The 72,089-nt window shown below is 37.1% G+C and overlaps 5 protein-coding genes and 1 long non-coding RNA gene across 6 annotated transcripts; 3 read left to right on the top strand and 3 right to left on the bottom strand.

The window, feature by feature from the left end:
* Positions 1 to 615: 615 nt before the first annotated feature.
* On the bottom strand, positions 616 to 3,600 carry LOC136807867 (carbohydrate sulfotransferase 14-like). Its single transcript, XM_067064486.1, has 4 exons — positions 3,558 to 3,600; positions 2,815 to 2,840; positions 2,053 to 2,358; positions 616 to 1,228 (listed from the first exon to the last, which is right to left on the bottom strand). Exons 1-4 carry the CDS (start codon positions 3,598 to 3,600, stop codon positions 626 to 628), a joined length of 978 nt encoding a protein of 325 aa, XP_066920587.1. The 3' UTR covers positions 616 to 625.
* A 6,439-nt stretch (positions 3,601 to 10,039) lies between these two features.
* Positions 10,040 to 13,336, top strand: LOC136807868 (uncharacterized). The gene is made up of 5 exons (XM_067064487.1): positions 10,040 to 10,430; positions 10,622 to 10,851; positions 11,137 to 11,894; positions 12,049 to 12,196; positions 12,842 to 13,336. The coding sequence occupies exons 1-5, from the start codon at positions 10,040 to 10,042 to the stop codon at positions 13,334 to 13,336; spliced, it is 2,022 nt and encodes a 673-aa protein (XP_066920588.1).
* A 4,992-nt stretch (positions 13,337 to 18,328) lies between these two features.
* Positions 18,329 to 24,310, top strand: LOC136807869 (uncharacterized). Its single transcript, XM_067064488.1, has one exon. The coding sequence runs from the start codon at positions 18,329 to 18,331 to the stop codon at positions 24,308 to 24,310; it is 5,982 nt and encodes a 1,993-aa protein (XP_066920589.1).
* Positions 24,311 to 25,739: 1,429 nt separating this feature from the next.
* LOC136808016 (uncharacterized) lies at positions 25,740 to 27,448 on the top strand. The gene is made up of 3 exons (XR_010846736.1): positions 25,740 to 25,891; positions 26,275 to 26,412; positions 27,153 to 27,448. It is a non-coding gene; the product is annotated as an uncharacterized lncRNA (long non-coding RNA).
* Positions 27,449 to 30,055: 2,607 nt separating this feature from the next.
* Positions 30,056 to 31,573, bottom strand: LOC136807870 (uncharacterized). Its single transcript, XM_067064489.1, has one exon. The coding sequence runs from the start codon at positions 31,571 to 31,573 to the stop codon at positions 30,056 to 30,058; it is 1,518 nt and encodes a 505-aa protein (XP_066920590.1).
* Positions 31,574 to 44,576: 13,003 nt separating this feature from the next.
* Positions 44,577 to 47,725, bottom strand: LOC136808017 (vitelline membrane outer layer protein 1-like). The gene is made up of 2 exons (XM_067064653.1): positions 47,443 to 47,725; positions 44,577 to 44,860 (listed from the first exon to the last, which is right to left on the bottom strand). Exons 1-2 carry the CDS (start codon positions 47,569 to 47,571, stop codon positions 44,612 to 44,614), a joined length of 378 nt encoding a protein of 125 aa, XP_066920754.1. The 5' UTR covers positions 47,572 to 47,725; the 3' UTR covers positions 44,577 to 44,611.
* Positions 47,726 to 72,089: the final 24,364 nt, after the last annotated feature.

Raw genomic sequence — 72,089 nt, forward strand, 5'->3', positions numbered from 1 at the left:
CTTCGGCCGTTGATTCAGGTCTTCGGCCGTTAAATCAGGTCTGAGTCCGATGGCGGAAAAAAAATTGCGAGGCGAGATTCCTGGATGGGAAATGAAACAACTTATTTCCTATCCAGAACGCCCACGCGTAGTATTTACCCAAACGCCGGATCGAAACTTAATTCTATCACTAGATTTAAAAAAAAGGTAGTCCTCCAAAACAACCGTACAATCCGTCGTCATGATTACGGCGCGTTCTATGCGCGTTTGGTATGGGAATTAAGTAGGTTCAATTTCTCTTGCCTGAGATGGGTTAAAGTTTCGCTTCTGGCCCTTCGGGCTTGAAATTCAATTGTCGGAACGAGTAAAATATTTCTGTATTGTACATGAGCTTGCGTCTGATTTTGTGTTGGAAAAAAGGGCAGGGCACTTTTGTAGCAAATTGACGTTAGATTGCTTCTACTGCTACAATAAACAACATCTTTTCGTCAATTTATGTTTTTACATGTAAAATACAAGATATATTGTACTCTTTTTAACCAATCAGATTGCCGATAACATTCTAAAACAAACCATAACAGGAATCTGCCAGGAAAGAAAATGAAAATTCATGAAATCATAAACAATCTAAAATCTCGTATATCTTTTACAAAAAGTGAAAATATTCATTGGGATGATATCCAAAAGCATCAAAATCATATTTATAAACTTGATAAACTTTCAACAACAAAGTTCTCGGTATTTTTGAATAGACATCTTTTAAAACATCGGTTGTTTTTTGTTTATAGTCATGTGAAATTGAAAAATTTATATCAGTTTGAATTAGTTTGAAAATCTTATTCGAATCTAAACTCAAATGTTCAAATCTACCAATGAAATCGAATTCGTATTTACATATTTGGCACAATGAAGTCTGTGGCGTCCAATGGTCATCTGCGTCATAACCACCCATTGTTAAAAACGTTAAAAATTCTTCAAAAGTGATATCATAATATTCGATTCCATGCCTTATTTTCTTCGAGTGAGTGTTTAGATTTTTTCCTGTTACTTTAAGAATGATTGGACCAAAATAATGCAGGAAACTTGCTCTTTTGACCACTGGATTCTGAAATTTGTTTCTGTAGACTGAGAAGAGACGATCAAATGGATGACGAGAGAGCATGAATGAGAAATAATTGTCTTGCATGTATTTGATTCGTTGGGTATCGTTTTTGAAGTCCTTCATGTACGGCATACGGTAGCTATAAAGCTGAAAACAGCAAATTGAACAGAGATGTAACCATAAATAGAACCCCCCCCCTTGAGACGTGTAAAACACCAGGGGTGTCATAGACCCGCTGGGACCCAAGCCCTACTGGAAGATTTGGCAAAAATTTCGTCCCCGGTAGGAAAATACCCTGGAATTTAGCCCCACTGGAGATTGACTCTGATATCCCCATTCGAAGTTCAATGTTTAAAAACTGCACTCCAAAACCATCCACACTAGATTTTTTAACCTTTGAACAATAGAATTTCTATCTTCGTTGGGCTTTCAATAAGAATTTTTATCCAAACCAAGGAAAAAAGTTCCACCGGGGCTGTGACACAGGGGTGTTATAAACAAAAAGTTATCATTGCTTTGTAATAATTTCAAACATACCCCTGTATCATGCACTCGATTATATGGTAAAAATTACAAAGCTTCGAAATGTTATCCTTATTTTGAAAACTCTGCTCACGTCACATTTTGACAATGCTAAAGTGAGCTAAAGTTTTGAGAGTCCCTACTGGTTTTCAAGGATTTAAATCCAACATGTTCCATCTCAACAAACTGAAACGCTTTCTCGTTTCTCCACCCCAAATGAAATCTGACTTTTGTCCCAGGGACGACAAAATGAGCGTGTCTTTTGGGTATTTCCCTAACTTTTCGTCACCCGTGAAATAAAAAAAAAAACAATGGGACATACACTTTTTTCTTGTGTTGGTGGGATAAAGCATGTTGCATTGCACATTGCACACAAAAAATTTCTCGTGTCCCCAAGCCTTTGAGTATTCAGACCAGCTTTCTTTCGGACATACTATGGTAATACTCACAGTATTGAGAGAGGTATTGACCGGATGAGTGTCGACAATACCCAACGTATACAAAACAACCTTCTTCCATGTTGTACATGCTACTTTTGGTATACGGCAATATACAAATTTCTTTTTATCATTGTATATGAAGCTATCTCCAAATTTTAAGGTTTTGTTGTTATGATTTTTCTGTCGTCGTTGGCAGAAATCTTTGAGATGAGATAAACGTTGTTGTTGCTCGTTGTCCTCATTGATTGTTTTTGCGTGTGATACTTTCTCAGGTGATTTCAGAAGAAATCCACTCCTTGTGGCGTTTATATGTGGCTAAAAATTAGAATAATAACCTTAATCAAAAGATTCAGCCAATACATCTTTTCGACCGTAGCCGCCAATTGCCGCGGGGCATTTTTTGTCCTTTTTACCACCCTTAAAACATCCCAGTCTTTTTTCGCACCTATAAACAATAGAAAAGGTGTAAAAAAGGGTTGGGTCGAGTTTAGAGGGGGGTTATTTAAATAATAAAGTGGCACGCGTCTGACCGTGTGATTACGGTCAAAATGGTGTATCGCAAGGGACGATTCGTTCATTATTTTCAGCCGTTATGGCTATTTCAAATACAGTTACAGTTAAAATTCAGTTGAGACGCTCTCTAATTTGACATTTACTTTTTTTATTCTTGAATTTAATTGAATTTTTTTGTATCAAAATGTTTGCTTGTCAATTATTTTGTAACAAACATCTAATACATTACATCAGGTTAATCACAAACATTATACTCACAACACTTGCCAAGTTAGTCCATCGATCTGAAATTAGAAAAAGAAGGACTTTTTCCGAAATTATTTTACTTATTTGTGACACCCCTGTGTCACAGACCCGGTGGGACCCCAGCCCCATTGAGATATTGACAAAAATGTCGTCCACGGTGGACAAAATACCCTACAATTTCAGCCCCTCCGGTTAATTGACTTTGATTTCATCCCCATTCGAAATTCAATGCAAAAATTTGCTGTCAAAAACCATCCCAAATGGATATTTTAAGCTTGGGAACAATAGAATTTCTATCCCAATTGCATTGGGATTTCGATAGAAATTTTTATCCCCATTGTGGGAAAAAAGTTCCACCGGGGCTGTGAGACAGGGGTGTTTTGTGGATACTTCAGACGAATAAATCTAAAACCTCTTCAATTTTGAAGGGGTTTAGTTGTCAAACTATATTCTTATCTTAATGGAGCATATGATTCCTTTGATCACAAGGTCGTTTAGTCAAGTGTTAAGTCTAATATTAAAAATCTACATTGTTAAAGTATGCGATGTTTGACCAATGGAGTCTTTGATCATACCATCACGCATTAAAAAAGTTCTAATCACGTCTTCAAGTCGAAAAAAATGGTCTCATTACGCTAATTTTACCCTAAATCTGGGCCGGACGTATGATCGTTTTATCGGATCCCCCGGGATCCAATCACACCTTCACCGATGAGGGGGAGTGCTCTTGTGTAGGACCGCAGATTTAATGATACCTTCTCTTTTAGTCTGCACATTACAGCACATCAAACTTGCCATGATGTATGTGAAGATCATTGCCGTAAAAATACTGAAAAAACATTTCCTTGTTAATTTCATTCCTTCTCTCATAACCTTTTTTTCCTATAATAAAAATCATTATAATAAATTCAACACTTTAAATTTTCATTTATTTATCGCCTGGCATTTGGTTTTCATACATATGGTCTGTTGGTAATAATGTAGAGTTTCTTAGCTCGAACGTCTACACCTCGAATGTCGCTTAACTCAAACAAGTTTTCTCGTCCCCTCGGTTAACAATGCCTTATAAACCATACTCCATAAAATGAAACTACCTTAACTCGAACAAATTTGTGTTCCTTGTTCGGGTTTGAGTTATGGAGACTCCACTGTTCTAGTTTTATTTTCAAAATGTTAAAGTTAAATCATGAAAACATTCCTCTTATACAGTCAATACCAATCATAAGAAATGCTTTTTCAAATGGAATTGGGATCAATGTATCGCAATGAAATAACGCAAAGTTCTTGAGGGGTTATCAGGCACGGTAATCTTGTTATAATCTAGCGGTCACCCAGTTAAAAAGAAATTAATTTTTTTCATTAATCTTTCACATTTTACTCAAAATGGAAAACTTCTTTCTCTAAATTTAGGTTTCAAACGTGATACACCCACTCCTTCTCAGAGTCGTTTGTTTTACATTTAAATTATATTTCAATCAGAGTAAGACTTACATGCAAAATAGGGGAACGTAAAATTAATTATTAAAAATAGTCACACGCATGTTGGGCTGTTCATAGAATATGGGGCTGCACGAACCTTTTCAAGTCAAGAAAAGATTCTTTGAAATGTGTGGATACCCCCTGGAAAATGGCAAGATTTGCAAAAGAAGCCTTGGAAAAAATATTTTTTCATCTTATAAGCCTTAAAGTGACGCTGGAATATTTATAATCAGTCTTTTACACCTGGAAATGTTCGTCCAACCCCCCCCCCTCTGTATGGATATAAAATGGAATTGAGCCTACTCGGATGTTTTTAACTTTTTTCAGTTTTAAGCCTAAAAAACGCTTTTAAAATGTTCTTATTTTGCAATTTTGTGAATATTATTGTGCAATTTCCAAAGAAATTGTATGTTTTGGAGTCTACAAATGCCAAAAGCCTTCAAATGAACAAGAATAGTTTTTACATTTCATCAGGAATTCCTTAAATTTTTTTTTTGGGGAAAAATCATATTCCAAAGGTATTCTTAGGTCAGGATCCGAATGCTACCTAAAATCAATTTGTAGTAGATCCTGATTTGGAAAAATGCTCCGGTAACGACGATCATAGAAGCAGTCGCCGAAGTGCACGATGAAGATATTCTTAGTGTATTCTAAATAGTTTGGCCAAATCAGTCAAATCATGTAGCAAAATATATCAGAGATTCTTTTAAGAACCCATAAGAGCGGCAAGTTTTTACATGGTCTTTCTTTACTTTTTTCCTTCGTAGTTCATCGATTGGTTGATTGACACAATTATCAGTTCAAGGTAAGTACAGTGTTGAGGCTCTCTAATTGAATACTCTACTATTCCATATGATCCATTATTCGATGAAAATCCAACACCCCTTGAAAGTCGAATTAGAGAGTTTCAACTGTAGTCATGTTTTTTAATAAGAAAGTGTATTTAGTAAGTATTTAGTAAGTATTTAGTAAGTATACCCCTGTATCAGTAGTTGGTCAAATTAGCCCCGATGTAAAAAAGAAAACTTTGTACACGTTTTTTTTATAAGAACAACCTACAAAAGAACATAAAGCTTCGATGGCGAAAATGTTAAGAGAAAGTTAAAAACATTTTAAGGCTTGCCGGACTCGAAAAATACTCACTAAATGGTGAAAATAAGGGCATGTTAAGAACATTTTTAGTTTTAAAACTCAAAAAGTTAAGAACATTCGAAGACTTTAATTTTTGGATGTTCTTATAAAAAAACGCGTACGTCTCTGAATCCCCGAAAGAAAATCGAAAAATAACCTATACTCAGATCTCTTTGTAATTCGAACTAAATTAAAAACGCGTCGTCTACAGTCGTAAATATATAATCGCAGCAATGTAGTTTCATCTATTTACAAAATGTAGCTAACATCATTTCACACCCCCTTCTCACAGACCCACTGGGACCACTTCCAACTGGAAAAATTGGCCAAAATTCCGTCCCCAGTGGAAAATTATACTCCCATTTTTGTCCCCACTGAAAATAATCAAATAAACCAATCCTCATTGCAAAATGTTATGGTATTTTTCCCATTCCCACTGAATTTCCTGTCTTTAAAACAAAATAATCGAAATCCCCAGTGATATAAAATATGGAAATATCAATCCCCATCGAGTCCATTATTTTTATCCCAACTGGCTGAAAAAATCATACCGGGTCTGTGAGAAGGGGGTGTAACTTCAAAACTGTAGATACACAGTATTTGTAATCTCAAATTCAAATATCTCAGTTTTGGAAATAGACTACTATAATGTGTGTCAAAAGTTTAGAAGTTTTTTTAAGGAACATAAATTCCGCAATCTTTTTACCGATCCAAAATAATCAAAATTTGTAACTAGTTGCTAGCAGAAGAATTAATAAATTATAAATAGAAAATGTTCCAAAAAGTTCAATTTATCCACAACGCTTCTCTTGAAAACAGTTCTTTTTTGCAGTTAAATTGGAAATAAAAAGGAAGAATCTGAAAAATGATTATATCAACAAATAAAATCGAATAAAGAATAACAAATAGGTGTGAAATTTTATGGATAGATTAACACCCCACTTATAAAATTGAGTAAATGAAAATCTAGATTTAATGTCCCTAAGAACATCCAAATGTTTTGAAGCCTTCGGATGTTATTAACTTTTTGAGTTTTAAGCCTATAAAATTCTTCTTAACATGTTCTTATTTTTACCATTTTGTGTGTATCGAAGCCTTCTCGAATGTTCTTATATTGTTTGTTATAAAAAAACGTGTAAATGATATATCCCTTAGGTATTTTTTTGTTTCGTTTGCTGGTTTATGCTCAGTTTCAGGGCTAGGTTGCTAAAGGCCAAGTTGCTTAACTTTTTGGCCATTCTCCGGACTAAACCCTTAGAAAATCAGTTGTTTATAAAAAAATGTGTAATTACTGCTTGTTCTACACACCCTCTTCTCACAGACCCACTGGGAACCCTTCTCACTGAAAAATTGGCCAAAATATCGTTCCCAGTGGAAAATTATACTCTGATTTTTGTCCCCGTTGAAAATAATCAAATAAGCAAATCCTCACTGCAAAATAATGTGCTATTTTTTTCCTCCCCACAGAATTCTTTGGCTAGAAAACAATGTAATTCAAATTCCCAGCAATAAAAGACGTGGTAATATCAATCCCCATCGAGTTTTGGTCCGTTATTTTACCTCCACTGGATAAAATTCTACCGGGTCTGTGAGAAGAGGGTGTTTCTACCTAGATGCTAAATAAACCGAGGGTTAACCAAATTTTAAGCTTCGCACATTCGCTTTAGGAAGACCCAGGCAGTAAACTAGAAACATCATGAATAAAAACAAACTTTACAGTCTGGATAAACTATGAAGCAGATTTTAGCAAAAAAGTTTTCTCGGCTCTAAAGAAAAATCTAGAGAAGCATTCCCTTAAATGCTCTGACCATAGTCGAAAAATTGATTTAGTAGTTGAACACAAAAGTTATGTTTTAGGTTCTTTAACACTTTTAACAAAGAATTGCCTTTATAGGCTGCGTTTAGACCAGCCTGGCATTTGTAATTGCTTGCAGTATTCTTTTGAATTATATTGTTCCGCGCAATTGTTCGGTTTGTCAAATGCCTAATGATGCCAGCGTGTTGGCATTTCGTTGGCATTTGAAATGCCATTTTGAGCAAAGGAATCCCCTTTTCTGGCATTTCAAATCAAACAAAGGAACCAAAACAGAGAGAAAAAGTGACATTTTTGATTTTTTAAAGTATTTGACGTTTTTTATTCAGTTCTTTCTATAGGTTGTAAAATTTGCAAGATTTGCCATAGCCTAGCCCTACGGCAAAAGGTTTCAGTCTTAATGACTGCAGTTTTTGAGAAATTCCATGTTTTTCATTGTTTTATCTGTCAAAGTTGAACTTGAGGGAATCACCTTTTCAGTAATGACTCTAAAAAGACGATTCCTTAAATGCCATGACAGAAAATACAATGGAAAAGCTATTAAAATCGAATCCCTCATGAGCAAATGCCAAATTACAAATGCCAGTTGGTTTGAACGCAGCCATAAACTGCTTTTTAATCAAATCCCTTAACAGTAATTAAGAGTTTAATTGCAAAAACGACGCTATGAACTTTAAAAAGACGACGTAAGGATCCTTAGCTCCAATGAGAAAACTCCTCTGCCTTGATTTACTTTGATTTTGATTTCGTACATTGTCAAGATCCATGAATGCTTTTATTAAACAACATTTACCCTAGATTATTCTAAGTTTGAGTTGTCAACTTAGCCAAATTTTCAAGGAGTAAATTCCTCCGCATTTCAATTTTTCTAAATAATTTTCAATTTTTCCTAAGTTTGATTTGTCAACTTAGCCAATTTTCAAGGAGTCAATTTCTCCTTATTTCAATTTTCAAGTTAATTTATCAATCAATTTTTGTCAATTTTTCCACATTCATTCCAACTTAAGTCCTATATTAGATTTTGTCAAGTTTTCAATCATAAAATTTAGAAATATTCAACTTTTGTTTCAGTTTGAACAGTCGTTACAAACAAAGCCTGATCGCATTCATTCCAATCAACCCCAAATCCCTACATTCAAACAGAGTTGCCTTGAATTCAAACAGTATCGCCTCGAACTCAACAAGCTACTAATTACATCAGCTATCCAATCGTCTTCATCGCCACGCCCACTCAACAATTCGCTGTTGCGCATGCTACTTCGGAGCAAAAAGAAGTACCAACCACGGATAGGACCTCGAAAGCCCGAACCGAAAATGGCCACAAAACCAGACGATCAAGCGCTACCAAATCAAGACGAAACTATTCCACCAGGACTCCATCGTGATGTACCAAAATCAGACACCGCCAAGGGAGCTATACCCAAGCTACCAAAAATAGACACCTCACATATCGCTATCGCTAAGCTGGTGAAATCCGCATAGCCAGGACTGAAACTCATCCAAGAAGACATTGAAGATTTCATAGACGAGAATCCTATCATTGATTTGGTCGATATTGACGAAATAACTGATTCCCTTAACGTCATTGGAACACTCAAAGCAACATATAAACGATTGCATACCGAGCTTCAATTTGATGAAGATCAAAGCTACCAGACCACCTTGCAAACCATCAAAGCATACACCAAAGAGGGTCTAGCCAAGAAACGTACCTTAAAAAGTGCTATCACTCAAACAAACCGATCGGCACAACTCAAATCTATCGAATTTGCCACCAAAAGTATTCATCAAAAACTCAAACTCGTCGAAAGTAAAACATCCTTTGTTCCATCTCAATCACCAGATGCTGAACTCAAAAACGCACAAAAAGGGACAAGTGACATCTACAAATCACTCGAATGCATATCTAAAGATCTTCAACCACTCATCAAAGAAGCCTTTGGTACCACCAAACAATCCGAAGTTTTTGGCCTTCAAACACGGTATGAAGCTTCACTCACCAATTTTCGCATACTCATCTCACTTATCGACAAAGAAGTCTCATCGTGTGAACTTGAGAAACATTCAAAATTCAAGGACTCCATCCTCAAAATCAAGCTTCCAAAGTTCAGTGGATTCGAATCAACTATGGACATCTATACCTTTCAAACCGAGTTTGAAAAGATCAACCTTCGTGATACACCAAAAATCTTCCTACCATACCTACTTCGAAATAACTACCTGGACCAGCCAGCACTGTCAATTGTCAAAGCTGACACCGACATTGATGAGATGTGGAAACGCCTCAAGTCGTCCTACGGAAACACGAAGATACTACTCGACAACAAACTTTCTGAGCTCTCCAAGCTTGAAATCCCCTCCAAGATCAAATCACCATCCAAAGCTGCAGAAGTCATCAGCAAAATTATCAGCACCATGAAGGATCTAATAATACTCGGCAAAAGGCATAAGATCGAACAAAGGTTGTATAATGGAGATGGACTGCAACGTATCTACCTTCTCATGGGCACAAGCATGACAACAAGATGGCTCCAATCAACGTGTGAGGACGAACTGGAAGAAAATGATCTATGGGACCAACTCATCAAATTCCTCGAGATCGAACGCAAAATCCAAGAGCAAAAACAACTCATCTACAAGTAAGAACCACAGAAACCTGAACAGAAACCACACAAACGAGATTCGCCTTCCTATCATTCTGACGTCAAAGACGAACTGGTATGTCATATCTGTGGTGATCGCAATCACATCGCAACCAATGGTCCAAGCAACACCAAAATCGTACAATATTTTGCATGCCCGAAATTCGTCGAGATGTCACCACTGGAAAGATTCCAAAAACTACGATCAAAGGGTCTATGCTACCAATGTTTATATCCAGGTGCACAACGCAAATCCGGCAAACATCAAGATGGTCAATGCCAACGAGCCTTCATCTGCAAGCATCCGTATCACGACCCATTCACAACCAAAATGCACGTCCTCGTATGCGATTCCCACAAAGATGACCAACAAAATCTGCTCGAACATTACAAATCAAGATGTCTCACACGCCAACGTCAACTTCCATCATTCTCTAAAGAAATCAATTTATCACATCTTGAAATTGAAGAACATCCACCAATCAAAGATGAAGCCAACACCGTCGAAAAATCAAACCCAATCATCAAAGCAATGTACATGCTCCAAACGATTGAAGTCGACGGTAAGGAATATACAATCTTCTACGACATCGGATGAGCTAACTTTATTACAAGATTTCAAGCAACTCAATCGTTGGGTGCTCGAGCTGTTCAACAATACTCGGGCACAGTCTGGATGGGAAGAGTCGGTGGTATCACATTTTGCACAGACCATGGCATCTACAATATACGTCTCCATTCTATCCTCTCCAAGGCAAAGTTGAAAGAGATATCCAGCATCATTACCAGGAACAATGTGGCGATCCAATAGAGTTACCAAGTCTTCCAAAACGAGTCGGTGGAGATGTTGACTTCATGATTGGGATTCGACATCTTTCAAATTTCCCAGAGAAGGTCTTTGAACTTCCATCAGGATTAACAATTTACAAGTCAAAGTTCAGAAGCGTCGATGGCAGCCAAGGAGTTACCGGTGGTCCACATGAAGTATTTTGAAGAGTTACATGCATTCCATTCCTTCCAATCAAGCCACTTTATCAACAGCCAACTGAAGATCTATCGCCAAGGATACAATGTCAATCCAGACCTCAGACTACTGGGTTACGAGGACATCAAACAAGACTACAACCAATTCATTCAAGTAGAATCAACTGGTAGTGAAATCAGCTTCAGATGTGTCAAATGTCGAAACTGTACCACCTGCAAAGAACACAGTACTGAAGACGCATCAGAGAAGAAGTGGAGCAGGACCTAATCAATCGTTCTGTGAAGGTCAACGTCTACGAGTGCATAACAACTGCTACATTACCATTACTCCAAAATCCTGAGACTGCACTTGCACCAAATCGAAACATTGCTCTATGCGTGTACAATCAACAAGTCAAACGTCTTGCAAAGAATCAACAGGACAAGGATGACATAATCGAATCGGAATCCAAACTTCAATCACTTGGTTATGTCGAATATGTAAAGAACCTACCAATTGATCAACAAAGAATGCTCCAATCAAACCCTGTACAAAACTTCATTCCCTGGCGTGCAGTCTGGAAACCATCATCAATCTCCACACCATGTCGTGTCGTCTACGATGCTTCAATGCCAACTGAATCTGGGAAATCACTGAACGACATCCTACCCAGAGGACGCAATGGTATGAATAAACTTCTTGAAACCTTCCTTCGGTGGAGGGGACAAAGATTTGCATTTCACACTGACATCCAGAAGATGTATAACACAATCAAGCTCGATCAATCTCATTGGTGTTTGCAACGATACCTATGGCATGAATCACTTGCCCATGATTTATCACCAGACGAAAAAATCATCAAAACTCTCATGTACGGAGTTAAATCAAGCGGAAATCAGGCAGAATTCGGTTTGAGGGAGACCGCCGAAATCTTCCAAGACCAACATCCAGATGTTCATCGTACTGTTTCAAAGGATATCTACGTCGACGATTGTTTATCTGGGCATTCAACACGAAGAAGTCCAAGAAATATCCAACGAGATCGAAGTAGTCATATCCCACGGTGGATTTGCTCTCAAAGGTGTAACAATCTCAGGAAGTCATCCAAACGATAACCTCTCATCAGAAGGTGAAACAATATCAGTTGCTGGAATGACATGAAAACCAAAGGAAGATTCGATCGCACTTGACATCAAAGACCTCAATTTTGCAAAAAGGTATCGTGACAAGAAAGTTGGTGTCATCAATGAAGTACCAGCAAAATTAACCAGAAGACAATGTGTATCCAAAGCTTCAGAAGTCTTCGATCTATCCGGAATCATCACACCAATCACAGCATCGCTCAAATTAGATTTACATGATTTAGTAAACCGAAAACTATCTTGGCACGACACATTGCCTGAGAATCTTCGTCAACTCTGGATATCGAACTTCCAACTCATCTCAGAAAGTAAAGACATCACCTATCAGGGCCGGCGAAACCGGGGGGGCTAGGGGGGCTATAGCCCCCCCCCCCACTTTTTTGCAAAAAAAAAAGAGTGAGAGAGAGAAAGAGAGGGTGAGAGAAAAATAAATTGGCTACGTTCAACAATGTAGCCAAAATGGTTTAACAATCTTTCTTTGCTCCATATCCATAAAAATCTAACGGATAAACTTTATTTAGATGAAGTTAGGGTAGAGAGTTTGTGTCGACTCGAGAGCGTCGTTTTAGTTACTTTTTTAATTTCTTTGATTTTTTCATTCCAATAACTTCATAAAAATAAAATTAGATCACTTCTAAGCCAATGTAGAGTACCATAATTTCAAAAATTTTCCGGCCCGTCGGCCCCAACCGGTGGGGCCTCCTTAGTCACTATAATCATTTAGCCCCCTCACTTTTAAAACCGATTCGCCGGCCCTGTATAGAAGAGCTATCGTACCTGAAGATGCTGAGAGTCTACAAATCAACACGTTGGATTTTGGGGATCAAGTCAATCCATTGCATGCTCAGCAATATACATTCGTTTTAAGAGAGCCTGTGGCAACTACTCGTGTCAACTGATTTTTGCTCGTTCACGTATCCTACCAGAAGACATGACTCAACCAAGAGGAGAACTAGTAGCAGCACTTCTAAATGCTCACACTAGTGAAATTGTTCATCAGGCTTTCTCAACTCAACACAACGCATCCCACAAGTTAACTGATAGTCAAATCGTTCTTCACTGGTTATGTAATGAAGACAGACCACTCAAGAAATGGCTCAGGAGTCGTGTGGTTGAAATCAAACATTTTTCTTCATTTTTCATGATCGCAGACATAGCAACAAGGAGATGTGATTCAAATGAAGTCATTGCACCAAACTCTACATGGATCAATGGATTCCCATGGATTACTGGTGAGGACTTCCCAAATCTCACAGCAAAGAAAATATCACTGAGCCAGAAGGAGCAACAGGAAGTTTCTAAGGAAGTTTCCAACAGAACAACAATCACACTTCACCAAAGCAGATGTCAACGAAGCATCTAAGTTCTACAAATTCTCAAATTATTTAATTGACCCGTTACGTCACAGATTTTCAGCAGTATTTCGTATCCTTGCAATGACCATCAGATTCCTTCGAAATTGCAAACATTCCAAATACAATGAAATTCCAAGGCTCACAATTGAAGAATCATTGGAAACTGCAAAGAATTATTTTTACCAGAAAGCTACCTAAGAAGTGATGGAATTCGTGGAACCATCAAAGTACAAAAACAGAAGCGAAATGGTCAACAAAGTGATTATCTACACTGGACGAATTTTACCAAACGACTCGATTACCATCACTGGAAAAGCAACTCAAGCAATGATTGATCTGTCATCTACTACTTTTGCAGTACCAATTGTGTGCCGTCATTCACCAATAGCAATCAGCATTCTTAACGAAATCCATTGGTATCATCCACTAATTCGCCATTCTGGTATCGAAACCACATATAGATATCTTCTTCAACAGATCTATGTCATTGATGGAATCAGTACGTGCATCTTGCGAACGATGCAGGTACTTGATGAAAAAAAGCACCGACATTGAAATGGGACCAATCTCACCGCATAATTTGATGATTGCACCCGCATTCTACTCCACCTAACTCGATATATGTGGACCATTCCTTGCCTATTCACCAAAACAAAAACGTAAAAGCATCAAGGTATGGATGGTCGTCTTCTGCTGTGCAACAACAACAACTTTATCAATGAAGGTCATGGATGACTACAGCTCGACGGCATTCATTGAAGCATTTGATTGTCATGTGAGGTTGGATATCCAAAGCACGTCCTTACTGAGTCAGCTCCTCAAAGGATGTGAAGGCCTACACTTCGATTTCATAGACACCCAGTGAAAACTATTCATCAACTATGCTGTCGAGCTTAAAGTATGTCCTGTTGGGGGACACAATATGAACGGACGTGCTGAAAGAAAGATCAGAGAGATTCGTCGATCAATAGAAACTACTCAGTTCACAAACCAAAAGTCATCACTGATGCAACTCGAAACACTTGCTGCTCAAATCTCAAACAACATCCACAATCTACCAATGGCAATTAGAGGGATACGAGGAGACTTCGAAAGCATCGATCTACTAACTGCCAATCGACTACGTCTTGGTCGAAACAATGATCGAAGTCCTACTGGCTCGTTCAACATCGTCTTCAAGGATCGAATCCGGGATCAGAACAAAGCAATTTTCGACGCCTGGTTAGAAACATGGCTCGTAAAACATGTACCTCAACTCATGTTTACTCCAAAATGGTTCAAATCAAGTCGACTCCAGGGGAATAAAGCGGGTTCGTGGAAGTGCATCTTTGGTCAAAATTTGAAATTATTTTGATAATTCTATCAAAAGTTATTAGGATTTCAATTTTTATGACGTCATTAAAATAGCGCAAAATTGAGGATTTTTGCGAATTACGCAAAATTTCTAAATAAAAAAATATCTGCCTAGACTGAATCTTATTCTACTTAGTTATACGCTCCGTTTGAGCCCAAAATGAGCTTCTAAAAATGATTTGTAACGTTGCAAGCATTTTGACCCCGCCTTAATCCCCTGGAAGAGATATCAAGAAAGGAGACGTTGTGCTCTTCACCAAACACGAATCAAAGTTGTCATCCAGCTATCAATTTGGTATGGTCGATTCAATTGAAACTGGTCGTGATGGTAAAGTTCGAAAGTGTTACATTCGATATCGAAATGCCAATGAAAAGAAGGATCGAGTTACCTTTTGTGCTGTACGAAGTATTGTTGTTATTCATCATGTTGATGAGATTGATTTAATGCAACAGCTTTATTCATTCATAGCTCATTCATTCCACCAACATTGGCTCGATGGCTCCTTATCTGTTACATTTTATATTTCCCCACGGAACTTTTAGCTAAAGATGTCCTTTGTGTCGCTCTTACGATCATTATCTATCAATTGTAGCAATTATCTCGTTTTATATTCTCAAAGTAATTATCTTTTATACGAATCCCTAGACGTTTGTATTTCTTTTGTAGTATAGTCACTAGCTCATTGTTTCTAGTTTTTTCTAATGTCAGAATTTTCACTATATATTTTTTTATCGCTCTGTATGAAGTTAGTTCAACAGTGCGAGTTATGACAAGAAGACAGAATGAACGAGATGAATATTTTTGTCTGAAGTCTATGGCTCACTTTGAATTCAATACTTTACAATAACTCGCAAGAACCACCACTTATATCAAGAAGAAATTTGTTTATTAGTGGAAGTGAAGTCTTCGTACAAAAGACTTTACCAATTTGAGAAGGGGCACTCGTGGAGTCCATATTCCTGATTTCTCTCACGACATTGGAGAGCGGGTGTTCGTCAATTGGCATCCGAGGTGATTGCTGGTCAATTTGAGAAGGGGCGCTCGTGGAGTCCATATTCCTGATTTCTCTCACGACATTGGAGAGCGGGTGTTCGTCAATTGGCATCCGAGGTGATTGTTGGTCAATTTGAGAAGGGGCACTCGTGGAGTCCATATTCCTGATTTCTCTCACGACATTGGAGAGCGGGTGTTCGTCAATTGGCATCCGAGGTGATTGCTGGTCAATTTGAGAAGGGGCACTCGTGGAGTCCATATTCCTGATTTCTCTCACGACATTGGAGAGCGGGTGTTCGTCAATTGGCATCCGAGGTGATTGCTGGTCAATTTGAGAAGGGGCACTCGTGGAGTCCATATTCCTGATTTCTCTCACGACATTGGAGAGCGGGTGTTCGTCAATTGGCATCCGAGATTTACCGCCTAAGGGACATCTTGGTCCAATTCCCTGAGGTGATTGCTGAGAACAACCTGAGAAGAGACGCTCATGGAGTCAAAATCCCTGACAGATTCCAAGATTGGTTACATCACAAAGTTACTTGGTTGGTGAGGTATACCATTTATTTGTTTGTTCATCGTTTGGAATCACATTTGACCGCTTGACTTACAACTGTACCCTCGGACGATCGCTTGTATCGTTATCAGAGTACGATTCCAATCGATATATCGAAACTCATATCGATTTCAATCCTACCAACCTCGTCTTTGTCAATCAATATAGCTCATATAGCTTGGATACCGATCTCTCTCAAAATCCAACTATTGCTCAACGATAGCTTGGATACCGATCTCCCTCAAATCCAACTATCGTTCAAATAGCTTGGATACCGATCACTCTCAATCCAACTATCGTCCAAATAGCTTGGATACCGATCTCTCTCAAATCCAATTATCACTCAAATAGATTGGATACCGATCACTCTCAATCCAACTATCGTTCAAATAGTTTGGATACCGATCACTCTCAATCCAACTATCACTCAAATAGCTCGGATACCGATCTCTCTCAAAATCCAACTATCGTTCAAATAGCTTGGATACCGATCACTCTCAATCCAACTATCGTCCAAATAGCTTGGATACCGATCTCTCTCAAATCCAATTATCACTCAAATAGATTGGATACCGATCACTCTCAATCCAACTATCGTTCAATAGTTTGGATACCGATCACTCTCAATCCAACTATCACTCAAATAGCTCGGATACCGATCTCTCTCAAAATCCAACTATCGTTCAAATAGTTTGGATACCGATCACTCTCAATCCAACTATCACTCAAATAGCTCGGATACCGATCTCTCTCAAAATCCAACTATCGTTCAAATAGCTTGGATACCGATCTCTATCATATTGCTCAAATAGCTTAGATACCGATTTCAACTCAATCCAATATCGCCAAATAGCTTGGATACTGATCACAATCAATCCAACTATCATCACATAGCTTGGATACCGATCTCAATTCAATCCAACTATCATTACATAGCTTGGATACCGATCTTAATTCAATCCAACTATCATCACATAGCTTGGATACCGATCTCAATTCAATCCAACTATCATCACATAGCTTGGATACCGATCTCAATTCAATCCAACTATCATCACATAGCTTGGATACCGATCTCAATTCAATCCAACTATCATCACATAGCTTGGATACCTACCTTATTTCTTGAATACGATTGCTCAGTTCAAGTTTTAGAGCAGATTGAACACCGATCGCTCAATCCACGTCACAAGCAAGACTGGATACCGATTGCTCAATTCACACTCTGCTCCAGAGACCTGGATACCAATCGCACACTCAAGTACACAAATCATAGATCACACCGATCACCACATTCAATCTAGACGAACAAAGTCTAGACATCAAGTCAAGTACCACTATATCTTGACTCCAATAAGCAGCTGGCTAACAAAAATCAGTAACTGCCTTCCATCAATTTAGTCTTGAAGAGACTAGCTTCAAGCCAACACTCAACTTCTTCTCTTCTCCACCCATCTGTCTCGACATAATGCCGGAGGCAAGAGAGATTTCTCAAGCAAAGAGAAAAAGGAACAGCAAGAAGTACATGATCACTAAATTGATGGAAGGCAGTTACTGATTTTTGTTAGCCAGCTGCTTATTGGAGTCAAGATATAGTGGTACTTGACTTGATGTCTAGACTTTGTTCGTCTAGATTGAATGTGGTGATCGGTGTGATCTATGATTTGTGTACTTGAGTTGTGCGATTGGTATCCAGGTCTCTGGGAGCAGAGTGTGAATTGAGCAATCGGTATCCAGTCTTGCTTGTGACGTGGATTGAGCGATCGGTGTTCAATCTGCTCTAAAACTTGAACTGAGCAATCGTATTCAAGAAATAAGGTAGGTATCCAAGCTATGTGATGATAGTTGGATTGAATTGAGATCGGTATCCAAGCTATGTGATGATAGTTGGATTGAATTGAGATCGGTATCCAAACTTTACTTTATCCAAACTTTATAATACAAAGTCTAGACATCAAGTCAAGTACCACTATATCTTGACTCCAATAAGCAGCTGGCTAACAAAAATCAGTAACTGCCTTCCATCAATTTAGTCTTGAAGAGACTAGCTTCAAGCCAACACTCAACTTCTTCTCTTCTCCACCCATCTGTCTCGACATAATGCCGGAGGCAAGAGAGATTTCTCAAGCAAAGAGAAAAAGGAACAGCAAGAAGTACATGATCACTAAAACCATAGAGGAGATCAGTTCACTAATCTTAACCAGAGGTAGTCGAACTAAGGTAAAATACCTTCGAACTGCTCTCGATGACATGCATCATCAAGCTGTTATACTACACGAAGACCTGATGCTACTCCTGGAAAACGATAACCCTGATTACAATGACATCTGGATCGATGATCTCTCCTTGAGAATCAACTCTTGTTGTGGTGACGTTACAACATACCTGAAGGAACGTGAGAACGACACGTTATCCTCGTCTTCATCGGAAAAAGTTAAAGAAAGAGTCCAAATGTGGAGAGAAGAAACCGCAACCCAAATCCAAGAAGAGGAGAAATCCCTGACAGATGACAGACCTCAATCACTGCCTGACGATATTACCGCAGCCTTCTCACAGCTTCATGTCACTGAGAACCTTACTGAAACTACAAACAGACGACACAATGCTGATGTAAAGAAATCATCTGATGTAAAGCACATAGGAAGGAAAAGCAGCAGCCTTTCAGACTTACCACATCTTGCAAATTCACAAGAAACAGCCCCCTTTCTCGACAACTATCCTAAACTGCAAAGGGGAAACCAACCAAACTCAAGTTTACCCAGTCCTCTCCGAAGACCAAATGTTTACGAAGACGGACTAGACCCAACTTCAGAATCAAGACTCTACCTTCAAGAACCAATCCAAACAACAAGAGATCAACTCAAATCTCGATTATCAAGTGGTGAGTTTACCAACCAGGACTTGTACCAAAGTTACGGAAACAGTCGAACACAAAGGCAAGTTACGTTCCAAGAAAATCTGCGAACCGATGCACCACTGAATAGTCCAATCATTGAAGGTGATCCTCTCCACAGTACCTACATCATTCAAGACAAACGTCAGCCAAGTGTCAAAATAAAGTCCACAAGGGAGAGAGATAAAGAAACCGAAAGGGTATCGCCGGAAGACAAAGATGAATCTTCCTCCACACAAGCTGTAGATGCTTGGATAGACGACCTCAATCGATCCACTATTAACATCATCCCAGATGGTAGGATCCATGACGTTCAAATGCAGATGCTCATTCAGCAAAGACTGCCACCCCAAAGACTTCCTACCTTTGATGGGGCCGCCGATAAATGGGTCTTGTTTATCTCAAATTTCTTCGATATGGTCCACAATCAACCGTACTTGGACATCTTTCAAAAAAGAACCTACTTAAACCAACACCTCGTGGGCGAACCAAAGAAGGCAATAGAAGGCTTCGCAAGTGACACCGATGGCTACATCGCTTCACTCAAACGACTTAAATACATGTTTGGTAATCCTTCACTGGTTGCCCAAGCAACAATACGAAAGGTTGTCACTGGTAACCAAATACCCGAACATGATTCAAGGTCTCTAACCCAATTCTACTACGCCCTGTCTACTTGCATTAATACATTAGTGAAAATGAAGTATACGGCTGACATCCACAGCACTGATGTTCTGAGACAAATACTAAAGAGACTTCCCAACCACCTCCTGAGAAAATGGTCTGAGTACTCCTTGATCCTCAGGCGAAAGGCAGAACCAAACCTGATCCATTTGGAGCAGTGGCTACAAGCAAGAGTTATGGCTTCAAAGGACCCAAACCTGCCAACTGATCGAAGTAATCGAAATGGTCCACGTGTTCACAAGTTTGGTCCAACAGACAATACAAGGCACTGTCCATGCTGCAACGGTGATCACTACCTATTCAAGTGTGAAGGCTTCAAAGCAAAACCAGATGACGAAAAACTCAACTTTGTCAAGTCAAAGCGTCTATGTTTCAACTGTCTTGGTCAAGGACACGGTGTCAGTACCTGCAGCTCAAAAAAGACTTGTTTTGCAAAGGGGTGTAAGAAGCATCACCATACTACAATCCACCAGGCAATAGTAAATTTGGAGTCCAAGGCCAAACCCGAATTTTCTAAAGACAAAGATAGAAAGGACGGGCCAAAGTTACCAAGCATCAACATGACCAGAAACGATTACAACGTCTTCCTGAAAGTCGTCCCAGTAACAGTTACAAACCAAGCTGGTCATTCAGTCAATACTTACGCCCTCCTCGATAGTGGGAGCCAGTGTACACTCATAACAAAGAGCCTTTGTCAATCACTCAAGTTGCCAGGAAAGGTAAAGAAAGTTTCCTTTGGTACCATCAAAGACGAGGAGGAAATGCAGGCCAAGATTGTCAACTTAAAGTTATCCTCCACAGATGGAAGCTTCGTCTCTCAAGTGAAGAATGTCTACTCTCTACATGAAGACAATTTCAAGGTTCCAGGACAGACAGTTCCAGTAACAGATGACCCTAAATGGGATTATATTCGAGACATCGATCTTCCTCAAGTAGAATCGAGACAAGTTCAAGTCCTCATTGGTGCCGACGTGCCAGCAGCTCTACTTACCAAAGAAGTTCGAAAGGGAGCGTCTGGTCTACCCTATGCAACCAAGACACCTTTAGGATGGACCCTGTTCGGGTTATACGAAGGAGGTGCGTCAGGATCAATATGGATCAAACACATCAGACCAAGGGTTCACAAAGAGGAGAACAGACTGGACGATCTCGTCAAACAATTCTGGGACACTGAATCCTTTGGAACAGAATTCGACATGCAGGAACCAATGTCAGTGACGGATAAGAAGTTTCTAAAAGTGCTAGAAGATGAAACTACCTTCGAAGACGGCCATTACGTCGTACCCATGTTATGGAAGTCTGATAAGAAACTTCCAGACAGCTCACCAATGGCATCCAGGAGACTATCTTACCTCACCAAACGCTTCCAAAGGGACCAAGATTACTTTACCAAGTACAAAGAAAATGTAGATGGGTACCTTAACCACAACTATGCCCGGAAATTGACAAAGGAAGAATCCAAAGAAAAATTAACCAAATCATGGTACCTTCCCCACCACGGAGTGATAAACGAGAATAAGCCAGGGAAGGTGAGAATGGTCTTCGATGCAGCTTCAAAGACCAAGAATCAAAGCTTGAACTCCAGTCTTAGTACCGGTCCAGACTTGCTGAACAGTCTACTTGGGGTATTATTACGGTTCAGGAAACACAAAATAGCCATCGTCGCCGACATAGAGAAGATGTTCTATCAGGTTCGACTTAAACCTGAGGATACCGACTCATTGAGGTTCCTCTGGCACGATGATCCACATTCAAAGGAAGAGCCAGATCAATACAAGATGCTCGTCCATATCCTTGGAGCCACATGTTCACCGTGCTGTGCTTCATACGCCCTTAGAAGAGCAATAACTGATCAGAAAGGCAACTTCCCCTCAGATGTCATCAACACACTCTTGAGGAACTTCTACGTTGACGATCTCCTCTCATCAGTAACCAACGAAGACAAGGGTAAGGAGCTCATCAAATCATCCGACATACTGATGGGAAATCGAGGATTCAACCTGACGAAATACAACAGCAATTCAAAGGAAGTCCTTCAAGCCGCTCCAGAACACAAACGCGCTTCGAATACCTCAATTGAATTTGAAAACACGATCACTCGAGCTCTAGGTGTCAAGTGGGATTTAAAGGAAGATTGCTTTCTCTACAACGTCAACGTCGATCCGAAACCTACTACCCTCACAAAGAGACTGATCTTGAAAAAAGCATCAACAGTATTTGACCCTCTGGGCTTCCTAGCACCATTCACACTCAAAGCTAAACTGATTCTTCAAGATTTATGGCGTTTGAAAGTCAATTGGGATGAACCACTAGATGTCAAGACGAACGAAGTTTGGTCACAATGGCTAAAGGAGTTGTCACAACTATCAAAATCAATCCGCATCTCCAGAAGTCTGGATCTAATCCCTGAATCATCTCAACTTGTTCAGCTACATGTCTTCTGCGATGCTTCAGAAAGAGCCTTCGCTGCAACTGCCTACATACGAGTCGAAGAATGCGGCGCTGTTCGTGTTCACATCATTATGGCAAAGACCAGAGTTGCACCAATAAAACAAATATCTTTACCACGCCTTGAACTGCAAGGAGCAGTGATGGCGGTGCGAATCAAAGAAACGATCAACAAAGAATTCGACCACGACTTCGAGCAGACCATCTTCTGGACTGACTCGACGCTGAACCTGCAATGCATCAACAATGAGGAGAGAAGGTTCAGAACATTTGTGGCCAACCGTATTTCTGAAATACGAGAGCATTCCGAAGTATCCCAATGGAAGTTTGTTCCCGGAAAGACAAACCCATCAGACTTAGCTACAAGAGAGGAAGGGTTGAAAGCAGTAGAAGACGATGTATGGCTCAACGGTCCAGCGTACCTTAGGCTACCTGAATCGGAATGGCCATCAATCCCGAAGATTCCCCTAGACGAAAACTACATTGAACTTCGAAGGGTAAACGTCACGCAAATGAACGTAACCAAACCTCTTCTACAATACGAGAGATTCTCCTCTTGGCGAAAGATCGTCCGTGTCATTGCATGGATACACATCTTTTTCAAGAATTTCAAGGCAAGTCGAAAATCATCGAGCAAATCCAAGCAACTGACATCCACGCAAAGACTAGAAATCATCTCATCAAGTCCAACTTATCAACCAACTCTACAACAAGAAGAGTCAAGTGAGCACCAGCTTGTCAAACTCATCCAAAACGAATCCTTCCCAGATGTAATGAAGCAAATCCAAGAAGGACGTCAACTGAAAGGTTCTCTAAAGAAACTTGATGTGTTCCTAGATGATCAAGGAGTTATGCGTGTTGGTGGTAGACTAAAGTATGGAGACTTTCCCTATGCATCCAAACATCAAATCGTCCTACCAGCCAAACAACCTGCCGTCATCTTACTGGGCAGAAAGTTTCACAACCAATTCCACCATGTCGGAAAAGAGCACATGTTGTCACTCCTTCGGCAGCGTTACTGGATTATCGGTGGAAGAGCCATGTGTAGACAGATCATACAATCATGCATCACATGTCAAAAGCTAAACGCCAAACCATCATTTACAAAGATGGCGAACTTACCAGAAGACCGAATAACCGTATCAACGCCTACGTTCTATCACACGGGTGTTGATTATTTTGGTCCAATACTCGTCAAGGTACTGCGAAGCCGTGTAAAGCGTTGGGGATGCATATTCACCTGCCTCACAACACGAGCAATTCACTTAGAAGTTGCACCATCCTTAGAATCAGACGACTTCATCAACGTATTGGAACGCTTCATTTGTAGGAGAGGAAGCCCAAAGCTAATTCGTTCCGACTGTGGGACAAACTTTAAAGGAGCAAACAATGAACTCAAGAAGGAACTAGAACGTATGGACTCTGCCAAGATCGACCAAAGTTTGAGACGTCAAAGCATTGAATGGGATTTCAACCCTCCAGAATCCCCACACATGGGTGGGGTATGGGAACGGATGGTTCGAAGTGTAAAGACGTCACTCAATGCGATCATCATGGCCGAATACGTCGTGTTAAACGATTTTACTCTCCTGACAGTCCTCACTGAAGTAGAAGCACTTGTCAACAGCAGACCACTAACGTCAGTCAGTGATGACACGTCTGACCTGGACGCGCTAACTCCAAACCACTTTATCATTGGAAGAGCTTCTACTCTACTTCCAACATGCATCACTTACAATGACAACGTGACTCCAAGAAAGCGCTGGAAACAAGTCCAGTCAATCACTCAACAATTCTGGGATAGATGGAGAAGGGAATACCTTCCAACTCTAACCGCTCGAAACAAGTGGACTCGAGCTTCAAAAAACGTCCAGGTTGGTGACCTGGTCCTGGTACATGACACCCAATCACTCAGCCGCGGCAAATGGCTGCTCGGCCGCATCAATCAAGTGTTTCCTGGTCGGGACAATCGTGTCCGAAAGGTCGAAGTCATCACTCATTCCGGTCGTTACACACGGCCAATCACAATGATTTCACCACTCGAATTGAGCAACTAGGATTGCACCCCACCAGGAGAACCAGCATCCGTATCAATCTGGTAGTCAACACCTTCATTGGTTGGTTGACAATTATATCCAATTTGTTGGTCGTTATCCACTGATTCGATTAGTATTCGTATCCAGCTGTGGTGCTGGTTGGTTCGATTGACGTTCGTTGTGTTAATTGGTAATGATCAATGGGCGTGGCATGTTGGTGTTGGTTGTAAACTTCATTTGAGAGGTTTTCTCAAGGACGGGGGTGTTACATTTTATATTTCCCCACGGAACTTTTAGCTAAAGATGTCCTTTGTGTCGCTCTTACGATCATTATCTATCAATTGTAGCAATTATCTCGTTTTATATTCTCAAAGTAATTATCTTTTATACGAATCCCTAGACGTTTGTATTTCTTTTGTAGTATAGTCACTAGCTCATTGTTTCTAGTTTTTTCTAATGTCAGAATTTTCACTATATATTTTTTTATCGCTCTGTATGAAGTTAGTTCAACAGTGCGAGTTATGACAAGAAGACAGAATGAACGAGATGAATATTTTTGTCTGAAGTCTATGGCTCACTTTGAATTCAATACTTTACATTATCAATCATAGCTTATGAACGCGTACTACTTCGAGAACATCCATTTTTTTTGAAACGTTTGGATGCTTTTAACCTATTGAGTTTTAGGACTAAAAATATTCTTAACATATCCTTGTTATCACCATTATGTGAATATTTTTGCGCTATTTCCTAAGAAATTAGAGTCTATAAATCCTTAGCATGCTCATAAATTGTTCTCAATGTTATTAACATCGAGGCCTTATTTATATTCTTATAAAGTTTGTTTTTTTGGAAAAACGTACAAACCCTATAAAGAGAGTGGGAGGTAATAGTAATCCGAGAATTCCCCATAATGCTTTGTGCGGAAAAAAATTCACCTTGAACTTTTTTCCGCGCAAAACATTGTGGGCAATTCTCGGAGGTCAAATCTGAGTTTTCACGTTAAGGCGATATCGTCTATTACAACAGGACGCTGTGCATGGACTAGGATTTCTGAAGACAAATAATAAATTTAGATGGTCTAAAATAATTTCCTTTTCGCTATTGGTCCCAGGGGTTATTTCATTGTACAACATTTTAGCCATCGAAAGCTTATGGTCTTATGTTCTTTTACAGTTTGTCCTTATAAAAGACGTGTGTCCAAGTTAACAAGCAAAAAATTTGATATCTGAAACAGGTTGCTTTCAGCAGTGTATGTAGAAACTGGAAGTAAATTCTTAGAATATACAAAAATGTGTGTCCAAGTTAACAAGCAAAAAATTTGATATCTGAAACAGGTTGCTTTCAGCAGTGTATGTAGAAACTGGAAGTAAATTCTTAGAACATACAGTACGTGTCAAATACAATATCGTTATAACAACAAGTGTACTAATGTTAATCTTATAGCAATATAAATACAAAATTTCCACATCATAACGTAAATATTTGTTTTAAGCTGTATAAATACAGCGATCAGTGACTAAAAGTTCATGTAAAATAACGAGTCTTGAAAATCTGGCTTGTTTTGACGAAATCTTTTCATTTTGCGAATCAGAGAAAAAGGTTTGAAATTTTTAAATTTTTGTTTTAAATTTAAAGTCGTCATTTATTCCGAGGGGGTAATAGGTTTACAGGATGACGGGAGTGCCATCCGGCTTTCGACACCCAGGTTCTTAGTGGGACAAAAAGGAGGAAAAATTGGAAATTTTATGAATTTTACGAACCTTATTGGGATAAATTTGACCAAATTTACACATCTAATAACTTTATTTCAACTCATATTAATTTTGTTTTAAGAACGTGCAAAACCTTTGCACTTTGCTATATAGGAGTTCACAGATCTCCTACAAAAAGTGCTTAGTTTCAATGGGTAATTAACCTTTTTGTTTCAATTCTTTTTTCTACATTGAACTATAAAATCACTATCACATATGTTATTTTTTTAGAACTGATCAATAAAACATATCACGAGGCCATGAGGTTGTTATCCGTAGCCCTGTTGTTAACAATCGTGGTAATGGAGGTCAACGGAGGATGTTGGGAGGCCTGGAGTCGATGTACTGGATGGAGTAAGCCAGGAACCGGTAGGTGTTACTTCTGTATTTCCTAAGTAAAAACTATTCAAGAACATGTTTCGAACAGATAAAGAACATCTTAAGGCTTTGTAGAACTTCCAATTTCTCAAGAAGATGGACAAAAATGCTCACAAAATGATGAAAGGAAGAACATTTTTAGGCTTAAAATTCAAAAATTCAAGTATTAAATATTTTTGGATATTTTTGTAAAAAAACGTGTATAGATGTTAAGCATCTGTATTTGCGACACATCCTCACACTTATTTCTACTATATGTGTAGATAAGTAAACATACGTACTATATTGGTAGTTTCGGTAAATACTATATCTACCATTGCAGTATGAATAATACTTCTACGGTATTGGAAGAATTTCCAGCTCACTAAAGTAGAGACTTATACGCATGCATGATTTATCGTTCTTTTAACCGCTAGTCGTACAAAAAGTAATGAATATGTTGGGGTGGTAGTCACTGACCAAACTTGGGGTTTCGGACGGCGAAAAATGTCGCCTATTAAAGCATACTTTTAAAACCTCAGTTAATGGGTAGAGAAGCAATGTTGAAATCTGATTTAACACATGATCTTACTGTATACGATATTCAAATTTAAAAAAGTGTCTTTTCCATATCTTCTTTTTTTCAATAAATGTAGAATCAAAATCTGTACACAGTAACTTGAAAAAGACACGTAAGAGGTCGAAATATCGTTTCAAAAAATGTGTTATGTGTTATTTTTCTTTTTTTGAAGGATATCTATGGAAAACCTGCCGTGACCGTTGTCGCATCTGTAGAAATCGACAGGATGGAGCTTGTGTTTCTACAACCAAAGCAGAATGTGGTGCTAAAATGATGTGCAGATGTTCCGGTGGTTATTATCCTTACAAAAGAAGTCTGTGGGAATCGACAACCTGTAGATTGGGATTGTAATACAAAAAAAACACTGAGATGACATGACACTGATTATCGAACGATCTATCTTGTTTTTTAAAACATTTTATGAGTGTTCGTCGTTGACAAGATATATATTATAAACAATTTTAACAATCTTTTTGCTCTTCTTAAACTTTTATCTTTATTTTCCGTTGGAATTGAGTTATAGGCAAAAAATGCAATTTTGATTTGAGCAACAAAAGTTAAAGTTAGAAAAAGTTAGAGGGGGTCCTATTTTCGGTATTTTCAAAGAATGATGACGCCATCAGGTGGCGATGACGTAATCAATGATGCCGAAATTTTAACTAAAGATGGCATGGTTTCATCCATATTTTCCAGTCCCCCTTTAAACAGCAAAAATTACCCCAGTAATTACCCCTTATCCATTTCTCCCCCCTCAATTTGAAAATCCATTTGTTCTGTGCCCTTATTTTCTAATCCTCTCTTAAATATTCTTCTGTTTTTCTAAAGTACCCCTTAGATTCTTTGCTTTCGAGATTGGGTATTGTCTTCAATATTAGATTCGAATCAGATAGATCTGCACTAACACACTTTGTAATGGTGTAATGTAATGGTAAAGCTCCCGAAGATGGCATTCATAGCTTCAAGCATAAGGAAGTTAGGCAAACATCTCATAATTTTGCGTTTGTTTTTGCGCGCGTTTTTCAGTATTTTAGTTCCGCTTAACAGGAGCATTCTTATCTTACGGTCTCTTTATTGTTTTATCATCATCAAAAAGACTTTTCCGGAGTTATTTTGATCTGATTACTCATTTTGAAATCTCAGTTTGTCTTTTTCTTATCCCTGAAGAGTTAATGAATCTAAGGAAACTCCCTTTTCTGGGAAATTCCCTTATTATACCACAAGTAGTTATTAAGTGCTCTTCATAGTTAAAAATATTACTCTACTCAAATAAACGTGTACATTATTAAAATAACATATGAAGAGCAGTATCTTCAGATATACGCTTTTTATAGAAAAAACAGTTAGTCATATGATTCTGGCTGGGCTGCTCTTAATTTGATATGAGTTTTTCAGGCTTAAATGTCAATATTAATGAAAATGGAAACCTGTACTTCTCAGTAATTTCTGAAATCTGAGGCTCAGATTCTTCTTAATTTGTTTTTAGGTTTTGGCCAAATTTCAGCCTCGTATTCTTATGAAATTTTTCTTATAAAAAACGTGTAAGACAATGTGGTACACACAGTAAATTGACTCAAATTTGTAACGATGATGTGATATTGTTCAAAGTTCAAACTGAAAAAGTAAAAAAAACGTATGTTTAAATAATTGAAAAACAATGAAAATATGACAAAGTCTTAATTGACAAATGAATTTGAGGCTAATTGAAAATTAAAATACATGAAAAGAATTTAAGTCTGAGTCAATGAAATTTGTGAAAGAGAATCTAAGTCCAAAGTAAAGTTAAGTAAAAAAAACGATGAGAAAAATGAGTGAAATATTCTAAGTCCTAACTTAACCTAAGACACACCTAAAAAAGCAAAACAAAATGGCTGACACAAACAAAAACAAACATGAACCTACCAGGTGAGCCAAAGTTGAAAGCTGTGTGAAGTGTGTGTGTTGATACTTGAAATTGATTTGAAAAAGTTGTTGAAACTATTTGAAAAGTTTGAAAGTTGAAAAGTTGTTTAATCCTTCCAGTCTGAATGCATAATTCTAATGCACATGAGGTGTGTTTGAAAAAAATGATTTTTTTATAAAGTATATGAAATTAATTAAAAAATACTTCTATTCCCTAGAGGTAATGAAAAAGTGATGTCATGAGACATAATTATTGATAATTGGCCTAATTAAATATATGATAAACTAGTTGAAACAAAAGGATAAGACACATGGGACTGAAAAAAGGAGTGACAAACAAAAGACAAAAACCTGAAAAACACTAAGAAGGAGAGACTGAAAAAAGCACAGAATGAAAAGTAATTTTTTTTTCGATTTTCTAATAAATAAAATATATAGTGAACTGCCATTGCATTACATTCCCAGCCAAAATCAACAAAAATTGCTTTCTCATTTGAAAGATTCATTTAACTTCAATTATTCAATTTGAATTTCATATCGACATTTTTAGCAATATCTCCCAATTCTTTCATGATATCACAATCATCCATAGCCTGGATATCCAGACCGTAAACTTTTTCACCGTCTAGTTTTTTATAATCTTGTCTCAGGTTTACGGTCTGGTTCAAGTAACTCGTCTGCAGGGATATCTGTCCCTGCATATGCGAGTGTCTCTAATTGGTTAGTACGCGCCCAGTCACTGAGCAGAATTTTCGCGGGGTTTTTGATATTTTTCGATGCGCGCGCATAATTTATGGAAAAAGCTGACCTTGCAAAAAAAGATAAACAAATGAAAATGAAAACGCAGGTTCATTTCTAAACAAAATGGCTGATGGAAAGGAGCCTTTATGAATGTGGCTGACGTTTGGATATAGTTTAAAGTAGTTTTGAAAGTTTATTGAGTTTGTAAAAGAGGTTTTATGGTAAGTAATTATGTGTGTCTGCCTGGGTTTCCACATTTTGAGATTCTGTCAACAAGGGTTTACTCACAGACTGTGTCATTCAAAACTGTATCAGACTTTTTAGTTGCACCAGACTCTATAATTTTAGAAACTTTGTATGTTGAGGTTAGAGTGTTTTTTTCTAAAATTTTGAGTCTGGATACCCAGGCTAAATCATCCACAGAGCGAATTAAAATCAGGTTACGTAAACGTGGTTTAGTAGCCATGATTCGAACCAAGCATCATAGATTTTCGAGTTTTGGTCCAGTAATTTCGTTGGATTAGATGAGATTATGAAATCACCTGTTGGACTTCGGTCATTGTTGCGTCCTAGAAGGAGACGATTTGGAGTGAGAAGGTCCATGTTTTCCACATCGATGACATTTCCAATAGCAATGGGTAAATCATTTATGGAGTTTGAAATGATTGCAGTGATTGTCTCCCATTGTAGGATTGATAAACGTTCGTTTTGGATTGTTTTTTCCAAAGATGTGTTGACTTCCTTGATTTTTCGTTCCACTTTTCCATTCATGTTATGTGCGCCTACAGGACACGTTTGGAAGGTGACATGATCTTTGTGAAGTTTGGATTGGATGTCCTTGAAGTTGAATCTCATGTCCTTGGATCCTTTAACAAGTTGAGTTCCTTCATCACAGTAGACTTGGTTTGGAAAACCATATCTTGAAGCAAATCGTGTGAAGGATTGGATAAAAGCAGTGCTTGAGTAATCATCCATAACGTTGATGAAGATTGCTGAGGTAACGCAGCAGCAGTAGACGACAAGCCATACTTTGATTGTTGATCTCTTGTGCAATGGAGAATAGGCTTTGTATGGTACACTGAGATCGAATTGCGTATTGTAGAACGAAGGAGCGATTGTGATGCAAGCTTCTGGTAGAGGTCCCATTGCAGCTTCAATTGTTCGTTTGTTGAGAAATCTGCATCGTTGGCATGACTTTTTGATCAATTTGACTAGTGAGCGTCCTTCAATGATGTAGGTCTTTTTCATGATGTGACGTAATGTTGTTTCGATGCCAGCATGTTGCACGTCTTTGTGGTTCCAGTGGATATCTGATGCAATGCTGAAGGCGACTGGTGAACTCTTGTCGATGACAGGAACGCAGAATGTTGATGAAATGAGGTCCAACATTGCTTCTGTGTATCGACCAACAATTGTGATTGAGTTGCTTGGTAGAATTCGACCATTGTAGAGTAGGATACCATCCTTTGATGTGGTGATTGGTTCAAATTTCTTTGGAGGAAGAAATTGTCGTACTTCATCGGCTGCCTTCTTGAAGTAATAGTGTCCAGCAGCAGATATTTCCTCGTCAGTGAGTTGTGGCACTTCTTTGATGACGATGTTTGGAGTTGATGTTGAGTACTTCTTTGAACGTAGATTTTTGAAATAGCGGATGACGTAAGCCATGATTCTGGTGACTTTGGTGAAGCTTCTGTAGTTTGGATCTAGAAGGTAATTTGAAAACGTATACCTCTTTTCGAATTCTTTCGTTGGGCACTCTGCATGATGGATGTTGATTTGGACTTCTTTCTGCACCTCTTCCATTTCACGTTCAGTTAGTTTGAGCTCCTTGGCTGATTTGATTGGAAATGAGTTTTGGTCGAGATGCATCCAGTCGTGGCCATTTATCCATTTGGAATCTTTGTCGACTTCGTTGAGTTTGGATCCTCTTCGAGTTCCGATGTCTGCTAACATGTTTGATGTGTCGACGTAATGCCATTGATCGTTGGATGTAAAACGTTTGATTTCGACGACTCTGCTTCTGACCCATTTCTTCAGAGGTTTTTCGTCATTGTCAATCCAGTGTAGGACGATTTGGCTGTCAGTTAACTTGATTGATGAGCGGTGCCATTTGGAGATGGACCGTCTTACTATCTCACCGGTGTGACAGTTGATGAGGGCAGCATACAGCTCGGCTCTTGGTTGAGTAAGATCTTTGAGCGTTCTTGTTCGAGCGAATATCAGTTGGGATGAGTATTCTCCATTTTGTCGAAGGAATCTGGCGTATATTGCAACACAGGCCATTGATTGAGTTGATTGTATTGATATCTGTGTTGACGGCGTCTTCAGGAATGATGGCTCGTTTGAATTTAAGTTGACCAATCTCTTTCATCATTTCGAAATTGGATTCCCAAAGAGGTCGAAGGCTGTCTGGAATTTGGTCATCCCAGTCCAGTTGATGATGTAGTAGGTGTTGAAGATCTATCTTCATTGATGCGATCAGTGGTGCAACCTTGCCAGTTAAATCAAAGAGTTCAGCTACCTTGGAAGCACAGTGACGACGAGTGAGACGAGAGGGTATGATGTTTTGTAGATTTAAAGGTTTCTTACCCCGGTTCTTCTTAGCAAAGTTGAGTTCACTGACGTGTAATGATAGCATGTCTTCCTTGACGAACCATTTCATGCCAGCGACAAAGATGGTGCTGTTGTCTTCGCTGAGTGAGCTTGGCGGTTCCTCCCCCGAGAAGGCAACACCTTTGAGTTGAAAACCACCACGATTGAGGACGATTTCCAATTGATCTGATCGAGTGTGGGCCAGTTGACGAGTAGCTTCTCCGGTGAGGCAGTCATCAACATAGACTTCCTTGTGGACGATGTCGTGCACTTCTGGATATTCTGATTGTGAAACTTTTGCAACCTGACGAAGAGCATGCTCAGCTTGATTGCCAGATGATTTTATGCCATAAATTAACGTTTTGATGACTTTCTCCTCTGGTTCCTGTCCTGGTTCGAATGTTGGATGCCAGAGATAGCGTTGATACGTCCAGTGATCTTCATGGAGTCTGATTGTATTGTACATCTTCTTGATGTCAGTAGCAATGGCAACAGGTTGGACAGTCCATCTAAGAAGGATCTCCTGAAGTTTGTTAAGATTATTGGTGCCTTTTGCTAAGATATCATTGAGACTTTCACCGGTGGACGTTGGTTGGGATGCATCAAATACTATCCTACATGGGGTACTGATCGAATTGCCTTTCCAGACTGCTCTCCATGGGATTGTATATTGGACTTGTTCATTTTGAAGATTCGCTTGAATTCTAGGGGATAAGTTTGTGACGTAATCGACATACCCTAATTGATGTAGCTTTCCTTCTGATTCAAGGATGTCTTGCTTGTCTTGGAAGTTCTTTGGATTGTTGAGCTTTTTGATCTGTTGTTGGTACACTTTCATTGCCTTCTCACGGTTGTTGGAGAGACGTTTGGTTGGGTCAGCAGTGAATGGTAGATGAGCTGTTGTGATGCTTTTGTCGAAGTCGATTGTTACCGACTTGTTGATGATTGTTTGTTCGACTTCTTCTCTGATGCTGATGGTTTCGTTTGAGTCGTGCTTGCAGTCTTTGCATTCTCTGCACTTGGGGCATCTGTAGGATATTTCACTGCCAGCTGCTTCTACTTCTTCGAACACTCGCATTGCTGTTGACAGGTGAACTTCAGTGTTGATTGGTTGAGCTGGATGTGTTGGTTTGAATCCAAGAAGAGGTGAATCTGGTCGACTGCGGATTCTGATGAACTGATCTGTGAAGAAGGTTGTCATTGATGATGACAGGAAGTTTTGATGAATGGCTGTGAAGGTTGGGTGAGGTCCACCAACGAGTCCTCGTCCACCAGAAGAATTGAAAAATTTGGATTCGTAGATGGCAAGTCCAGATTCAAGTTGAAATTTCATAATGGGATGAAGTGAAAGATGTTTGACACCGATCATTAGATGAACATCTCCACCGATGGATGGTGCAAGCTTTGGAAGGTTGCCAGATTGATTTGATAAGCTGTACTGATGATTGATATCTCGTTCAACTTGGTCCAATGGATACATCGGAAATGTTTCAGTGATTTTCTCAAGGCAAGCCCCAATGAGTGAGACTTCAGTACCATCGTGGAGTGGAATCTTGACGCGATAGGTGCCAAGTGTTGATTGTGCTTGTGTTTGACCGACACCACCAATGCTGATTGGTTCAGATGATAGTTGTTCTGCAAATGGTCCAAGTAGTTTGATGGCTTCGTGACTAACGACAAAATCACTACATCCATTGTCGAAGAATATGACGAGGTCTTTGCCATTGACGCGAATTTTCTGTAGAAGGTAGATGCCTCTCTCATTGCAATCATTGTTGGAAGCTTTGTAGAGGTGAATTTGACGAGCAAAAGCTGGTAGTTTTGGGCTTTTGATGAAACGATCTACATACCTCTTGAGCAGTTGTTGATTTGATGGTAAGGCTTTGTGATCTTCGCAGAGTAGGACGTGCTTCTTGATTGGATCTTGATGATGTGTGGGATGTGGACAGATGAAATCATGTTGGCATCTTCCATCTTGATGTTTACCTGTCGTTGAGCTGGCTCCTGGGAAGAGACATTGGATACAGAAGCCTTTGTTGTTCAGGATCTTCAGACGTTCGGCTGGAGACTGTGTAGCAAACTCTTTGCAGGTGTAGTATTGCATGATTCTGGTTGATTTCGGACCAGATGTTGATACGTGCTCGTTAAATCCTTCAGGTGCATTGCAGATGGTGCAGACAGGATCTGTTGGTGGAGTTGGAAGGTTCGAGTGATGAGATGATGGGCCACGCTTCCCACCACCTTGACGGTTGTCTTCCTTCTTGGCTGGATCATTCTTGATTGATAGCAATTGTTTCTGTTCGAGGACTTTCCTTTCTTTTGTCAGAAAGTCGATGAATTGATGCCACGTCTGCTTTGGTGTGAGTGTGTCATTGCAGATGCTTGATATGAAACGAGTAGATCTCCCTTCACCAATTAATTGATTGATCTTTCCAAAGGTGTCCCCATAGTATAGGTATTCCTCAATCTGGTGCTTCTCGGCTAATGCTGATACCTCCTTCATGATGTTGATGATTTTGCTCAAGGTGGAAGGTAATTTCTTGGCATCTCTCTTGTGTGTTTCGAGTGAATCGATCTCTTGGACTTTCTTTGATAACATGAGTCGTGGATTGCCAAATGCATCTTTGAGGCGTTGCCAGATTTCAGTTATTGATTCGAGTGATTTGACCATGGTGAGTGCTTGACCTGCCAAATAATTGTTCTTAAGCAGATCTGGTAAGAGGTTAGATGGTGTTTTATCATTGTACATTTTGTCAAAGTTCAATTTGAAGGTGTAGTAATCAATTGGTCCGTCGTAACCAGAAAACTTTTCTAGTTTGATGTTGAGTGATGCTTTGTTGAATTCTGTAAGTTTGTCGAGTTCACGATCTTTGATTTCTTTGACCAAACTGTTGTTGTATTTTTTTTTCAGTTCGTCAAGTTTCGAATAGCTTGCTTTGGTTTTCGTCATGGATGCACGAAGTGTTGCACTTGAAATTGGAGTTTCGAGACATTTTCTGTAGTTGTCCCGAATCTTTTCGTAGGTAGAGTTGATTGATGGAGTTTCGGTTCGCCAGTTGAGAAGTATGTTGGAATCAGCAGTTTCAACATCACGATCGAAAATTGTTCCGATTTCTTTGATGGATTCATTGACACAATCAAGAAGGAAGTTAACAGTTTCCTCCTTTACGGTGGCTGCACTGGCTTGTTGGGTTTGGTTGATAGATTTGTGATGTTGAGTTTGGACCTCATAAACTTTGGTGTTGAAGTCCTTTATTGATTGTACTGCAGTGGTGACTATCTCGTTGAATTCGTCTGGTAAGACTTCTTTTCTGAGTTTGATGGTGAGTTGTAATCGATTCATGTCGAAACGAATTTTTTCGACTTTATCAAAGATAGCAGTGACCTGATCTGGTTCCATGGTTTGAATTGGAGTTTCATTTGTTATATCCGTGACAGCTTGAGACATGAGGACCAGCTCGACGGCATCTTTGCTGGGGTCGGCCATCTCAATTGACTCTGTTGATGAGGTATCGTTGATTGATAGGTTTTGAAGTCTGGATGAAAGGTTCTCTTCAGTGATGGGAACACGTTCACCCGTTGAGTTGAGTTTGCGATAATCGATTCGAGGGAATCTTTGTTGTCTTGACATTGACTAATTTATTGACTAAGTCCACGATTGATGAGGACTGTTGATTGAACTGGTGTTCTGATGTCCACGATTGACGAAGACGGTTGATTGAACTGTTGTTCTGAGATATCCACGATTGACGAGGATGGTCGATTGGATTATTGATAGGATCTTCTGTTTGAATGTGGTACACACAGTAAATTGACTCAAATTTGTAACGATGATGTGATATTGTTCAAAGTTCAAACTGAAAAAGTAAAAAAAACGTATGTTTAAATAATTGAAAAACAATGAAAAAATGACAAAGTCTTAATTGACAAATGAATTTGAGGCTAATTGAAAATTAAAATACATGAAAAGAATTTAAGTCTGAGTCAATGAAATTTGTCCAAAGTAAAGTTAAGTAAAAAAAATGATGAGAAAAATGAGTGAAATATTCTAAGTCCTAACTTAACCTAAGACACACCTAAAAAAGCAAAACAAAATGGCTGACACACACAAAAACAAACATGAACCTACCAGGTGAGCCAAAGTTGAAAGCTGTGTGAAGTGTGTGTGTTGATATTTGAAGTTGATTTGAAAAAGTTGTTGAAATTATTTGAAAAGTTTGAAAGTTGAAAAGTTGTTTAATCCTTCCAGTCTGAATGCATAATTCTAATGCACACGAGGTGTGTTTGAAAAAATGATTTTTTTATAAAGTATATGAAATTAATTAAAAAATACTTCTATTCCCTAGAGGTAATAAAAAAGTGATGTCATGAGACATAATTATTGATAATTGGCCTAATTAAATATATGATAAACTAGTTGAAACAAAAGGATAAGACACATGGGACTGAAAAAAGGAGTGACAAACAAAAGACAAAAACCTGAAAAACACTGAGAAGGAGAGACTGAAAAAAGCACAGAATGAAAAGTAATTTTTTTTTCGATTTTCTAATAAATAAAATATATAGTGAACTGCCATTGCATTACAGACAAGGCACGGATGTCACTCTAAGTAGACTGTAAATCACTCCCTTGACACATTTGAAAGAATTTTATCTCAAGTGAGAGGCTCTTAACAAAAATTACTGTAGGGCTGAGATCATTCCTTTTGAACGCAAATTCAACTCTATGTGTTCGTTTTGCTGCGGTGGTACCTTAAAATAAAAGGGAAGGGAAAAATAAAATAATATTTTGCATTGAGGATTTATTTATTCGATTATTTTTAGTGGGGACAAAATTTGGAGTATAATTTTTCACTGGAGATGATATTTGGGCCATTTTTCCAGTGGGAAGGGGTCCAAGTGGGTCTGTGGTGAGAAGGGGCTGTTTTTATTACGAAAGTTAAAACTTTCGATGTCTATTTTCTTTTCATAGCAGATCAAAACATTCGATTACTACGATATTTTAAAATTTGGTCGGTTAAAAAAGTCTATAGATTATTCTTTCAGCCATATTAAGCTTTTTCTTTGTTTGTATCAGGGAAATACAAAGAGCAGGGTTATGACTTCTCTATGGTAAATGTAACTATAATTGGCTCATGAGTAAGATCATTCATTATTCAGCATTTTTAAGTATTTAGAACTGAACCCAGTTTATTTTTTTACTTTAAAGTCTGAGACTTCGAATCTAAATCTTCAGTTTTCTCTGTTTAAGTGTATGAAGCAATTTGCAGGGCTTTTATGGCATTTAAATTTATATTTTATTATAAAGTGGGCCAGCTTTTGGTATTAAAAAGTGTAGTAGGTATTGCAACTGTGACGTTTATTGCAAAGTATTGTAAGTGTGTTAGAACAGGGGCCAAATAATTATTTCACCCTCTGGCAGGGCGACAGAAAAAGAAAATCTTCGAATTTTCATCCTTAGTTTACAACCTTTAACAGTATCTTAAGTATATTTTAAGTAAAAAAAACTTTGAAAGAGTATGAAAAGAGATTTGGATTCACATGAATTACTCCTCCCCCCCTTAAATTCAAAATTACTTTTTCTTTGGTCCCCTTAAACATAAAGCCCCCTCATTTCTGAAAATTTCAAAAGTTTTCCCCTTAAAATTTTGCCCAAACTTCAAGACCGCCCTTATTTTAAGGGGGGCTGAGCCATAATGCATCTCAGGATTTTACAGCTCTAATAGTTTTGATATAAATTTTAGAGCTTTTTTAAATTTTTCAGAATTTATGATGCAATAAACCAGCCGAGGCTGGAAGGTCAGCCAATAGAGCTTAGCTAGATAGCTTTAATAAGTGGGTTAACAGATGTAAGAGATGTACTGAAACAGAGTAGACTAAAAATGTTGAATAATGTACAAAATGTGAAACATTTGATAACTTGATTTAAAATTATTTAAAACAAGCCTGAGAGCTCCTCCAACCCCCCCCCACGAGAAGCTCAAAGTATACTTCTATTTAGCATTGTAGCACTGTTTCTATGACATCAAACAATTAAGCTATAGTTCATTACTATAAAATAAAAGAGAAACATAGTGTAATTAAACTTTTTGTTAATTTCATTCCAGTCAGTTATGATACATTTTTTCTGTTGGATGTAGACAATATCCATATCTGACCAAGTGTTATCTAGAAATAAATAAGAAAATTGCCAAAACTTCAGAGCCAAAATAAAGATATCCATCGAATATACATAGAAACTGTACTTTTTGTTTTACTTGATAAAACTCCGATAACACTTTAAACTAACAAGCTACAAACTTTAAGTCACAAAGCGCAAACTCCAGAAAAACACAATTTGCATCAAAAACTTTGCAAAACGTAGTTCATATTTATAACATTTCAACAGGAACTGTATTTTAGTAGACTTGGTCAAATTACAGAAACCATTTGTCAGTTGTCTGCAAGGCCAATGAGGTACATAAAAACTGACTGCTATTCAGTCAAAGCCAAAATTTGGCAAGGTCAGAAAAACATAATTTGCATCCAGTCTGCGCGGCTAGTTCGAAACACAGGTCACAGGTCACAGGTCAACGGCTCACAGGTCAACAAAGTGCAGACCGGAAAAAAGATAATAAGATCATAACATATACATAACATAACATCAATACATAACGCATTAAATTACAAAAAAGTAATACATGTTATTCAGATATTATAAAATGACAATTGAATAAAATAACAACCTTAGTGACACTTACTTACAAAAATAATGACAAAATCATAAAATATGATGCCTAACAAGACAAAAACACAAAAAATATTCATAATACAGAATGTGATGTTGATAGTGTGAATGGATATAAAACGGCACCAATCAGAAGCTTCTGAGGTCCCTAAGAAAGTGGTTTTAGAAGGATAAAACTAATTAATCATTCGATTGTTATTTTAATGACTTAATGACAATTTTTGACAAAAATGTTGACAGAATCACAAAATATCATGTCTTACAAGAGAAAAACACCAAAAATATTTAGCATACCAAATGTGATGATAACAATATGGCTGGATATAAAATTACACCAATGAGAAGCTCGTGAGTTCTCTGAGAAGGTAGTTTTAGAGCGATGAGTTTTATTATATGTAACCATCATATAACATTACAAACATTACAATATGTAATATACCTGTTATACGTATAATATGGTTTTAAATTTTCTGGTCTGCGTTATGCACGGCGCAAACTGCGAAAGATCGATAAAAGCACATGGTTAAATTTTGATGTTTGAAATGGTTTTATATGGATGAAATTGCTTGAGAATTATGTTTTTGATAATTCTTTGTGTTTTCCAAACATTTTCCTCTGCAATGACATTGATTAGAGTCAACCAACCATCACTGACCTGTGACCTGTGACCTGTGACCTGCGTTTTGAACTAGCCGCAGTCTGCGTGAATAAATTTTGTAGTTTAGTACCGTCAAGTTACACAACATGCACACAACCATCTTGAAGACTTTGCTGGTCGCAAATGATAATCGAAAGCAAAACTTAAAATTCATAACTATGCAGGGAAGCTCATTTTCCCCCCGTTTTGCTTTAAACTCCCTTTTGATTGGTCTATGAATTTGGTCGCTTTATCGCCTTGGCAGAATAAACACACGACCATAATAAATAAATTCAACAGGGCAGTGGAGTAGCAATTAATTTCAACTGGAAGTCCTCTCTTCTGTGCCAAGCACTAGCAGTGTTTTTTAAACTTTAAAACAATGTTAAATGAAGACCAGATGGATCTGTTTGTTATGACTGTGCAAGTTGTGACAAGAGTGTGCATGTTGTGTAACTTGACGGTATAATTCATTAAATTCTAGAAACCATTTTTCATAACTTTCTGCAGTCCGCTTTCTGCAAGTCTGATAAGAGATACCGTGAGATTGGGTAACTTGCATCAGTGGAGGCTAACATGCATAGCCCTCAAATGAAAGACCTGGCTGGTCATTAAAATACAAAGTTAAATCAAAACAAAAAGGGAATTCAAATTAAAACGCCCCAGGGCACACGTGACCCTGGCTTGTTTGTAACTGATCTGGATTTTGCTGATGACCTCGCACTTGTTGCAGAAAGTATTCAAAATCTCGAAATTCTACTCCATTCTTTAGAAACTGCAGCAAGTCAGGTCAGTCTTTACTGTAACGAGAAAAAAACAGAATATCTTTGCTCCTCTGAAAACTTTCTCCCTTTATTTTCTTTGAAAGGTGTTGACATTAAAAAAGTAATCGATTTCAACTACTTAGGCTCTCTTATCAACAGTTCTGATAGCGACTTTAAAACCAGGAAAGCACTTGCGTGGAAAGCTTGTAATAAGCTCAACAAAATCTGGCAATGTGATCTTGACAATAACCTCAAGCTGAAAATTTTCAAGTGTCTTGTGGAGCCCATTCTTCTTTATGGTTCTGAAACCTGGACCATGACAAAATCTATGGAGAAAAGTCTTGATGGGTGTTATACCAATCTCCTAAAAAGGGTTCAAAATCTTGATTGGAGAGATCATCCCAACCTCGCCCAAATCTACCAAGGTCTCCCTAGAATCTCTTCTGTTCTTTTTTCCAGGAGGCTAACTTTCTCCGGCCATTGTTTCAGAGCAAAATCTGAAATCATTTCAGATATCTTATTGTGGTGCCCTACTGGTCCTAGACGCTCAAGGAAGCAAACTTTCCTCGACAATTTGAGGCGGGAAACAGGGCTCGAGTTAGAAGAACTGAAAACAGTTATGTCAGACCGTGAGCTGTGGAAAGAGAGATACTCGGTATTTCCGACCTAACGGTCGAAGGATGATGATGATGATGCACAGCCATAACAAACAGATCAATTTGGTCTTCATTTAACATTGTTTTAAAGTTTAAAAAACACTGCCAGTGCTTGGCACAGAAGAGAGGATTCCCAGTTGAAATTAATTGCTACACCGCTGCCCTGTTGAATTTATTTATTATGGTTGTGTGTTTATTCCGCCAAGGCTGTAAATCAATCGCCCAAATTCATAGACCAATCAAAAGCGAGTTTAAAGCAAAACGGGGGAAAAATGAGCTTCCCCGCATAGTTATGAATTTTAAGTTTTGCTTTCGATTATCATTTGCGACCAGCAAAGTCTTCAAGATGGTTGTGTGCATGTTGTGTAACTTGACGGTTACTAAACTACAAAATTTATTTACCCAGACTGGAGGGGCCATCCATTAGTACGTACACAGTGAAGGGGGAGAGGGGGTTCAGCAAAAGCGTACATCTATTGTTTAAACAAAGTCATTTCTATTGTTCTCTGCGTACAAGGGGGGAGGGGGTGTCAAATATTTGGAAAATCTTTGCGTACGTACTATATGGACAATGCTAAAGAGAAGTATACTTTGAGCTTCTCGTGGGGGGGGGGGGGGGGGGTGGAGGAGCTCTCAGGCTTGTTTTACTTAATTTTAAATCAAGTTATCAAATGTTTCACATTTTGTACATTATTCAACATATTTAGTTTACTCTGTTTCAGTGCATCTCTTACATCTGTTAACCCACTTATTAAAGCTATCTAGCTAAGCTCTATTGGCTGACCTTCCAGCCTCGGCTGGTTTATTTCTATTAAATTCTAGTCTTGAAATCCTCTGTATTTCAGATCCCTGTCTCAATAAACCGAGTGATGTTTAAAGTTTGTTTAACTTTTTTTGATTCTCTGGGCTCTTTGCAAGGGAGACCTTTTGAAGAGGCTAGAGGGGTATTTTCCCTCCGGGGACGAAATTTTTGCCAAGTTTTCCAGCGTTTTATTCGAACGTTCGAAATTTAAAATTAGAAAGATTCGAAAGTTTGATTTTGAACGCAAGGAATTCGAAACCGGAAGTAAAACGAGTCTAAAATAAAAACTAAAAAATAAAAGTACTCAAGGCTCAGGGCAGACTAACGATCATTGAACTTTTCACAACGATTCTTGAAAAAAATTGTATAATTTTCCTTAAGTGTTTGAGTACATCTCTAAAGAGGCTCGGTCTTCCTGGACCTGAGTAGTCTGAATCGCAGTCCTCTACAAAACCCCAGGTACTATAGGTCTGCTTAATGATCTACCAACCACTTTCCGGTTCAGTTTTTTTAATTCCATGTATTTTACAGAATCTTGGCGAGTTAAAAATTTGATTGACATTGATGCGCGCGCAAAAACGATCGTTTCGAACATTTTTCAATAGAATGTTTAAACTCGAAATTCGAATCCCAGACCAGAAAAACAAAACAATAAGAAAAACAAAAAACAATCTGATGCACGCATTTTGTACAGTCTGTAAATTTATCAAAACTTTTCCTTCAGCTCTTTGGTCGAAGCTAAAAAATACAAATAGGAACAAAAAAGTGAAAGAGAACAACCAAAAACACTCCAATATCTTCAAAAAAATTGAAGCTAAAAGTACATGAAAAAGATAAACACAAAGGCCACACAGTATCGGAAAGTGAAATGCCAAAGTTGAAGAAAAGTTTTTCGTTTGTTTTGACATTTAACAAGGGAACAACAACACTCCCTTTTGTAGAATCATAAAGAAGTAATGTCATAAATATTCAATATAACCCCCAAAATGTACCGTATAAACATAACTAAAATACCTTGAAAAAAACTGCAACATATCTGTAGAACTGACAAAAAAATTATCTGGAGCCAAAGTGATCAACAAATCCAGTGTGGCAAAAAATTATACATCATACAAGTCCAAATTCAATCATCAAAATGTAGTTTTGTGAAGCAAAATTTTGTTGGTGCACACAGAAGATACATCAGGGCACTTAAATTCAATAAATCTAATTTCTAATCTTTTACAAAATCTCCACATTAAACAAGAAAGGAGGAAAAAAACAGGCAAACTTCCCTCCGCCTACTTTTTTTTCGAAATCCAATTATATTTTCCAATCTATGATTTTGTGTCTCACAGAAAATTTAAACATTACGTAATGTTATATTTGTAGACACTCGCCAGCTAAAAATGTCTTTAGCCGTATATATCGGCTAAAGGCGGCAAATTTCTGGACAAAGGAAATATCGCTTATTAAGCATCCTCTATAAGGAGCACGAATCCGTTAGTGGATGCCAGCAGCCTAGGACCTGAGCAGTTGTCGGGGTTTCGCGGGGTTACATTTACGAATTGATTATGAATCTATTTTAACTATCAATTTCTAGTGCGTGACCCTATAAATATTTTGCTTGCAACTTGCGAATCGAGTGACTTCCCTGGATCGCTTCGCAATTCTTATACATATACACTAGAATGACTGAAACGTTTAGTATAGGGTTATTGTTACCAACTGAAAATAAAGTGATAATAATGATATGTACGTTTTTATTAAAATGTCTTTTCTCCAACAACAAAATAAAATTCAAAATAAAGGAATACAAAAGTATGAATGCAGATTGAGTTCTGGTTTAGGTGTAAGCAATGTTTTAAAACAAAATACATTAAGAAAGTTAACCCTGAAAAGAAAGAGACAATGTACCCAAAGAATCCAATTTTTTTAACACGCTTTTTGGTGAGAACAAGTGAGCCTCGGCTTTTCTTATTTTTGCAGGCTCATTAAAAATAGTTTTATTATGTTATTTGCAGTCTAGCTTACTTGTTTCACTTAAAGGGCTTCAAAGAGACTCAAAATAATCAGCCTTTTTTAATCATTTTAGAATACTATAAGCCTCTACTGCGTTCTTACTCTCGGGTACCTAATAGCCGGGGGGTTTGGAATAAGCAGGGGGGTTGGAAAAAATCTCAAAATTTAATAAGCGGGGGGGTTGGAATAAAAATGTCCTGGGTGGAAAATGCTCGAAAAGGAGGCTGATACAGCAGAATTAGGGCAAAAGAGGGAACTTTCAAAAAATAAAAAATTAATCAAAAAAAGAATCAGAAATAAATCTAAATTAAATCTAAAAAACCTAACCCCTACAATAAGACTCATCCTAAAATTTAAGTACGTGGATATTTATTTAGAATTTTCTAGAGACACAAAGTCTTGCCATGAAATTCCATTCACTATAAGTATGCACTAGTATTTGTTTTACTTTCCGTTTTGTACGAATGCTTCAGTTTTATTCAATCATATGCTGCTCAAAGGATAATTCCGAGCTCTATAATGTGCGACTAAACAAATTCCAAAACCTTTTGGAAATGAAAATGAAAACAAGAAGCCCGAGAGGGCGTTAACGATGTATCACTCGGGCAAATTACTGTTTTCTCCTTTGTTTAATTCCCTTTAAACCATACGATTACTAGTACTAATCAATTTAATGTATATTGATTAAAGGTAAGAGGGCGTAACCACACAAATATCCAATAAATAAAGAAATAAAATAATTTTTGAATACAAAATTATGAAATTTTACCAAAGAACTCATTCAACATTGTCAAAACCATAAAACACGCAATTTAGTCATTTTTATCAAACCATTTACATACCATTGTTACGCCGTTCAATGCAGTATCATCACCAGCACCACCACCCTGGTTTTTTTCTACTCGTGTTTTGATACCAGCTAAGCGATATCCTTTGGGACATTCTTTTACACCTGACCAGCCTCCCCAGCCACCTTCTTTACTTTTATGCCATTTTTCATCATCAGCACAACGTAGTTCTATTGCGTTCGCCGCTGTGTCGTCGTCAACATAAGCTTTTCCCTTAAAAATAAAGATACAAAACTGTATGAAATTTTTAAAGTATTTGCACGTTTTTTATTCAGTTCTTTCTATAGATTGTAAAATTTGCAAGATTTGCCATAGCCTAGCCCTACGGCAAAAAGTTTCAGTTTTAATGACTGCAGTTTTTGAGAAATTCCATGCTTTTCATTGTTTGATCTGTCAAAGTTGAACTTGAGGGAATCACCTTTTCAGTAATGACATTAAATTCCTTAAATGCCATGACAGTAAAAATGTAAAGTGGAAAAGCTATTAAAATAGAATCCCTCATGAGCAAATGCGAAATTACAAATGTCAGTTGGTCTAAACGCAGCCATACTTGGCATTTTTAATAGCTTGCAGTAATCTTTTAATTTCAATTGTTTTGCGATATTGTTCAGTTTCATAAATGCCTAACGATGCTAGCGTGTTGGCATTTGAGATGCCATTTTCAGCGAAGGAATCCCCTTTTCTGGCATTTCAAATCAAACAAAGAAACCAAAACAAAGAGAAAAAATTACATTTTAGACTTTTTAAAGTGTTTGCACGTTTTCTATTTAGTTTTTTCTATACTCGATAAAATTTGCAAGTTTTGCCGTACCCTTGACCTACGGCAAAAGTTGCGAGTTTAATGACCGAATTTTTAGAGAGATTCCTTGCGTTTCATTGTTTGAACTATCAAACTTGAACATTAGGGAATCACCTTTTCTGTAATGACATTAAAAAGATGATTCCTCGAAAAGTTATGACGGAAAATAAATACAATGAAAAAGCTATTAAAATTGAATCCCTCATGAGCAATTGTTAAATGCAAAATGCCAGTATGTGTAAATATAGCCTATGTGTAACCGCAGCATTATCTACAATCAAGGTCATAATATTTGAGAAAAAAGGGAAATCCACCGGGAAGTTTTTGAACCACAATCGATTTGTAAGTGCTCTAAAGTATGTTGGAAGGGTAGAGTTTTGACCAGTGAACTGTTATCAGATAGAATAACATGTTACTTTGGCTGCGTCATCGTCTATTCAGATTCCTTTTTTTTAAAGTGATGATTGGTCGTAAAAAAGATTTTCTCAAAATCTGAGGCAGGGATAAAAATCTCTTTATAAGGATATATTTTCACTACATTTTGTCTCAGTTCAGAAAGATTTCATTTTAAAAAAGTTTTGAAATTTGCAAATCTATTTCAGCTTACAATCTGAAATTTTAGGGGCTGAAGTTCAGTGCTTTCATCAATTTTCACTTCAAAAACTTTAATCTGAATTCCAATCTACATGGAAGGAATGACTAATTTAGGCGAAAACCTGACAGCTAGATTTCTTTCCTAAGAAGTGCATTTTCAAATAGTTTTCACCACTGATGGATCTATGAAAGTAGCTGATTTCGAATACATAGTTTTCATTTTTACTGATGGGACCGATGTGCCCTAAATTTCCATTTGAAAATAATCAAATTGTGTTCATAATTTTCGAGAATTCAAACGAATCTGATAGAGCATGTGAAAATATGTAATTAAAGGGACATTAAAGTAGTGAAATGTAAACATTGCGCGAACCACGTGTCATTAAAGAGAACAATTAAAATCACGTGTCCAAAACAAACTTGTAAAACAATTGAACAATCAAAATTAGCCATATTTGGTTTGATTTTTTATTTTGACATGTGACATTTGTTTTGATTTTGTATCCGCCGCATACAGTTTGTTTACAAATTTCGCAAGTACTGGTATGTCCCTTTAATATACGATAACAATAAAGAAATGAAATTATTATTACACACGTATAATAAAATTCCCATTGCAGCTAAGGAACCCCTTACAGACACGCTTCATTTTGAGGAAAAAAGCTTGTATTTATTCTATCTGATGATAGTTCTATGTTTTAACTCTGAGTTTTAACATGAGACTTAAGACCAAACCAAAAGTTCAAAAATAGTCCAATAAGACTTAGAATATAGCCTGGAAGTCTGCCAACCCGTTCCAAATTGAAATATTCCATAAACTTAAAGAGATAGCCCAAATTCGACTTTCTCGCCGGAATTTTAAATCTGAAAAAAACGTTAAATAAAAATTCTCAATATATTATGACGTTGATTGTAATTTGTAAGCAAAATACGGTCACTGTTACCACGGTTTCTTTTGTTCTCTCATGAACAGATACGGGATTTGCAATCGCAGTCTGTATGACTGACTGCGATTATCGTAATATTGGCCCCATACAACATTTGCATGCAATAAATGCATGATAAATGTAAATGGAAAATTGCACAGTAAAGTAATTTTAGAATCACAACAGGAACAAAATAGTGAAGCTTAGCAAGTAAACCATTTGCCCTGCAAACCTTTATTGCAATAGAACGACATTAAAATAAAAAAGTGATTAAGAATGGGTACGGTGTTGTAATTTGAGTAACCAAGAGAGACACTCTCTCCCATCTCCGAGTAGATAGTTATCGAAAAAGGAATCTTCTGACCGCTCTCAACTGCAGTCGCAAAATCTTTTTATTTTGTTTTCTCCTTCTTTCTTTATGCTACGGAACTGTATTGCTAAGGCTTTAAAAGTTGGAAGTGTTGTTAAAATCTTACCTGCTCCTCCTCCACTTTTAGTTTGAATGCTGTAAAACCACCAGGGCATGGCTTTGATTCAGTGTCAAAGCTCCCATCATCTGCAAATTTGCTGGTTATAATGGTTTTACCATCATCATTGCATCTCATTTCGATTTTATTGAGCGCCGTATCATCACCTCCGGTATGAAAAGGCCCAAAAGCATATCCCCGAGCATCTTGAACTTTAGAGTTGAACGAAATAATAAAGTGTCCTGTTGGACAGTACTCATAATCACCCCAGTCGCCCCAGTGGCCCGGCACAGTAAATTCTAAAAACAACAAAAATCAGTTATTCTGAAAAGTTTAATTTATTTTTACTTTGTGGTCACTTGATTTTGCCTGCGTTGCTTTAAGGTGTGCATTCACTTCAATCACGTGATGCGTTTTTTCGATAAAAACTAGTCTTAACTGACGCTACGAGTGCCCCCGGTCTTAAACTTTTATCTAAATCAATTTATATGATGCTTCGATGCCCACACAATTCAAGATTTCTCTTACAATTGCTCCCTTACTGTGCACAAAAGTATGAAGATTTATTAAAACAATAAAACCATTTATCAATAAATAAATTTGTGGTTGTTTCTTGTCTGTGAACCTTCCAAATATTGGATGGATGGAAAGGCAATCACTGAAGAGTTTTATAAAATAAAACCATTTAATTTAGAAATAATAAGGTAATGAAAGCATTCATAGTTGTAACTTAACTTTGATGGATTATCCATGAATTTCTCTTTTTTACACAAATAGTTTTGTCAGCTTTCTAGCTTTCTAGTTGTTATTTTTAGATATGAAAGAAGAGATATGATTGCTATTATAAAAGAAGTGGTGTGCACCCGTTGTTCTTTAAAAGAGATCACTTATATGGGGGGGGGTTGTAGGGGTTCGGAATACCGTTTTCCCGTCAAAATTTTTGCTGAATCCCGGAATCCCGAAAATTGAAAAAAATAATACCACCGTAACACCGGTTTGTAGAGGTTCAAATACCGGCAAAATGACAAATAATAATGTCAAATACCGTCACCGTCTGATTTTAAAATACCGTTTTCCCGTCTTTTTTTTCGTCTAATCCCGTAATACCGTACCAAAAAAGGGCCAATCCCGTCACACCGTAAAAGTACGAACCCCCCCCCCCTTATATCATATGAGGGAAGACGAAACGACGACGACGACGTACTATGTTTGCGACGTGTATGTCCGAGCCAAAATTCGAAAATCGACACTTTGAGAGAAAAACTTTGAAATTTTTGGGACTCTTTGAGAGATTTTTAGCAAAACTTTGGCCAATATTTACCAAAGTTTGGTCAAAGTTTCGAAAATCGTGACTCTTTGAGAGAAAAATTTCGATTCTAATGATTTGGGGACCCTTTGAGAGACTAACAAATGAATACGTACCCCTTTGAAGGACTTTTAAGATATGAAATAGGTACCCTTATGGCTTGCACATACCCGTCATTTGTTTTGCCCAAGTGCCCCCCCCCCCCGTGTTAAAACTGTTTGATTTTCGTGATTTTGGGACCCTTTCAGAGACTAACTTATGAATTTGTACCCCTTCGAGAGACTTTTGAGGTATGAAAAAGGGTACTTTTATAGCATGCACATACTCGTCACCCTCCTCCGGGTCAAGAAATTGGATTTAGCTGTTTTTAAAACCCTTAACCCTATTGTTGTCAGGCTTTTTCGGATTTTGTATTCTCAAGGGGGGGGCTTTCCACCAGTCTTGCATAACTTTTGATCTAGAAAAGACTGGAAATTTAGCAGAAATGTTCTTTATCATAAAAGGAGTTCAAAGAAAAAAAATTGGGTTGATGACGTCATCATAAAGGTGATGACGTCATCACAAAGGTTCACAATTGTGGCTGAGCAAGGAAAAAGTACTATTTAATAAAATAGCAATTAAAAATGAACAACAGAGATTTTTCAATTCTGTTTTGAATTTCTAAAAGCCAAAAAGAAAATCTTTAACATATTTGCCGGTTTTTACCATATTAATAAAATTGACGTTTAAAATCCATGCAGAAAATGAGTAAATTTTTTCAAAAAACAATGGCGTCATTTTTAATGACGTCAGCAGTTTTTGAAAATTTTTAAAAAATTTTTAAAATGTTTTTATTGATACCTAAAACCTGTCAGAATTTGAAGTCAGTTGGATCAAAAGTTATGCTAAATTTAAGATTTTTGGATTTTACAGGGTTTTAGCTGGATTTTATGATATGCCTGCACAAAAAAGTCATAAAACCTAATCTGGTCGGTGTATAATTGTAGAATTTGGTATATATGCTGCTAATAGGATTATATTAAAAGTCAAAAACTTTCAGAGTGTTGAAAATCTTTTTCAGTGAGCTATTAGTAAAAGAGTGCCACCCTGGTGGAAAACACCCCCCTGATAAAAATAGGGTTAAGGAGACTGAAATTATATTGCGTGATTTACGACCCATAGTGGGATTTTGAAGATCCAAAAAAGGGACCCTTTAACAAACCCATATCCTCTTTTGCCTAAGTACCCACCCCGGGTATTTACTGCAAAAATCAGTAAAAAATTGACAAATTTTCAAAGTTAAATTCAACAAAAACAATTGATAAACAGTTTTAATTCGGAAGAACATGAGGCTGGAATTTGGCCAAAGTACGAACATCTGAACCTCAAATTCCCCTTTTTAGGCCCTTAAGAAAAGAAACCCAGGGTATTAATTAAAACCTCAGAGACTTTAAGCCTGTAAATTTCGAGCAGAGAGGCTGAGCCAAAATTTACAAAATTTACTGTTTCCTTTCGTGGAAACAATTCCTCAGCTGCCTAAAAGCTGTTGAATTTTTCGAAGCATGCCACGTAAGAAACTTGTTATTATCATTATTATTGTTATTATTAGGATTATACCATTAAATGAAGGTGTGAAATGTTGAGCACACAAACCTTTGTCTGGGAAACAAGACTTAGGTCTACAGACTTCTTCGTTCTTTCTGTTTTCTCTATTTTTGTTATCAGAACAGCCATTACATGTTCTTGTTCTTGACTGATGTTTGGATGAACATTTTGAGTTACATGACCATTCAGACCATTCTGTTGGTTTTGATAAAAAGTAAGAAGAAGAAAAATTATAAAATTCTAGAATTCTAAACGATATTTTATTACACTAGTTCCTTTTCGGTTTGTGTAATTTACGATGCGCGATCCAACGATTCACGATGCACGATGCACGATCCATGCATATATTATGTTAATTATTCTAATTATGCATTTACAGGTTTTAGTAATCACATATTTTAATTCCTTCTTTTGTATTCCTGGAAAATCAATGTAAAGCATGCGTGTATATATTTTAACCTCGACAATCAAATCAAATCAAAACATAAACTTTTTTGCCCATGCTTTGAATTGAATATCTTGTAACCTTTTTGCTTTCTTTCTTAAAAAAAAGGTTTCTCCAATTAAACCAACCAAATGCATTAAATTGAGACAGGGTTATAAACAAAAATTTACAATGTTGTGGTAAAGTAGGGAAGACGTTTTTTAATGAAGAGCGCGTGTATAAACTCACCTTTTTTGAGAAAGATCAAATGATTTAATTGACTTGATCATCAAACAAAGAAAAATATCAAACAAATAAAAGCACCAATTGAAATTCAGAATGTAGCCAATGATTCCTTATATACCTTATTCAATGTTCTTAAAAAATAATACACGTACAAAAATGAGTTTGTGTTATAATAAATTTTTCGCGCCAAAACTTTTCTATGACGTCAAGGCTTTTTCTTTCATTTTATAAACGAGTGAGGCATGCGGCGAACATTTTCTTTCTCTCGCTATCAATTTTGGGTTTTTCTACACTGAAGATATAAGTTATTTTAAACATTCTGATTATGATAAATTATTTCCCCTTCTTTTTTTATTTTTTTTTCGTTATTGTTATATGATGTTTGTAGCTAGTATTATGAAAACTTATTCGTGCATAATTAGAATAATTAACATAATATATGCATGGATCGTGCATCGCGCATCGTGAATCGTTGGATCGCGCATCGTAAATTACACAAACCGTTCCTTTTTCATGTTCAAACAAAGGAAAGTAACTGAAGTCTGTTCACATATAATTGGCAGTGGAAGTAAGAATGCCTGTAACTTTTGATAGTCAAATGCAATTGTAACAATTTTCTTTTCCTGTTTTAGTACTACATTTGAATGTATTTTTGCTTGAAAAAGATGCATTTTAGCAGTTAAATTTGCGATTGAAAAAAATGAGTTTTTTTTCTACTTATGCTATAACGTTAATTTTTACACCAGTTTTTCACCTTAGGTGAAGAAGGCTGACAAGTTTCAAGGCAAACAGATAACTCTTTCTTAAGAGATGGGACCCGAAATACCCATTTGTAGCACTTTTCTGTGAAACGTCAAATCTTTAACTTTTAACAAGAAACGGAGGTTAGGTCTCAATCATAAAAGTTTGAAAGAGTAAATACATTGGTAATTATCGATCATTTTGAAATACAGCAAAATCAAATCAAAATTGTTTTTATTAAAAGCACACAGACCGTAAAAGAGTTTTTTAAGTAAACTGAATAACTCTGCTAATTCGCAAAACACTAAGCACAGTTTTACTAAGAGATCATTAAAGAGATCGTAAATAAATTTGTTATGATCGAAACACTGTTCTATCATCACTACCCCCGTTTCTTGTTAAAAGTTAGAGATTTGCTGTTTCACAGAAAAGTGCTACCAAGGGGTATTTCGGGTCCCAAATACATTCATATGTAACACTTTTGATTTTCTAAAACAAGAAAAAAGATTTTCCCAATTGTATTTTGAGTATCAAAAGTTACAGGTATTCTTGCTTCCACTGCCAATTATATGTGAACAGACTTTACTTAGTAAATTCAAAGACACACGACATGCAACACGACAAACCAAATAGCTGACCGGTAAGCGAAAGCAAAAAGTAATGGCATAAAATTCTTCAAAAAGCAGACAAAATAAAGCTCATAATACAAACAATCCAAATAATCAAAAATTACTTTTAAGTGAAAATTCAGGAAAGACAGGATGCTATTTGCAGAAAATTTCAATGTCTGTATCAGCAGTCTGTAAGACAATAATGATGAAACTAGTATAGTTTTCCTTGTTACAAAAATAATTACCTGTGCACTGGTGCTCTAAGACTTTGATTTCTTCACTTATTATATTTGCTAAAAAGCGTATCTTCTCTCCTTCATCCAGATTGTTGAAAAATCCTAACTTCGCTTGTTCATTAAGATGTGTAAAATAGATCATTTTATTTCCATCAGGCAACGTGTTAAAATATGACATTTTTCTGCCATCATCAGAGTCCTCAAAATGAAGGAGCCGATTTTTTATTTCTTCCACCCCATAGAAATAGTCTCTCTGACGTCTCCTCATTCCATATAATATGTTTGTCATAAAATAAAATTTGTCTTTATATGAAAGGTTTGTAAAATACTGCAGCTTCTTTGCATAATCGGGCAATTGAGCAAATTCGTTCAGCTTTTTTCCATCATACAAATTTTTCAGAATTTGAATTTTCGTTTTGTGGTTTAGATCGTCCTGGAAAACTTTTAATTTCCTTTCATCAGGGAGAAGCGGAAAAGAGTACACTTTTTTATAATCAGGCAACCCTAGAAAATATTCAACCTTTTTCTCTTTGGGGATTTGTGCGAAGTACTGTATTTTGCGGTCCATATTGATACAAAATGTACCTAGTGGACATTTGTCATCTATACCACAACCTTTTTTCGGAGAACAATCTAACTCCATCGTTTTGCAGTAATCCCAATACAATGGTAAAAACCATTTGCGAATTTTATAACTGTCCGTAACCTTTTTGCCATTTTCACTCTCGATGTTGTTTGCTTTTAAAATTTCATCAGTGAATAAATTGACAATAGGTGAGAGTTTGAACCGTATAGGAAATGGGGAAAAGTTTTCTTTAGACCACGACCTTATGTCCTTGGGAGTTGCTCCTTTTGTTACTACTTGACCGATGTAGTCATTTCCTTCCATTGCACTGAGACTTGTTTGGTCGCTTGATGTACACGAAGATTTATCCTCCTCTACTTGAATACCAAAGACTTTTGAACCTTCTACACTATTACAACTAGCTAATTTGTCATCGTTGAAGCTTTTCCGAATTTTTCCTGAGTATTTGTTGATTTGAAAGAACTCAACACCGAGGTAGGATTCTATTAGAAAGTGGGTTCCGTATTGACCAATAAACATTTTGAAGTTTTGTTTGAGTTGTTTAGCCTTTTTAGCCGATTCTTGACTGCTAATTTGATTAAATGGCAGTGCAAATTGATTGGTCTGCTGTGAATGATGTAAACGCCATGCTAAAGACAATGAGGAGCCTAACGATTCGTTTTCTTTTTCTGATTCAACAGAAGCAGCATATAGCTCGGCAATAGCCTTTTTCAACGGCTCTTTTAATGGCGGATATTCGTAGGCGTTCAACTTGATGGCATAGTTGAGGCAATGACCCGTTACAATCGCCACCATGCCCTTTTTCTCCGTAAATAGCTTTTCAAGGTTCTGTGTGCTCGTTGAATCACTCCAACCTATTTAATAAAATAATAAACAGATACTGAAGAGTTAAAAGCTAAGATTTAGTATAATTGATTGTGATGTAAATATATATCGATTAAGGACTAACCAGCTATTTTTTCATTTTCGGATGTGTTATAGAGTGGCTAATTCTGAGAAACAAAAAAAATGCTTAATACAATATTTTGAAACCAGATTGAAAGTTCTCAACAAGAATAAAAACTTTTTTCACTTAAAGAAAACAATGTGGGATTCCTTTTAATTAATTTGGATTTCGCTTTGTCGACGTTAGAAAAAGTGACGTCGAACATCTGTTGAGATTGAAGTCTTTCTCTGCAGCGTTTTGACTTTCGTTAGCGATTTTATATTGCCATATATCTTTTCCCAAAGGAGATGTTTTAGATCCGCATCAATGATATTTTTGGTAATCCTTAACCCCTCATTAGTACCCTTGACTAATATAAAATCTAACAATAGAATGCAGAAAACTTAAGCATTCCTCTATATTCAATTTTGAATACTTTAAGGGCAGAAACCTCGCGGGCAGAAAGTTTCGCGAGACCGAAAAGTCGCGAAATTCCGCGGATTTAAGTTTCGCGATTTTTACTTTTTGAAGAAAATTTACTGACGAAACTTTCGCAGCTTTTTGTGAATGTTCAATTTTAGTAGCAAACACTTTTGCGAGTGGCTAGGGAAAGTGAATAAAAAATTATTTCAAATCTCATTTTTTTCTTCAATCAAAAGAATGCTAATAAATGAAAAATAAACTATTTGCACTTCTTCCTCTCATTCCGAATCCTAGTCACTGCCATAACACCGATAATATCGACTCTCCTCGGCGTTTAAAACTTGGAAAAAGCTTTCGCAATTTTTATGAAAATTTCATTTTCGCGAATTCGCGAAGTGAACTTTCGCGAATTTCTTGTTTAATTTCTTACCTGGCAGAAACTTTCGCGAAAAAATACCAAAAACGCGAAAACGTTTCTGCCCGCGAAAGTTTCTGCCCTTAAAGTAATCCGTTATTTTACAGTCACTCTGTATTCTTCAGATTAAGGAAGATTATTTTTGAAATTAGACTCAGACTTCTCACTTTTCACAATGAACTTTTTCAAAGATTTTCAAAGCCACAATGTTATTTGTTCTGTAGCCGTTCTTGTAAACAATTTATTTTGGGCTAGTAATAAATAATCGCATTACAAAAGATGTACAAGAAAAAAAGCTATTGATTTAGGCAATTTGCAGTATAGTAAAATAGCTTTTTGGGTTGACTAAGTGTACCTCATCATCGTAAATTCAGATTTAAACATTTATTGCTCATAGCAAAATGCTTGTTTTAGAGTTTTCAATTGTACGGTTATTTGCGTCCGATTTCTAATCAGAGCGAAATTTGAAAACAATTTCAAACAATTGTAAGACGATTTACTTTTGTCGTGACGTTATCGGAAGTGATTTGGTGGTATGTATTGGCTGTCTTAAACGAAAATGTCTGATGCCTTCCCTAGAGGTTTATCCTTAACATAAGAAAATTATGACCATCATATTTAGGATTATTTACCTCTAGTAAAAGGAGGTGGGATGGTTTCCTCGTCACTGATTCCAACACCCTCCATTTTAACACCAGCAGTAACTTTTTGTTGCACTCCAATTTGAAGATTCTCTCCCGTTTTCACATTATTCGTTACGAAGTCACTAAATATCAAATACAACTCAAATTATTACGAAAATAGCCTTTAAATTGGATCCAGCTGGATCAAAATATTGGTTCGAAGTTCATATAACTTAAAATCAACGTTAAATGGACGCTAATCTGACATTTTGTGTCAGCCTTACTTGAAATGTGCAGTGTAGCCACTATCAACTACCGTGAATAGCACAGGTCAAAATCATATATTGACACTGTGCCGACGAATCGAGATTCTATTCAGCGCGCAATCAACGAAGACAAAGGTAACCATGACGACCATCCAAGATCTTGGATGAGGTTCAAAGTTGAAATTTATTCCCGTCGTTGAAAACACAACTTACAAAAAGTCATCAATGCTTTGTAAAAAGAGTCAGTGATAGAGAATCATAACATAAAGTCTGTCTCCCGGGGGGGTACTAGGGTTGCGAGCTGACGGGGGGGGTGCCGCCCGACTTTCGAACTTTGGACCCTTACCGGGACTAAAAAGGAGAAAACAAAGGAAAATTTTGGGAATTTAACGACCCTTAGCAGGACTTATTTGACTAATTTTGACCAAATTTCGATCTTTCAGGGGGTAAAAAGTTGAAATTTTCCTATTTTTCCGACCCTTACTGGGACTGAAATTTGATTTTCTAATTTTTCTGACCCTTAGCGGGACTTTGGAAGTCCAAAAAAGGTGCCCTTAAGGGCGGCACATACCGTACCCTCCATTTGCTTAAGTACCCCCCCCGGGTCTGTCTATAATTTCGATTCAATTAAAGTGACATTTCCATAATTAAAAGTTTAGTAATTACTGTTATACATTTGGGGATCATATAAAAGATTTCTTTCGAAATAAACTCATTTCAATTACACTTGGTGGTGTCTGGGGAATTCGTAAATAGTAAACTGCATACTGATACAGTCTGCTAGACATTAATATGGTAATATTTGCTCTTCATCTTTGATTTTTTGAACCTACCCCGGTGGGGTGGAGGTCCTATAAATTAACCTTTGTCCGTTCGTTCGTCCGTTCGTTCGTTCGTTCGTTATTAGCTTTCCTCGTGATTGGTTCATTAGTTTTTTCTGATTTTTTGCACAAAGATGTGTTACTATAAACCCTCGAATGTGACGGAGCCCAATTTTCGAATTTTTTATTTATAAGAATCACTATTAATAAGCATACATCGATCGATCGGACAGGAAACCTTTGCTGTAAACAAATAATGTCAACCTCAACCTTCACCAGTCAACAAACCAAAAGGACGTACCAGATCTTCCACAACGTTAACTGCAAAAGCACTCGCATCATCTACCTCCTGGAATGCAACAAATGTCACATCCAATATATTGGAAAAAGCGAGACCCAATTCAATCAAAGACTCAATAACCATAGAAGTAATGCATACAGACCACGACAAGAGACAATCCCAGCGTGTAAACATTTCCACCAAACCAACCACGATTTCAACAGAGACGCAAAGTTCACCATCATCGAACAGATCAACGAGACAGATATAGAAAGAATGAAAAGGATAATACTACAGAGAGAAAACTTCTGGATCAAAGAACTGAGAACCCTCGCACCTCATGGGTTGAACCAAGAACTCAATCTTCTCCAACCGAGCGCCTAAGTCTGATTTACACGTTCATTTTAGACCAAATTCAACTTATCAGATGGCCCCATTTACACCAACCCATTTTCAAGCCGAAATCGCCTAAAATGACGTATTTGTCCAATTTGACGTCAAATAATTTTGTATAAAAACGCTTTTTTTTTTCTATAGAAATATCATTCCCTTGAGAACGGACCGAGTCCGAAACATGTCGGGAAAAATCAAAATATAATAGCCGCATTCTTTTTCACCGTCCAACATAAGCATACATCGATGTTCTTAGTTAAATTACTCAATTTTTTGATGAGATTTTTTGCTCACGAAGTCTTGAATATGAAAGAATATTTCAATAGCATGAAATTAAGGTTTGTAAACGTTTTTTTATAAGAAACAAACGACTAATTTTAATAGATCGTCACTATTTGTGTTCTGAATGATTGTTTAATACTCACGCTCACGTAGATATCAATTATATATATGTTAAATGCATAACCAGGTAGGTCCATAGAAGTATCACTTGTTGTACAGTGACTAGATTGACACATGCGCGATAAAATTTCTATTATTTGTCTTCAGTGGTTAATATATTTTTTGAAAACTTAACCTCTGATACTCAGGGTAACTATCAACAACATTAGGCGTACCGACTTTCGCGAGCAGACTTGAGAAAAATTTTCAGAAATGTTGAAAAACTTTGAAACTTCAGAAAACTAATATCTATAGAATTTGGAAATTATTCTAGTCGTGAGTTGGGGAGTTTCGAGTCGGGGGTTGCTAGTTTAGAGCTGGGGAGTTAAAAAATTACTGGCTATACCGAAGAGGAATAACATACATCAAAAGTCGTTTCAAAGTAAATGTAAAATGAGAGTATTATTGCCCCCGCAACGAACGAAGTGAGTGAGGAGGCACTCATAGCTTCACGCGTAGATATTGGACTAAAGTCTGTTTACGATAAGTGTGCACTCTTTTTTCATTTACCTATAGCTTTTGAAGGAATTCTTCAATCTTTATAAATTTGGTATCGTTTGAGAGATATTTGTGAGTGGAACCATTTGAAATAAAAAAGTCTTTAAAAAAATTCTAAAAACGAAGATGAAAATAAAGAAGAAAAAAATGAAGATCTTGTAGAAATGTGCTTTAAGTTTCATTTTCAGTAGAGAGATTCTTTGATCTTAGGAGGTCATCACTGTGAAGAAATTTCACTGAAATATTTATTCAATACAAACTTATGATACAAAGTTAATAAGTGATTGACCCCAAAAAACAGCAGAAAACAGGGTTTTTAGACGTCAATCAGCTTATAACTTTGTTTGACATCTTTTGACTGAATGATTATTTTTTAGAATTTTTTTCACAGTGATGACGTTCGATGATCAAGGATTCACTTCAGTGAAAATGATAGTTATAGCCCTTTCTATAAGATTTTCATTTTCATTTTTTTCTTCTTCATTTTCATCTTCATTTTTAAAAAAAATTTTGAAGATTTTTTTATTCCAAATTGTCCCACTCACAAATATCTTTCCAATGACACCAAATTTATAAAGACTGAAGAATTCCTTCAAATTTTATAGGTAAAAGAAAAAAGAGTGCACACCTATCGTGAATAAATCGTGACTTTAACTGCTATCTTTTTGGTTTAGAAAAAGAGGCAACCAACAAAAGCCAAGCTCGAAAAGCAATAGGAAAACCATAACAAACACAAGATCTTCACAGGCTAAACATGATGCGAACACAGGCGAGCAGCGTTAGACACAAAAACAACCAAGGGAAATGAAAGGTCAGCTAAAGTGCTTCATGTAGAAAATCGCAAATGTTTAGCTCAACCCATGAATCAGGCCAACATTCTCGATGAATTCTAAAAAAGCTTCTTGAGGTAGCATGAATCTTTCAATATTTTCATAAAAGTGGATTTAGGAGGTTTTAAACATATGATGTGTCTTACCGAAAAGATTTGATGTTGGTAAAAGAATGCGAAGACATTTCCTGCGTGCAATCATCCAAATCTTCCGCGGTAATACCATCGGCTAGGATATATCTACCGTCTGAATTCTTAACGGTCGCCTCAAATATCTGGTGCATGAATCCGGGGTCAACCTCAGCCAACGGGTCACCTTCATGATAAAATAAGAAATAATTCAAGAATTCAGACACGTTTAGCTGGGATCGTTTTGTATACTGAGATTAAGTTCCTCCTCATCTCCTCATATTTAGGGATCTGACCCTGCTAGCTCATCAAAAACACGTTCGAATGATGAGCACCTTCCCCTAAAAAATTGAAAACTAAAGTCTATTCACGATAAGTGTGCACTCTTTTTTCATTAACCTATAACTTTTGAAGGAATTCTTCAATCTTTATAAATTTGGTATCATTGGAAAGATATTAGCGAGTGGAACAATTTGAAATAAAAAAGTCTTTAAAAAAAATTCTGAAATTGAAGATGGAAATGAAGAAGAAGAAAATGAAGATCTTGTAGAGAAGGGCTATAACTTTCATTTTCACTGGAGAGATTCTTTGATCTTAGGAGGTCATCACTGTGAAGAAATTTCACTAAAATATTTATTCAATATAAAGTTATGATACAAAGTTGATTGACCCCAAAAAACAGAAGAAAACTGCAGAAATCAGCGTTTTTAGACTTCAATCAGCTTATAATTTTGTTTGATATCTTTTGACTGAATAATTATTTTAGAGAATTTTTTTCACAGTGATGACGTTCGATGATCAAGAATTCACTTCAGTGAAAATAATAGTTATAGCACTTTTCTACAAGATCTTCATTTTTTTCTTCTTCATTTTCATCTTCATTCTTATAATTTTTTTAAAGATTTTTTATTTCAAATTGTTCCACTCGCTAATATCTTTCCAATGATACCAAATTTATAAAGATTGAAGAATTCATTAAAAAGTTATAGGTAAATGAAAAAAGAGTGCACACTTATCGTGAATAAAATTTAGTAAAATGTCAGATCGAAAGAAGTCGAGAAGTTGAAGGGAATTAACCCCTACCAGACATTTCAAGAGGTTGCAAAAGAGACCCTGCCCAGCGACACGTCCCCGTACCCATAGATGCCTAAGTGCCTCCCATGGGGCCTCTTTTCTCCTTTTTGAACAACAAAAAGGTATAAAAATTGTCCAAAAGTCTTTTTCTTGATTGCGTTTAAAAATCTTGATTTTGCAGTGAGTCTTTTTTTATGTATGGGCATAGAGAATTGTCGAGAAATTCCGCTGGTTTTTTTCTACTAATTTGAAAGTGCAACGCAGATATTTTTCCGTCAACGGTCAAAGACCTACACTAGCGGCAGAAGATCTACGACCGCTGGTGTAGGTCTTAGTCCCTTGACGGAAAAATAATCCGCAGGTGCACCCTCAACCTTTTCACTTCAAATCCCTGAAAAGAAACCCCTTTTCCCGACATGGATAGTACTGAAGCTGGCCAAAGGAAAGAAGGAGACATATGGCTGTCCAACAATGAGCTTATAAATCCCTCAGGGGGATATAATGTTATAAAGAAAATAAAACAAATAAAACCCGCCTCCTGGCACAAATAGCTGTTTCAACGTTCATTCAACGTTATATCAACATCATAAATGTTAGATGCAGGTTGCAACAACGGTTTGTGCCAGCTGGGACAGTTAAAAAGTGATGTGCATATTAATTATTATGATAGTCTACACGAGTGTAAAATTTATGCCTATCGAGGATAGTTTCCGGTAGAGCAAAACAATGTAAAGATATCTCACCTTTTCGAAGATTATAGCCTTGAAGGGCGTACTCCATATTCGGATAAGGGGTCCATTCCGGTTTACAGTCGTCCTCGTGACATGTCTTGCGAGAGTTTGCGATGACATTGACAACGTCTTTATTTGTGACGGCTAATCCAATAATATCATGAACTGTTGCGGTGAAGGTTAAAATGACAAGCAATGTGGCTGCCATTTTGCTTCTGACTTTTCTTGCATTAAGATCTCAGTAATTCTGATGAAGATGTTTTTGTTTTTAATCTCTCGTCTTTTGTAAGGAATCATCTCGCCAAAATCCAGTGAACTTAATCTTAATTATGCAATTAATGCATCCATTATCAAGAATAAAGACATAAATCCAAATAAGCCATGTTATTGACTCAAAAGACAAAACGCTTTTTACGGGGTCTGTATTTTACACGTAATATGATCGAAAAATACACCTTTTTCCATAGATTTAATGCTTCAGTGATTACAATCTCATAAATTAATTTTAAGATGAACTTTAGACTTCGAATTTAAAAAAGAAGTCCGCTTTAGCAGCATCTTCGAGAACAGAAGAAGGCTAGCAAGGGCTATCAACAACGGGTGAGTGATCTAATTTACTTTAAATGGCAGTAAAAGACTTGCATTAATAGCTTCTCTCCCTACTCTATCCGAAACTGCAGTGTTGACATTGGTTTATTTTAGTTTTTCGTAGTCCTTGTTACAAGATTAATGTTTTTTTAAGCGCCAAGGAGACAGCGTGGAAGAAGAAATATCTATGAAATGAACTGTCTGCTTTTTCACAAGTAACTAAGAAAAGTCTGTTCCAAAAAAATTGGCAGTTCGTATACTTCTTTAAACATTGCTCTTGAAGGAAAAAAGATAAAAAAAACTTTAAAAAATAATTCTATACTTTTTGAAACCTTTTCCAAGACCTTTTTCGGAGGGCTGTAACTTTTGACCCGAAACGCCCGAAACAGATATCACAAATCAGAATATATATTTGAAATCAGCGGGATTCAAAGTTTTGGAAAAGTATATACTACTTTTGGTAAAGTAGAAAAATGGTCTTTTTATTAAAAAGTTAAAACACAGAAGCGACTTCATTTTAGGTTGTGATAAAATATTAAATTTATTTAGGACGTTTCGGTGTCATCCGATCACCATCATCAGTTTATAAAATTGAATTGAAATTCTTAACCTGAAAATGTTCTCAAATTGTTGAAAGGTCGAAGATAGAAAGTCAAAAAAGTATTTTGCGCATGTATGCATGTCATCATATTGACGCCATACATGTAAGAAATAATATGGTGGCAGTAGGTCAGGAAAATCGAATGTTGGGGTCAAGCACCACACACATACTGTCTTCTCCCAGCTACTTACCACATAGATTAAATTACCAAATCTAATCTACTCATTCGTTGAGATGGTGGTGGTCGGGGATAGAACCTGCAACCCTTAGATTATACGACTAATGCTCTACAAACACATTACAGACTGCGCTATTCTGTCATAAATGTAATCCTAGCTGAAACACAGCATACCAACGTTACATTAACGTTATGAAAGTAAGATGGTCGTTATTTTGATGGTTTGTGCTGGCTAGGATATAAATGTGATTTATTGAAATGCATCTTTTTAAGGTAGAATCTTTACTGATTATCTGAAAAGTAAGGATTTTTCCCTTTACAAAATTGATTTTCTATGTATGAAAGCAAGCAGAAATATCATTTTTCTGCACTTTTTCTTTATCGACCACCTAAGTTTTAACAGTGAAGAATATACAAATAAAATCTTGTTTTTGAATTGAAATCAGATTTTTGGCTCGCTTACCTCCATAATTTGCACATGCTTAGATGTCGCACCACTTCTCAAACTATCCCTCCTCTTGAAAATTAACTCACCGAAATGTACATATTTATTTTTCTTATAAGCATTTACTTTATACGAATCAAATCAAAAACTCTTGATGGACGGTGATATACCTTTCGGTAATTAGTTCTTACAAGGTAAACATGGGTTGGTATACAATATGAGTATATTCATTTTTCTTATAAGCATTTACTTTATAATAATCAAATCAATAACTCTTGATAGACGGTGATATACCCTTCGGTAATTAGTTCTTACAAAGTAAACAAGGGTTGGCGTACAATATCAGCATATTTATTTTTCTTATAAGCATTTACTTTGATGATGATGGACTCTCTCGCCGATTTCGACGGATGAGCGTTCAGCATAAAGTAGAGATGTTAAGAAAGGAAAATAAAAAGTTAAGAGAAAACTGAAAAATTAAAATTCAAAATTGATAAAAATCATGTACTTTAAAATAGGAAGGAAAGAAAAAAGAGAGTAAAAGAAATTCATTTATCTATGTTTAAACGTTTGTGTGTAAGGAGACCGGCATTAGATCTTGCCTTGAAATTGCAGAGTTCACAAGAGAATTGCTCACAGATTGGCCTAGCTTTTCTTCTTTGACGTATAAGATTTCTATGCTCACGCCACTGTTCTTCAAAAGCTTTCAATGAGTTGAAACAGGTTGCTCTCCAGCCTGATCTGTTTTGGCAGAGATTTTCCCAATCATTTACTAAGCCTAAATTTTAAATATTGGCCTTAGCTTTATCTTTAAAGCGAAGAAGAGGACTACCAATATTCCTGAAACCTTGAGAACATTCACCATATAAAAGAAATTTTGGAATGCGCTTATCATCTATTCGAACAACATGCCCTAGCCAACGCAATTGTGATTTCATAAGCATGCTTTCAAGGTCCATGCAAGAACATTTCGAGAGAATTTCGTTATTTGTATGTTTGTCCTTTAAAGAAACACCTAGAATCGATCGAATACAACGCATATGAAAAGATTCTAAACGATTGATGTGTTTTCTGTACAAAGTCCATGTTTCAGAAGCGTAAAGAAGTATCGGTATAATAATTGCTAGATAGACACTTATTTTTGTTTGCAATCTGATACCACAATCGTTCCAAAGTCTGTGTCTAAGACGTCCGAAGGCAGAACTCGCCTTTGCAATTCGAAGTGGTAGTTCATTGTATAGAGTTGCACTGGAGTTTGCACAAGAGCCTAAGTATGTCAAATATTTCTCAGATTTTAAACAATAGTCACCAATGTATACCTGAGGATCGGTATGAGACATATTAGGTTTTGGTGGAAAAAGAACTTCAGTCTTTTTTTGACTAATTGTTAAACCAAAAGCTCTCGATGCTAGAGAAAACCTATCGACTAGATGTTGGATGTCAGCTAAGCTACTAGCTACCAAAGCACAATCATAAGCAAACAAAAGTTCACGAATTAAGTCATAATTTAACTTAGTGCGAGCCTTAAACCGTTGCTGATTAAACAATCCACCAGAAGATCTGAATTGGATTTGAATGCCTTTATCACAATCCTCAAAAGCATGAGACAGCATCACTGAGAAGAAAAGAGCAAATAAAACAGGAGCCATTACACAGCCCTGTTTGGTGCCATTAGAGACATTGAATGACGTTGAAGACTCTCCAGCGGCATGAACTGAGGCTTTCATGCCATTGTGAAACGATGAAATAACACTAAGCATATTTTCTGGTATACCAAGCTTCCTTAGAACTTTCCAGAGAGCACGCCTATTCACAGTATCGAAAGCTTTAGTTAGATCGATAAATACCATGTAAAGGTCATTGTTTTTTTCACGCGACTTTTCTTGAATTTGACGCAAAGCAAATATCATATCGACAGTACCTTTGCCAGCTCTAAAACCACATTGTGATTCGGGATACACATCAGGGACAATATGAGTTATTATCCTATTAAGGACCACCCTAGCAATAATCTTACCAGCCACAGACAGTAGAGAAATACCTCTGTGGTTATATTTATTTTTCTTATAAGCATTTACTTTATAAGAATCAAATCAATAACTCTTGATAGATGGTGATATACCTTTCGGTAATTAGTTCTTACAAAGTAAACAAGGGTTGGCGTACAATATGAGCATATTTATTTTTCTCATAAGCATATACTCTATAAGAATCAAATCAATAACTCTTGATAGACGGTGACATACCTTTCGGTTATTAGTTCTTACAAAGTAAACAAGGGACGGCGCACAATATGAGCATATTTATTTTTTATAAGCATATACTTTATAAGAGTTCTTAAAAATTAAACAACAATAGTTCTTAAATTGGTCTTATTTTTATAGCGATTTTAAGCCTCGTTGTTCTTGTAAAATTGTTTCACCAAGGCTCGATGTAAAGTAGATTTCAGATTACTTTCAATCTCTACTTCTTGTTTTTCCCATGTAGTTCAAATTGTAGGCGAAATTTTCGACTTCAAGTCGTCTTGTTTGAATTTACAATTGAATTCTATTTATTTTTCAATTTAAACACCCCTGTGTCACAGACCCGCTGGACCCCCGGTGGAAAAATAGGCCAAAAAATCGTGTGAGAACCACCCTTTTATGTTGAAATAGATTTATTTTAAACAAGAGCCACGAAGATGTTCTTAAATATTTCCTCCAATAGCTCAGAGCGTAGATCGTAGTCGCAGTCGAACCCCACAGATTATCCTAAAGCCCCAACTTAGTAACTTAGATTTATTCAAACCTTTATATTAAACAATATCTGATGCAAAACAAAATATAACCATATTCCTGCTAGAAATTGTCGTTATTTCATAGACATGTTCACAGATGATATAAGTCTAAAAACTTGTTAATAAATTGCATGCAAATGATAATCCTTTTAATACAAAAATAAATGTATTTTATTTAACTAATATTGGTTTTTACCTTCTTATTGCCGACCCAAAAAAATATCAGCGTTTTGATTGGTCGAGAGCATCGAGATATTTGCGATATTTCATATTTCTTTAGTATGGAAATATGACCGCGTTGACTTTTGGGGGACTGGGTAAGCGGCGGGAGAAAAATCAAAACAAAACAGCCGAAAACAGGAAAAGAACTGACTTTCAGAGAAACTATAACTTGGGAGTCAAAGGGAAAAACGCAACAAATATATTTTCAGATTAACTTTTACCATAGTATAAGAAAGCCGCGGCTGGAATATGTACTGCATTGTCTTATCAGTTAATTGCTGTTCTATCTCTGTCTCCGAGCTTTATAAGAACATCAAGATGCTCAGTTTATTATTGGTAGATAGTTTTTGAAATTGTTCTCTTATTTTCCTTCACTAAAAGTTTTGTTTGTTTCTAGATATCTTTGAATCTGTACCCAATAGAACAATTGAGCTAATTTTGGACATATTTTAGGGGTATTTTGTGGAAACAATAGTTTTTCGCTAAAATTGAAATTATAAGAACTATCTTCAAGAGGACAACTTTCCTGTCAGTTTAAATGATAAATTTTAAAGGTGCTGGCTTGAAATTTTCACAGTATTATCTTGATGTACTTTTTCATTGATTTCTAAAAAGATTTCAATGAAATATTGCGAAGGCATTTCGAGGCACCTCATTAATTTTTGAGTTCTTTCGGCGCAGCCATTTTGTGCTTGTTTAAATTTCTTAGTGTTGATATTTCCTTTACAATGATTTTATAATGCAAGTGTATTATCAAGAGCATATCATTAATGTCTAAAACGCACTGAAAAGTAAGTATTAACGACAAACCAATAAAATTTACCATTAAAGATGGTACATTACTGATTTCTTGATCAACAAATAATCATCAAATACGACAGAGATAGAATAACAGAAATTCAGATGTTATCATTCCAGCCGCGGCTTTCTTATACTATGCTTTTACTTTGGAGTTCTTCCATAAAAGACACTAAAATCTGATGAACTATAAGAAATTATAAAACTACTTAAGACCACCTAAACATTTTTCAGCTTTTGGTATAAAATTCGTCCGTGTGATAACCAAACAATTTTTTATCAATGCATACAAAAAAACTTGAGATTCTTGAATGTTTGCCAATATTTTATTTCTCATAGCATAACAAGGGAAGTGAAATGTCTTGTATTAAACCAAATGACGAGTGATTTTTATAAAAGTTCTCTCCTAATTCTCGTTCTCAACGAGGTACGTCCTTGTTTGAATTTTCAACTCAACAATCATTACATCTTCCTTCTAAAATTAAAGCTTGACGATAATCAAGAAAGTATCCAAATTGTTTTGCTCTTGAAAAAATGTTGTTCTTTAACCATTATTACAAGCATACATTTCCATCATGGAACTCCTTTCCTCTGCTATTCTTTTCCATGCATCAAAACAAAAACATAGAAAAAGACTGAATGTTATCAATCTGATTAATCCAATGATGAAGGGTTTCTTCTCTATCGAAAGTACACCATCTGCATTTTGAATTATCAATCTAGAAACTTTCAAATACATCTCTGAAAAATCTGCAACTCTTCAAAACAAAACTTCTGGATCGAAAATGATCGAAAATGCTTCTCTGTTTTGTTTTCGTGTCAATATTTTCGGCGGGAACATATCGAATGTTTTAATGTTCGAATCTAACGTTCGAATTAGATTTTCGAATAAAAACATTCGAAACTACACAGAAGAGAGAAGCAGGGCGGAAGTAAGTTTTAAAACAAAAACAAAAAGAAATTCATATCAGGACAATTTTTTTGAGTCGACAATAAATTAGTTATCAAATGACTTCTCGTGCAATACTCGATATTTTACTCGTTCCGAGATTTTACCGATATTTTTCCTCGCCTAAAGGCTCGGAAAAATATTACGGAAAAATCTCGGAACTCGTAAAATATTTATCGTATTGCACTCGAAGTCATGCCATAACTAGTACATATTCAGGAAATACAATCTTAGATTAACAAGTTGATATTATTCTAAGACTTATCTGAGTAAGAAAATGCCAAAATATCTTGAGATTGTCTACTAAGGGACTAATATGGAAATATGGCAATGAATTTGGGAGATATCGAAATATGTTGTACACATTATTTTTTCATATGAAAAACTTCCTTGTCATCAATATTTTAAACCACCATAATATACCATTCACAAATAAAAAGTTACTCAAAGGGATCTCCTCCTTTGCAGATTTAGATTTCCAGTGCATAACATCTGTTCCTTATGGTTCAGTTGTTGCAAGAATTTTTATCTTTGTTCATATTCTCATTATGTGCAACATTATCATTACACCATTGCCAGCAATTTACATTGCATTGTCAGCTTTAGAGGTCGTCACACTTTGTTGAATTTGTAATCCTGGCACCTGAATGTGAAAGGAAAGAAAAATTCAAAATTTCATAATGGGAAATAATCTCTTTACAGTAATCAATACCAAATGTGTGGTCATTCTGAAATCTCCCGAGAAAAAAAACTTTAAAAAGGCGAGACTCTGCTTGACGGTTAGGGCTATGTTTGCCCACTTAGGCACAGATATTCCAATATTTCCTGCAGAACCCTGCGGACTGACTTAAAATATGCTATAGCAACTTTTCGAATATTTATTTATCGGAACCTCGAATCCCGCCGCCGCCTGCGGGTTTCCAAATTTCACTGCGGGTTCCCTGCGGGTAATTTATAAATCTTTAGTTATCGAAACCTCGAATCCCGCTGCCTGCGGGTTTCCAAATTTCACTGCGGGCTCGCTGCGGGTAATTTATAAATCTATAATAATAATAATAAAATAATAAAAGGACCACAGGGAACGTACAAAAGGAGCCACAGGAGCCTACAAGAAGGACCATGGGGAGCCTAGAAAAGGTAAACGGGGAGCATACATAAAGATACGCGGGTGGGAGCATACATAAAGGTACACTGGGAACGTACAAAAAGGGCCACAGGAGCCTACAAGAAGGACCATGGGAAGCCTACAAAAGGTAAACGGGGAGCATACATAAAGATACACGGGTGGGGAGCATACATAAAGGTACACTGGGAACGTACAATAAGGTACACGGGGAACGTACAATAAGGTACACGGGGAACTTACAATAAGGTATACGGGGAACGTACAATAAGGTACACGGTGAACATGCAATAAGGTACATGGGGTATGTACAATAAGATATACGGGGAACATGCAATAAGGTACATGGGGTACGTACAATAAGGTATACGGGGAACGCACAATAAGTTACACTGGGACGTACAATAAGGTACACGGTGAACATGCAATAAGGTACATGGGGTATGTACAATAAGATATACGGGGAACATGCAATAAGGTACATGGGGTACGTACAATAAGGTATACGGGGAACGCACAATAAGTTACACTGGGACGTACAATAAGGTACTCAGGGAGCGTACAAAAAGGTACCCGGGAACACATAAAAAGGACCAACGAAAAGCGTACAAAAGGTACCTTGAAAGCATTCAAAAAGGGCCACATAAAACGATACACGGGGAGCGTAAAAGGTACACAGGGAGTTAAAACATCTATTATGCGTTGTTAGTAAAAGAGGTAACGATGTGGTAATGATGTGGTAACGATGTGGTAACGAGTGGTAACGGGCTGGTAACGAGGTAACGAGTGATAACCAGTTGAAAACGGTAGCCCTAAGTCTCCAAATTTGAATTTCTTGATTCTGGTGTTTTTGCAACAGATGCTGATGGCCCTTGAGGTTCTGCAGCAGAACCTGAAAGATCTGGTGAATGTGCAGCAGGAATTGGAGATTCAGAATGTTATAGTGAAGTTGATGGTTCTGGTGAATGGGATGGTAAATTTGGTTGTTTTGATGAATGAAATAATGGAAATGATGTTCTGGTGAATATGAATCAAAGATTTATAGTTCTGGAGGTTCTGCATTAGGAGTTTGTGATTCTGGTGAATGTACATCAGGAGTTGATGGTTCTGATGAATGTGATGGTTGAGTTGATGGTTATGGTGAATGTGATGGTGGATCCGATGGTTCTGGTGAATATGATGCTGGTGTTGATGGATCTTGCAGATGCAATGGTGGTGTTGGTGGTTCTGGCGAATGTGATTGTGCAGTTGATGGTTTTAGTGAATGTGATGGTCGAATTGATGATTCTGGTAAATGTGATGGTGGCATTGATGGTTATTGTGAATTTGTTGATGGCATTGATGGTTCTGGTGAATTTGCAGCAGAAGTTAATATTCTGATAAATTGTTATTGAGATGTTATTCATGGATGTAATGACAACACAGTTATGGCGAATCTGATTTGTTTTGCTAGTTAATGTTATCTCAATAACAATTTATCAGAATATTAACTCCTGCTGTACATTCACCAGAACCACCAACTCCACTATTGCATTCACCATTGCACCATTCCAGATCCATCCACACCAGCATTATATTCACCAGAACCACCAACTTCTGCTGCACATTCACCAGAACCACCAACTCCTGCTGCACATTCACCAGAACCACCAACTCCTGCTGCACATTCACCTGAATCATCAACTCCATTCCCCAGATCCACCAACTCCACCATTGCATTCACCAGAAACATCACCTCCACTATCACATTCACCAGAAATAACAACTCCTGCTGCACATTCACCAGAACCACCAAATCCTGTTGCACATTCACCAGAACCATTAACTCCTGCTGTACATTCACCAGAAGCACCAACTACTGATGCACATTCACCAGAAGTATCAACTCCTGCTGCACATTCACCAGAACCACCAACTCCTGATGCATATTCACCAGAAGCATAAACTCGTGATGAACATTCACCAGAACCATCAACTTCTGCAGTGTTGGCTAATAAAAGATGTGAATAGTAAAGTAAATAAAGATGGCATCTGATTCTAGAACCGTTCTCTATGAAGTATATCTTTTAGCTAATCAAAGGCAAATACGATAAGTACAAAGCGGGCAGGACGCCCAAAACCTTAATATATGGGCGGAACCCAAAATAACAAATCTAACATTATAAGTATTATTTTTTCTTTTTCTAAATATTTTTATCTAAAGTTCAAAATAGTGTCGACGTTTGAATTCGTCGACAAAAGTTACTTTAGGGGGTTCTATGGCGAAATCTTCTTTCCATTTTGTTTCTAAGGGTATCAATTTATTTACAGGTCTTTTCACTGTGTACAACTTCGCTGCGGGTAATTTATAAATCTATAATAATAATAATAAAATAATAAAAGGACCACAGGGAACGTACAAAAGGAGCCACCGGAGCCCACAAGAAGGACCATGGGGAGCCTAGAAAAGGTAAACGGGGAGCATACATAAAGATACGCGGGTGGGAGCATACATAAAGGTACACTGGGAACGTACAAAAAGGGCCACAGGAGCCTACAAGAAGGACCATGGGAAGCCTACAAAAGGTAAACGGGGAGCATACATAAAGATACACGGGTGGGGAGCATACATAAAGGTACACTGGGAACGTACAATAAGGTACACGGGGAACGTACAATAAGGTACACGTGGAACTTACAATAAGGTATACGGGGAACGTACAATAAGGTACACGGTGAACATGCAATAAGGTACATGGGGTATGTACAATAAGATATACGGTGAACATGCAATAAGGTACATGGGGTATGTACAATAAGATATACGGGGAACATGCAATAAGGTACATGGGGTACGTACAATAAGGTATACGGGGAACGCACAATAAGTTACACTGGGACGTACAATAAGGTACACGGTGAACATGCAATAAGGTACATGGGGTACGTACAATAAGGTATACGGGGAACGCACAATAAGTTACACTGGGACGTACAATAAGGTACTCAGGGAGCGTACAAAAAGGTACCCGGGAACACATAAAAAGGACCAACGAAAAGCGTACAAAAGGTACCTTGAAAGCATTCAAAAAGGGCCACATAAAACGATACACGGGGAGCGTAAAAGGTACACAGGGAGTTAAAACATCTATTATGCGTTGTTAGTAAAAGAGGTAACGAGTGGTAACGATGTGGTAATGATGTGGTAACGATGTGGTAACGAGTGGTAACGGGCTGGTAACGAGGTAACGAGTGATAACCAGTTGAAAACGGTAGCCCTAAGTCTCCAAATTTGAATTTCTTGATTCTGGTGTTTTTGCAACAGATGCTGATGGCCCTTGAGGTTCTGCAGCAGAACCTGAAAGATCTGGTGAATGTGCAGCAGGAATTGGAGATTCAGAATGTTATAGTGAAG

The sequence above is a fragment of the Clytia hemisphaerica genome, unplaced genomic scaffold, assembly GCF_902728285.1.
Source record: "Clytia hemisphaerica strain Z4C2 unplaced genomic scaffold, Clytia hemisphaerica genome assembly, whole genome shotgun sequence".
NCBI lineage: Eukaryota > Metazoa > Cnidaria > Hydrozoa > Leptothecata > Clytiidae > Clytia > Clytia hemisphaerica.

Excerpts from the sequence above, each read along its gene's own strand:
- LOC136807867 (XM_067064486.1), bottom strand. The coding sequence starts at position 3,600 with ATGGCAAGTTTGATGTGCTGTAATGTGCAGACTAAAAGAGAAG. Across the intron at positions 2,841-3,557 it reads TGTGCAGACTAAAAGAGAAG|ATCGATGGACTAACTTGGCA; the intron begins GTATCATTAAAT and ends TTCTAATTTCAG. Across the intron at positions 1,229-2,052 it reads TCAATACCTCTCTCAATACT|CTTTATAGCTACCGTATGCC; the intron begins GTGAGTATTACC and ends TGCTGTTTTCAG.
- LOC136807868 (XM_067064487.1), top strand. The coding sequence starts at position 10,040 with ATGTCACCACTGGAAAGATTCCAAAAACTACGATCAAAGGGTCTATGC. Across the intron at positions 10,852-11,136 it reads TTACCGGTGGTCCACATGAA|GTCAACGTCTACGAGTGCAT; the intron begins GTATTTTGAAGA and ends CGTTCTGTGAAG. Across the intron at positions 12,197-12,841 it reads AATTAGATTTACATGATTTA|AGAGCCTGTGGCAACTACTC; the intron begins GTAAACCGAAAA and ends ATTCGTTTTAAG.
- LOC136807869 (XM_067064488.1), top strand. The coding sequence starts at position 18,329 with ATGCCGGAGGCAAGAGAGATTTCTCAAGCAAAGAGAAAAAGGAACAGC.
- LOC136807870 (XM_067064489.1), bottom strand. The coding sequence starts at position 31,573 with ATGTTAGCAGACATCGGAACTCGAAGAGGATCCAAACTCAACGAAGTC.
- LOC136808017 (XM_067064653.1), bottom strand. The coding sequence starts at position 47,571 with ATGAGATGCAATGATGATGGTAAAACCATTATAACCAGCAAATTTGCA. Across the intron at positions 44,861-47,442 it reads TAAAAGTGGAGGAGGAGCAG|GGAAAAGCTTATGTTGACGA; the intron begins GTAAGATTTTAA and ends TTTATTTTTAAG.